Below are 72089 nucleotides of genomic sequence, written 5' to 3' on the forward strand. Positions count from 1 at the left end.
GCTCTCGTCCATCATACAAATAACATTGATAATCACGTAACGATTCATCTTTCGGAACTGGTGCATCTATGTCAAATGCTGGATCAGATACACGTTTAAACAATATTTATATTCATTATCGTCTAACACGAAGACCCATCCTGCTATTAGACAAGCAGCTATATTTTTTCTTTTTCTGTCAGGGTACACCAGCCAACTCTGCTAGTTATTGATTTGCAGCTTGATTTATTATTTTACTGACATTTGCAGGCATAACTTTGGTGCTGGGTAATTTCACTGGCTAAGGTTTTATTGATTGCGGTCTGAGCATAAATCGTGCTGGTCTACCTTTGATTGCTGAGAATGCTTTACCAGGAACGTCACCAACGGTACCAATACCTTTATCACGAACAATATCAATAGCCTTCATTCCCAGTTGCTTTGCAATCGGTACTGCTTTTGAGGCTATCCTTCTAAATAAACCCTGAATATCATCACCGAGTCCATCTCCGTAGGTAACCTTATATGTTGGTAATCGCGAATTTATAACCGTGACCATTACAGATCCACGTTGAGCATTTATTTCTTATTGCATACCCTCAATCACTGCGATTAACATCAATGATTTCATCAATGAGAGACCGATACACATTAATGTCAATAATACCGCCTGTAAATAATCTCTGACAAGTAGCAGCTGTTTCATTAATGATTTCTGGAAAATTACTGTCGGCTCACTATTTCGGTCCTGATTAACTCCGTAGTGTATGCGAAATAACCATTTGTACCAAGCTTCACGGCCTACATCATCATCAGCGTACTCTGGTTTTAAAACTTTTTTCTCTGTTATCAAAACTCTGCACGGCAAACTTAGATAAATATTTAGTTTTGTTGAATTTTTTATGAGGGCAATACTCTTTTCGGTAAATTTGTCATTCATTTCAGTTCTCTCTCTCTCTCTCTCTCTCTCTCTCTCTCTCTCTCTCTCTTGCTTGTTCTGGCTTCGGTTCTGATTCTGGTATAAGATCCTTTATATCGGCTACTTCAGAACGAAGTCGGTCAATACCTTTAAGTATTTCTTGTGTTTGTGTTTGTGGTTGAGCCGCAGCTATTTCACCTGGACGTTCTTTCTGCTATTTTCCAGTTGCTTTAGTGGTTTGATCCAACGTGGGAAGAAGACCCACGATAGCTTTCGTAACTGGTTTAAATTATTGTTCTGCGCCTTCCGTAAATTCCACCTGAGACTCCTGACGCTCTTTTAAGTTTTGTTTGACAGAATCACGGACTGGAAGATACGCTTTAAGCGCCTCTAATTGCTGTAGATCTAATTTAGTTGTGCGAGATTCCATGTTGAGCGTTATTATTTGATATTATTAATGATTTAATTACTCAACCTTTTTTACACCTTTGACTCTTGTCAGATCACACACACGATGACGACCCCGAAAAACATATCTGACACACAAAAATTAACCCAGTTAAAGGAGGTCTCGGTGATGGTGTATTGTTCACCCGTCGTAGGAAGGCTTTATCGCGCAAATTAATCTGGTCTTACCCTCCCTTGGTTAGCATTATTGACGATTGTATTTGTTTTACCCTCCGTAGGAAACTTTATTTCGGTCTGGATTTCTGGTCTGTTCAACCCCTCTCTCCGTTTTTTTCTACCAATTGCCACCGAACATAGGATAAATGAGTCTCGTACACTGAAACCTGTTCTTTGTGACTTAATTTCATGGGTTTAGTGAAATATTGAAAGAAACAATTCTAGTTGTAAAAGATTTTCATGCAATACGTGGATCTCATGTTCATGAGTAAACACACACATACTCTCTATCTCTCTCTCACCGAAGCCTCTGCAATGATTTCAAAGACCACAGTAAAATGAATTTCATTTACAATGACAAAATGCTGTTGTAATGCATACGAATTAAATGACGTCAGTGCTTAATAAAAAAGAAAGAGGTTCGAAATTTTCTCCAAATCTATGTTACTAAGTAACCGCTCCGGTGGCCTAGTGGTTAGAGCGTCCGCCTCGGATGCGGGAGGTCGTGGGTTCGATCCCCGGCCGAGTCATATCAAAGACTTACAAAAATGGTACTAACAGCTGCCTCGCTTGGCGCTCAGCATTAAGAGGTTAGTGTTAGGACTGGTCGGCCTGGTGTCAGGATAATGTGACTGGGTGGGACATCATGCTATATGTCTGCGGCATGATGCCCCAGTGCTAGACATCACTATAAACTGCCACATTGCAGACATCGTAGCGATATGACTGAAAAATTGTTAAAGCTACGTTAAAAAATCCAAATCACATCACAACACATGTTACTAAGTTATTTCCCTTTAGACGAATTTTATTCCTTGAAGAGTCGTTCCCCTTTTCTAAGCAAGATAGTTCACTGAATTTTGTTATTGTTTTTTTTAAAAAATTTAATCTAAATAATTGCAAACGAGAATACATGTAATAAGACTTTGAGATACATATTTTCTTTCCTTCTATCCTTCCTTGCTTTCATCTTCTATTAGCATATATTGTTAAATCAGCTATCGAAATGGCAAAATTGGCATAAATTCGAAATTAATGATAGTCGTATACGTTTTCTCTGAATAAGCAGGAGCTAAGTAAGAAAAAACGAAAAAGGAACATGACATTGCTCAAGGAAAATCTGTTACAATGCAAGGTCAAAAATGTATTGATAAAGAAAAACATATTGAAAGTTACCCGGCGAAAAATCCTTGCTAGAATGGTTTCGAGTAACCTCGAAACAAGAATGTGTAAATAATTCACTCTACATGAAACCAGAAAATGGGTTGGCCTTTTACTAAAATTCACTCATAGATAAAATAACACTCATCCGATATCAATAGACATAACTCCAGTTAATGCAGGCACGGGAGAAAACAGATAACTGAACTTGAAGTCTTGTAACAGATCGAGGCGTGATCTGAAATAACTTGGGCGGTGTGGATGCAACATCTCGTTGTGTGATTTAGTTATTGCATTTGACAGAAGAAATGTGATAGACTCAGGTAAATAATCACACAAATATCATGTTTTTTTCCAGGTGCGAAAACTGCTGTCTCAATGACAAATATCTTTTCTCTATGACGATTATTTAAATGAACATTAACAGTGGCATGATACATTTCACTTTGAACTGCATTAATTGCAAAATTCCACAAAAGTATGACTATATATACCTTAATGAAAACAATATACTTTACTCACAATTCACCAAAAGAATATAAAACTGTACACCAGTAAGAAAAATGTTCTTGTAAAAGTTACTTACAATCGTAAATGTAACTTTGGGAAATAAAATTGTCAAATCGTCATAATATATCGTAATTGACGCTGTTCTGATTGACAACTTAGTCAGTTTACAAACTGATATGACATATGAGTAAACTACATCGAAAGTAATTAGATACTTCGCCTTTTTCTCATTTAATCAAGGATTTCCTATGTAGGTATTTATTGTGTGACAACTTTCAAATTAATTGATTTTAAAGATACAACAGAAAATAATGGAAAAATTAAGAAATGTTGAAAATTAAAATAATGAAATGTGTCCTGATTGCTTCGTTGTTAATTTAAATGTGTCTTTAAAAATTCTTGTTTGCAATAGTCATCGATACAGGAGCCTATTTATACTGAGAAATAAAATTTCACGTGGAAAATATAATTGACAATTATGTTTAAGGTTTTCCTCAATGATGAAGTTATCCCTCCTTAGTGACCAAAAGTGATTACATTGACTGTCCGTCATTTTGCTTGCTTGCATTTTCGCATTTTAGACTTATCTGTAGCAGCTGTCACGTTTTTATTAGTATGTTTCAAGGTTTGCAACAGCTGTTAGTTCTGTTAATCTAGTCATAGATTTCTGCTCCATAGTTTGAATATGTTAGGGAGTCCATCCATACATTTCAAATTTGTTTTTCACTACTTGTAAGTACGACCATACGGTATGTTGTAATGATCCTTTGTTCAGATGCAAGTTTATGTTCAGTTATCATACTAATTTCCTTGCAAATAAAATAAAATTTGAAAAAAAGTTACTTCCTAGGTCGAAAAGAGTCACGAAGAGTTGAACTTAGATAACTTGGAAAACTTATATAAGAATTTAAAAACGATGAATGTTTATTTAAAAAAAAACATGAATATACAAACTCGTGTTTTTGGAATCTCTACCTATACAAAGCCATCGTATATTTCCTGCTACGCAACGAAGTCTTCACAAGATCTATAAGGACAATGAGTGTACCATGTTCTTAATTAGTTAGAGGCCAGTATAAAAACAGTTTCAATTGGTATTGTTGTTTCTGCAGATGGGTTGTGTTTTATCAGGATTAGCCATTGGTATAGTAGTTCCACTAACTGTCTCAGGATTTAGTTACAGAGACTGTTTCAAAAGCACTGAATCATAAGATAATTCGGGTTTTAAAACGCGATGAAACAATAACATCTGCTCTCAGCACTTTGAACGGTGTATATGCCACTAAAATGAAAGAGTGAAAAAATGATATAAACGATGAAGAGTTTATTTGGTAGCCCCGTCTGTAGATGATCACCGATGGTATGATGTGCTTAAAGATTTTAATGAAAACGCAAGATTATTGGATAAAGAAAACGATGTTATCGAGTTTATAACCGATATTGATGAAGCACCGTCAGTAGATTATATTAATGGATTCATTAATAATTTGGTTGAAAACGATGATGTGATGCTGGACAAACAATCAAATCCTGCTTGGATTTTTTCTCGAGGTAGACATAAAAACACTGATGTGATCTATGTTACTCAACGATATGTACAAATACCAAAAGTGATCAGAGACAACTGTAATATTTTAGTTGTGTTTAATGGAGTTGATACACATACGTTGCGAAATATTCATCAAACTTGGTGTGGCGGTGACATGGATATAAATAAATTTAGAAACTTTTTTCACGAGCGCAAGTTACTACGCATGGATTAATAACAATAAATTTACATGATCCTCGAACACGATATCGTGTAGGTCTCGATAAAATATTTGGATAAATTAATAGCAGCAGGGAAGGCGCGACCTCATATAAACAAAGTACATACGAAGAATAACCCCTAAGATGTTTGTGACCTTATTTTTTTTCGTATGATGTTTTGTTTTAAGCCAATTATTTCAACCAAGTGGTCTGTTCGCCTTCCCTGCTGCTTATGCTCATCAAGATAAGTCTTAATGTCACTATGGACACAATTTTTGAACTCTTCAAGTAATAAAGGTTGTCTAAGACTTTCATAATCTTGATCAACTTTCTTGGCTGAACGCCATCTGTCAAACAAATGCTCTTTTTCTTTTGCAAATTCGACATAAGTTTGTCCAGCTTCTTTTTTATAGTTCCTGATTTTTTTCCGATAAGCCTCAGGGTCTAATACATAACCCTTTAAGATGCATTCCTTAACCAGATTATATTAAGCACTTTGCTGTACTGACAGTGAATTGTGAATATCACTAGCTTTACCAGTAAGTACACATTGTAATAACAGAGTCCAATGCTCCCATGACCATTTCAAATTTTCAGCCTTTTTAATTCAAAACGAGGAAAATATTTGTGTACTTCTATTTCACTAAAAGGGGGCACTAACCTAATATTATTTGTAACATCAAAACTTGAATTTGTATGTGAAATGGGAACGTACATTTCACTTGCCAGCTCTATTTATTTTATTCTAAATTGATATTTGCTCTCTTCCTTTTCTCTTCCCATTTGCCTTTGCATCTGTCTCTCTCTCTCTCTTTCTCTCTCTCTCGTTTTTCTCCAATAGCATTTGTCTCTTTCTTTCTTCCTTATATAATTGCATTTGTTCTTCCCTTTACCTCAGGTTCAAGCTTTTTTTAAACTTTAATTCCATATTGTATTTTAATTTTAATTATTTTATTTTTATGTCAGAGTATGATACAGACTTACTAATCGAAACCAAAGCACTTTTATCTAAAACATTCTTTTCCACCAAATACTGGACCCAAATGTTTTTTTTTATTTCTTGTTTCGTTAAAAAACCTTTTTCCTCAGAAAGATCATATTTTCTGGCCAGTTGAAGCATATCATCTATTTGTTAGTGGGTAGGATTTGAAAGAAAGCCTGTTGATTTCACTAAAGATTTAATAAATGGAAAATAATACTTGGGATTTAAAAAATTCTGAAAATAGGGGAATTTAAAATTTAAAAACCAAAGTGTTCAAAAATATTTTAGCCAGAATTCATATATCCCAAGGACGAGCGCCCAGTTTTGTTGTTGCGTGTCTAGGCTCTTATAAAACATAACAGAAAAGAGTAAAGACAACAAGCTTTGTAAAATTTAACAAATAATTTATATCTTAAAAAATAAGGTAAAAATGAGAAAAGAACTTACGGTTTTACGAATTAAATCCAAAATTAAGTCAAGAATTAAAAAATATGAGTCCTATTATTTAAAAGTCCTAAATGAATCTGAGTTCGAGCCCGAATGAAATCCAAACTGGAAGGCGATGACGTATACTGTGGTCAGCATCGTACTGATGTGTCATCAGTTCTTTGCTGAGTCACAGAAAATAATATTCCAGTTTTTGAATCCTGTATAAATTTCGATAAATGTCCTTGTCCAAGAATTAATTTAGAGCGCTAGTATTTCCAGGCAAAACAAACTTGAAATCCAAATAAATTAAAGAAAACAATAATTAATCCCAAAATGGTCGCAACATAAAACACTATAACTTCTCAAGTGTTAAGGCAAGAATAATAATTCTCAAAACATTAGCAATAAATCTAACTACAAACAAAACAGATTCCCGGACTGAGGCCAAGAGTTCATCCTTCTGGGAAAACCAAAAGTTTGTAACAATAAACAGATGTTATTTGTTACGTACTCAAAGTATGGCCTCGACGCCGCTTTATGAATCTTACTCTAAGAAAGAATTTTATAAAATGTCGTTTACTACAAATCTTACTGGCTTGAATCAAGGTCAGGAACTAAGTCAGCATTAGATACAAAGTTACTATTATTAGTTGTTTACTTTTAAAAATAAAAAATAAATCAGTCAGAACTAAACTCTATTCCAGTAAATAACGTTACATTACAATAACATGTAATGTAATTAAAAAATATAAAACTAACAAACAAACAATGCAATTAAATCAAAGATACATAATATATATATATATATATATATATATATATATATATATATATATATATATATATATATATATATATATATATATATATATATATATATATATACAGAAAGTGACGTTGCGCCTCAGAAGTTGCAACTGTAACAGTAAAAGATTAATGAAAAGTGTCGCAGAATAGAAACCGAGTGGGTTTTTGGACTAAATGAATAAGACAAACACAATGTGAGAAAGATGTGAAATTTATGAAATGAATAATAAAAAAATATATGATGTAAAAATATAATGATTATCTCACGCTCTCAACATACGACTGACTCAAATCACTCTACATAACAGTGACACATTGAAAATAAACCATAAATATTAGATCAATATGAAGTACAGATCCAAGAAACCTCATGCACTGCAGATAGACTTCAAACAGTATTTTACACTACAAGAGAGATTCACATAATCTTGAATATGAACTCCTATTAAGATTCAAAATAATCTTATAAATACAACTAAGATTCAAAATAATCTTACAAACACAAGATTCAAAATAATCTTATAAACACAACTAAGATTCAAAATAATCTTATGAACACAACTAAGATTCAAAATAATCTTATGAACATATAAATGCAGTTGGAACAACAATTGAACCAAACGTATGCTTCTAGATCCCTTGTACAGTCGCACGATTCCTTGGGTTGGCCCACACTCTTATCGGCCGCTCGCACCCTTTATGAATCCACCACGAGTACAGTCATACGTATATACACGTACAGATAGCACACAGCACCCTTTTTAATTTGCTACTTGCTACGTCTACGTCCGTGGCACAGACATACGTACATAATTACATACGTATCGACAGCACGCTGCCTTAAATACTCTGGAAACTCCAGACAGCTCTAAACAACTTTAGACAGCTTCAGACAGCCCTAGTCATATTCACAGTCACAATCACAGTAACAGTCACAATCACAGCGACAGACACAATCAGCTACAATAAAACCAAATTGGTCATAATAATAGTTTCTGTATAATCTCTAGATATACGATAATACTTTCACCTCAGATAGTGACTTGTAATTCAAAGTTCAAATCTGCGTTTTAATAAATGCATTATTACGCGATAAGATATTACAAACCGAATAAGCTTCGCATATCAAATGAAATGTAAATAAAACACTTACCCCTATGGCTGGAGAACAATGGAGAGCGTAAACTCCTTGACGTGTTCCAAAACGGCCAGTGTCGGTTTTAGAAATTGATCTTACTTAAATCCATAGGAGAGTGAGCAAAAGTCAGGGTAAAATACCCGTGCATATCATGTTATTAATGTTCCTTCGTCACAAGTAATTTCTGGCGAGGTACATGTTAATACAATCGCTTACCTAGAAAAACACGTATTCACTCTAGATAACGTTGTACGCATGTAAAGCGAGAAATAGTCAAATAGTTCTAAGGCAAAACCAAGTTATTTCTTTGCCTAATTCTGTGACAAAAAGTAACAGGAAAAACACAGGATTCTAACTATTATAGCACAAGTCATTTAAAAAAAATTAACATACAAAAAAAAATAAAAGAATAATAATCGTGTTTTCGTTTAAGTAATAACAACATCATCCTTCAGAAGAAAAGGAGAAAAACTTTTTTTTTTTGGTGCAATATATATATATAAGGTCATCAATCTATGCTTAGTACCAGTGTAGAGGTTCTTTCCGGTTTGGTTTTGGTTTGGTACGGATAGTAGGTCTACCTTACCTTATCTCGGGTCAAGATTAGTGACGTATTACCCACGGATGTGACCTTCTCGTCATGTTGTGGTTCAAGTGCAACGAAATATTAGGTGGTCTATCGTTGGCTGTGCTATGTTTAGCCATACTTTTGGGCGGATACCTAATTTCTCACGAGCTCACTCCTTCTGAAAACGCCAATGATCTGTGCAGGTGGTTTATAAGTTATACAAAGGTCGAATTTTGGGATTAAAACGCCTTTTGCTTAATTATTAATGACAAACGGTTAGGGGCCTACACCATTTCTATTGTTTTAATGCGAACCCAACTCATTTTCTATGGATAGTTTATTACTGTTTATTTCATTGGACTATGCAGTTATTTTGATTTGACCAAATAAAAAAGGTTAACAATTTCGCATCGGATTCATTTTGAGATATCTGCTTGATTTATATGACTATTTTTACAGAGGAATTCGGCTGATCTAATTTAAGAAGTGCTTAACGGCCGCCATTTTTATACAAAATGATTGAGTGCTCTGGAAACATTGCGTTGATCAACAGTGAGACTAATTTCTAAAAGAGTTATGTTCTTTTCAACAAGAGGTCTATTTATTTGATGTAAGACGTCTCGCCTGATATTTATGTTTTTGGGTGAGACGTCTTACTTAATAACTGTGTTCCCTGGTCGACTGCCGTACATTTCAGTTGGCTGAAATGCGATGGAAACCGAGAATGCTGCAGTTGGATTAAGCAGAAGTATGTTTCTTTTACAAAACGAATAAACTTGTACAATTTTGAAGAAATTGTTTAAATACATGTGGCTTCTTTTTGTTCAAGATATTTATCATCCTTTTAACCGAATTCAGCATTCCTGGCTTCCATTGCATTTTAGTAGGTATTCCAAGCACTTTTAGGATATCAGCAAATACAAATAAATAAAATTTCAGCAAAACCTTTCACAGATTTGTGTACATAGCTTGGGACCACCTATAATTGAATTTTATTTTTTAGATGATGTTCTAGTTATGCATAGGTGAAAGAACATGAATAATTCTCCCTTGGTTGGTGCATTTTGTGGTTCCCAAACCCAGACATGGTGGCAGGGGCCTAATGTGCTCACCTTTGCAGCCATTTCAACTCAGTCAGAGTGGGTTCTAGTCTCAGGTTTGGCCAATGTGGGTATGTGAGAATCCTTGCCAGTAGCTTCTAGTGGGTTGGTGATTGTTAGCAGGGTTTTAGACTCTTCTTCCTCCACCAGTTATACTGGCGACAATGTACAGTATAACATAACGTATCTTATGCTGAGAAATGGTGTAAACCCAAAACAACAGCTAACCAAGACTTCAACCTTAAGACTAATTAAAAATATTCTATAATAAATAGAATTTAACAAACATATTTGTTGAATTCCCATCACCCTCACCACAACAGAGGTGACACGAGTTATTACACAGCTTGCCCCATCCTGTAATATAGTGAAAAGACAACATATATAGGGGCTCCGAGTGGACTAAAGTGCTCACCGTTCTGGATCACTGCCATCTCACTTCTGTCTGCGTGGGTTTGAGTCTCAGGCTCAGCTAACGTGGGTACATGAGAAAGCCTGCCAGTAGCTTCTCGTGGGTTGTGGTTCTACCCAGGGTTCTTCCTCCACCAGTTATATTGGTCACCATGAATAGCCTATCTTGTGCTGACAATGGCATTAAACCATACAAGAAGAACATGTATGAAAGATATAAACACTAAAAATAATGAAAAAAGAATGAAGCACCAAATATAAAGTACAATGCACCTGTATATAATGATAAAGTTAGAGTAAGCACCACATATAATGATAAAGCCATAGCACATTGTCAAAACCACTGCATATAATTATCAAACCACCAAATATAATGTCAAAGCACCATGTATGTCTCAACCACCAGATACAATCACCAAACCACAACATATAATATATGAAGTACTGCATGCTCCTTTATCAGAGTTTGTGGATGGCTTATGTTTTGGGTGGGAGTATAGCCTTTTGATTTTGGGGTCTGAAGGTCAGTGTCAGTGAGCTAAAGAAAACTTAGTAACGAGTTTTAAACCACATATATAGATGCTTCCCAATAAGGTCACTAGCAGATGATACACTGCCCATTTTACCTGGATGATTAGCAACCTGTCAGTTTCTCCGATATGCGGCCACCAAAATTAACCAATTTTAATAAGGCACACTGAAGCAAAATCAAATTATAAATTACAAATACAGGTACTAACAGAAAGCTATTTGGAACTGTCTTGAGATTCAATGAAATTATTTCAACTTCCAAAACCATATAAACTCGGTTTAAATTTGCCAGTATACCACAAATGTGGCTGGTGATGACATCATTCGGGAATTATCTTTTGGCCAAAGTTTGTGGAGGTCTTAAGCTTATGATAAGGACAGGATCTACTGATTTAGGTGTCAAAAGGTCAGTGAAGAAGGTAAAAATGGAGTTTGCACAATACATTGCTTTTAGAGTAAGTTCTTTGATCAAAATTTGTGAATGTCTTAAACTTAGGTAATAAAGAAACCTAATAGATTCAGGGATCTAAAGGTTAAGGTCATGCTGAGCATGATAAGAAAATAATGATTTCTCAATTTTTTTTCCAGATTGCATACCTTGACCAAATGTTTGTGTCATGAGACTAATTGGTCAGTAATATTCAGTCAGTCATCAGTGTTTCCCTTTACGCACATTTGTGCGTCAGGGATGCACGTTGGAGAATATTGATGCACACATTTTGTTGCCATGCGTTTTTTTGACGCAAAGGATTTTCATAATGTGATCAGAATTTATTTAATACCCAGTGCATTGGACGATGAATGGCATCATGTATACTTCAAGCATATGCATTGACTGGTTCCCCGCTTTGTTTGTTCCTTGCCTTGAGCTCCTCTATTCATATAGCAGGTAGGGCCTAACCGAGTAGATAATTTTCACCGAGTACCAAATCCGAGTATTTGGATGTACTATTTGCCAGATACAGGCACGAACCGAGTAGTAGGTGCGACTCTGGAGAGTACCGTTTGTTTCATTATCGTATGCGAAGCTTAAACTTAAATCTTCTTCATCATCTCTCTTTCTTTTGCGGCTGTCTGTGGATCTGGTGTATTCGTCATACTCAGAGTGATGGAAGGATCGAAGGTGATTTATTAGAGCATAATTGCAATGGCAGGAAAGAAACATTTCCATTGGTCAGAATGTTACCACGTGATCAAAATGAATTGCATTCATTTCTGTATGAATTGTAAGGAGAACTACTTTTCAACTTCTGTAAATTGAGTCACGTGTACAGCATAAGATAAACACTGCCAGTGAAGGCAGACACGAAGTAAGCATTAAAGGAAAACAATATTCTTACATTTTTTTAATAAAAAATTTGAATAAATTTGGCTTCCATTGGTTGAAGGACTGGTATTATGATGACCTTATTACGATCAAGCAGGACAACATCAAGTGCTGTATATAGCTACGTAACAGAAAAAACCCAAACATGTATTACTATGCTCAATTAAGATTTCTATTTTTTAATGATGCAAACAAAATGACATAACGAATAATTGAAATTTCAATTATAAGAGTTTAACATTTTTTCTGAGTTTATCGTGGTATAAACTGTCAGTTGTTGACTCACACAGCTTACATAACACCCTTCGGGCGTTATTTGCTGTGTGAATCGGCAGCTGACAGTTTATACCACGATAAACTCAGAAAAAACAACGTTAAACTCTTACTGAAGTTCCATACGAATGAGCAATTGATAGTCTCTTAATTCTTTCACATTGTCTATTCCAGTATGGCTGAAGCATCTGATGACAACATCGAAAAATTCAGGAAAGAGAATAACATGGCATTTATCCTAGGGTATACTGGTGAAACAGGCAGTGCCTTGGTAAAGCAGCTAGCCAAAGACAAGATTTTCAAGAAGGTTGTTCTCATTGGCAGAAGAAAGGTTGAACTACCACCTGAGGTTGGACCAGAATTTGTAAGCATTTTGCCTTTTAAATTCTCAATTTGTGAAGGATCAGATATGAAGCTGAATGGGTACATCGAATTGGATTGTGGTTATACAAATATAAAAAAATACTCCAGAAGACGATAAAAATAATCAGTTTTGCAAAATCTGGGCCAAATTGTTTTACATTGTCAGGTCTTCCTATGAATGGCTTTCATCTGTGAGCTATGTCAAATTAGATTGCACCACAAGAAATGCTGGTCCATAATATTGAGATTGACTTAAGTCCTATTTAATTTTTAAATACTGAATAATGCTTTTATTTTTATAATCTTTAATTTTTGTAGAAAAACATTAGAAAGGAGTTTGTTGTTGATATCATGTGACTTTTGGACTTCCGATGTCATAGTTTGAGATTTGTGTATGCTAGGCCTGCTGGTAAGCAATGACCATATCCTGTTACCACACAGTGGTGGCAAATTCCAATTTTTTATATATATAGGCAATTGCTCAGACCCCATTCCCAAAACTAAGAAAACACTGCCATTCATTTTTAGTCAAATTTGTAGTCCAAAATATTGCATCTCTGAGCTGAACTTTGGTGCTAAACTATAACAATGTGACATGTAGCTTGATGCATTGTTTTCAGAATTAAATATGCTGCAGGAGAAATGGGAGATTGTCGTCCCTTGTATTATTTATTAAAATAAAATGATGTAAGCCCCTATGTGTATCAATACAGGTTTGGGGATTGGTTTATTGCATTACAAGCAGCATATGCTGATCCTTGTTTATACAGTAAGTTTATGATTTTGAAGGTCTTTTTGTCAAAATGTACATTAATCCTTTTGTAAATATGTTTTGTTTTTAATGATGGATTTCAACCAGATTGTCTTAAGGAGTTTAGGCTGTTTGAAAAATCTTGTTTTGGGTTTTATTGGCACAGATTAATCCAGGGTTAAACCTTTTTCTTTACGAGATAAGATTCTAATACTTTGCATTTTTTGTTCTTCATACTGAGGTAGGAAATGTTTTCTTCATACAACATGCATGTAGATTGTTATCTTGATTTACAACTGATTATTCTGATTTCTTTAGAATTAAAGGTTTGAAAGGGAACACCTGTTTATGTTCATTGTGTTATTGTTCCCTCATACCAACATAATGCAGTTCAGCAAAGTAAAGTTTGAATTTTATTCTTTACATTGAAATGACTTTACATGCCGATTTTTTTAGAAATATAGTCACACTTGTTTCATGTGATATATATTGTGGTTTGATGCTTGATCATCTCTTCTGACTGAGATGTTTTGGAAGAGTCTTGAAATAAAAATTGCATGTTTTATGAGCTTAAATGTTCTTTAATTCCATTCAGTAATGAACATATGTGAACCTGGACAAAATTAATTTCACCCTGGAAAAATCCTTGAAATGACCTTGCCATTTACCCTTTTTTTAAAGCGTGGGAACAATTTAATTAAGAAAAACAGTTATGCTTTGATTCAGATTGAACGACCTGGTCTGTTTGTATAACTAAAGTTTGTAAATATTTTATCTCTATAAAATGGCATTGTGACGAAAATATTTTCTTCTTACAGTAAACATTATGAAAATGTAAGTTAAAAGATTTGTTGGGCAAGGTTTTCTGGGGGCTGTCTACCTGTTGGATTCAAGGGTAATAACTGACTTTGATCATGCATTAGCCTGAACCTTCATTTGAGAAATATTTTGTAGGTACATATTCCTCAATATTATAGGTGGAAAATGCCCTACTTTGCATGAAAGGTGATCAAATGACTTAAAATAAGCATTCTTATATTTGAATGGTATTAGAAGATCATGGTAAAACAGCAAGTAAACTTAACATGTAATTCTAACAATAGTAATTCAGGGAACTCTTTCAGTCTCTTTACATGGTTTGTACAACCTTAAAAAATCCATGAATTTGATAGGTTGCCATGAATATGCTTTGATTATAAACAAAGTTGGCTTCATCCTTGAGATATTTTTAATGTTTTACAAACTTCATGAATTTTTCCCAGATCTCTTGAGGGATTCTTATCCTAAATGAAATGTGCCAGGCTGACACCCAGTATGTGTACAACAGCAGCTAGTATGAAAATCTAGTTATTGCTAAAGAATATCAGAGATGGTTTCAACACTCTACTGCTAAAAGGAGGAAATGGTTTTATTTTGAACTCCTTAAAAAAAAATTGCTACGTAGAACAGACCTGCCAACTCTTAAGATTTTGCCATAAGTCTTACGAAAATTGCCCTTAAAATATGGACTTATGGCATATTAGCAAAAATTATGGAAAAATGTTCGTTGCCAAACAAATCCAGATAATTGGTTCATCCATGTTTTATTTGGATCGGGTTTCATCTTAGAATTAGCAAAATTAGGGAACCAGACTAACTTTACAGCAGCACCCAGAAGCTTTAAGCGGCACCTATTCGTTCATGCGAAGCGTCTGCATGACCAAACTGTTGATTATAGAATTTTTAAAAATGGTGTCCATAAAGCGATGCAAGTCTAAGACGAATTGGAAAATAAGCTTCTAGAAAAGTGTTAATAATCAAATCAGAAGAATAAGAAGGAGTATTGAGATTCTTGTGAATGAAAGCTTGAATTACACAATTAGGTTTATTGGACTTCACGTGCCAATTTGTGTATGTCTCTTGGTGGGAGATATGATTGCCGTTGTCATGTGAAATAGAAAAGAATTCCAAGAATTATGTCAAGTTGAGAGATAGCAACAAGCCATTGAGCTGCATAGAACTAGAGTTTCTGCAGTTGTACTAGTGGTAAATAAAGTCATCACGTACTTTACAAACTTTTCAGTTGAACATAATGTTTATCGTCGATGCGTTAAACTTTTAATTATGTTTTCCAGCTTTATAATAGCAGTTATTGAATTTTGTTACACCTTACTGAAAACTGGTCAGTCTTATGGGAAAAAAATCAACTGCCTTACTGAGATGGACTCGTCAGGTTGGCAGGTTTGGCTGGTCTGGTAGAGCATCAGTCCCTTTGAGGGACTCTTGCTTACTGAAATACACTCTGTGATGTCTTGATGATCTTAAATGAAATAGGTACCTCTCAGATATCCTGTATGGCTGCCACAGTTGCCATCTTGAAAATCTTTTTTTCACTACTTCTCTTGAATGAATGGTCATATCAGCATGGGGTTTTCACTAAAAGACTTCTTATGATGTCCATTTGAGTGTAAATTAATATTGTGCTATTCTGACTGTCAATATGGCCACCTTTATATGTCTTCTTGAAAATCTTGTTATTGCTCCTTCTCCTTGATGGCTGGTCATATCAGTGTTGTGCAGTCATTAATTATTTCTTATAATGTTTTGTTGGTCCTGAATTGGAAATGGTGCGAATCTGGTATCCAATATGGCTACCATGGTAGCCATCATGAAAACTTTGTTTCTTACAATCCCTCCACCCCAAAAAGCCCAAAGTTATATTAAAATGTGGTTTTCACCTGAAGACTTATAATATCTTGTTGGCCATAATTAAATGTTGATCTAACATCCAGTATGACCAAAATGGTGGCCATCTTAAAAGTAATGTTATCTTTACTCCTCCCAAACAGATGAACTTATCAAAATGGTGTTTTAACCTGCAGACTTTATACAATACTTTGACGGTCCTAAATGAAAATGGTGTCAGTTGTACATCAACTTGGCTACCAGAGTTTTCTTGAAAATCTTGCTGTCACTAGTCCCTCAAAATGGATGATCATATTAACATGGGGTTTTCATCAAAAGACTTAAGATTCCTATTTTGTTTTAAATGAAAAGTGTGTCAGTCTGATATCCAATATGTCCACCACAGCAGCTAATTTTAAAATCATCTTGTCACTGTTTAATATTAGATATGATTTCAACATCCAGCAAACAAAGAAATGGTTTTATCTTGAATTCCTGGAAATTTTATAAGTATCAGTCCCCACTAGAGACTCTTGTTACTGTAAGAAGTCTTAGTAAACATCATAGAAATTTATGACTGTCTTGAACAGTGTGTGAGCACTGTAGTAGTGATCATAAATGTCACCTTGGATTGAATGACTTTTTCATGGACTCAAAGCGTACAGTTGGAAAAGAAAGATAATTTTTAAAGAAAAAAAATTCTGAAAAAGGTTTCCTTTTTAATTTATGGTTGTCCTCTGTACAAACCTTACAATATAATATTCCTGCATTTATTCTTGAAGATTCTTGAAAGTTATTTGAGTTCAGAAATTTACCTTTGAAATGTGTTCTTTGTGTCAGCCATTCTCTCTTTATTATGATTATATTAGATCCTTTCTGAACCTTTATAAATCCTCATATACATATTTGCGTTATATTTCAAGAGATGTTATGCTTTTGTATCTCGATTTGTTTAATTGATACAGAATATTTAAAAATGCATACCCTTTTTGTTTTCTGTTTTAGGAACAAAAGCAGGTTGACTTTGACAACCTTGACAAATATGAAGATGTTTTTAAGGGTATTGATGTGGGATTTTGCTGCCTTGGAACAACCAGAGGAAAAGCTGGAGCAGTAAGTTGTGTCCCTTTGTGAATCAAAACTTTTAAAGCTTTAACTAGTTTACTTCAATTTCTTTTTTTTACACTGTTGCTCACTTCAACATGGAATTAAAAATTTATTACCATGTGGTAGCCAGATTGATAAGACATTTTATATTTGCATAGTCTTGTTGTAAATATTTGTATAAATATAGATTTTGAATCTTTTGCTTCATATGTCAGATAAAATGTTTGTAGTGGAAATGTTCATTGTAGTCATTACTTAAAAAGTTGTCTTGAGCTAAGAATCCCTTTCTTTTTATTTGAGAAAATCAATGCATGTGTGTGTGTGCTAAAGAAAGCCAGTCACAATCTTTATTGAACATAACATTTAAAATCTAGACGGCGGTTAATATATTTAGATGATACTGGCATGTCTTAGCATTTAAAATTTTGTCACAAATATTTGGGATGATAATTTAATGCGGATTCTTGAATTATGCAATTTTGGATGGTGCTTGAGAAAAAATAGAGGGGTTAGGGTGAGGGGCGAGGGACAGAGTCAAGTTAATAAAAAAAATTTCTAATGACTTGGCATGAAAAACTGACAAGTTAGTAACAGTGAGCTATTCTAATGCTCCGCTGTGTAACCGGGTCTCTGGTCAAGTTTATTTCACAAAGTTAATGGAACAGTGATGGAAAGAGTCACTGTTATGTGAGCTATATAGAAGAAAGAGGACTGTTTTCACTTTTTATTTCCAACAATTTGAACCAATCACAGGATGTGTCACAGTAGGTTATCATGTCTAACACCTGCTTCTTTCAAGACAAACATTTTCATTGGCTTATTAATAGGGCATTTGGCTGAAAGATAATATATTGACCAGTTAGAGCATGTTAGTTATTGTGATGTTGCCTACAAAGATGCTTTAGTTGACTGTTGAGATGCATAAAATGTTGGAATATTCGAGAAAAATGTCAGAGTTAACACACATGAAATTTGAGTGAAAGAGATTGACAAAATATAAACTACGTTTTAGCATCACTGGCTTGATTGTTCTGTTGACGTTTATTTTAGTGAAAAGGAAACATTTTAAGTGTAACTTGATTGGTAAAGCTTTCTGCAGCCTTTCTTGCAAACATTAATTTCAGAGTACCAGTAGCATTGGAGGACTAAATAAAATCGAGAAAACATGGTCTAATTTAATGCCAGTGTCCATTTAGACTTTCTAATAAACTATTGTCTTTGAATGACTAGTTTTAATAAGAAATATTGTTTCTTTCTTAAAAAAACCCAGTGAAAAAGAGTCCAGCGGAGTCATTCTTCACGGTTGTAAATTGCTGAAAATCATTTTTTGGACAGAGCTTTGCCCACTAAGTCTGTGCTGCCCCCTGCCCCCCCCCCCTTCCTGTGATGTTCTGGACCCAAAAGGGGGCTCGAGCAGCTGCCTTGACCTCCAGGCACTTTACTCATTTTTACAGAAATACCTGACCAGGAAGTGCATGTTTAGATAGTACATACATGTTTTGTCTTTATTGCAGGCTGGTTTTGTCAAGGTAGACTTTGATTATGTTCTGAAATCTGCTGAACTGGCAAAGGCCGGTGGGTGTAAACAGTTCCATGCATTGTCTTCCCAAGGGGCGGATAAAGACAGCATGATGCTGTACACCAAAACAAAGGTAATTTCTGGAAATTTTAAAATGGTTTTTCTTTAGCTTATGAAGCATGTGCTTGACACAGGTAACCTTTAGGAGATGTCCTCAACATTTTTCAGAATTTGTGTTTATAGCATACATGCCAACCATTACACTTTTGGCATAATCATTACGCTTCCCTGTATATGGATTATGCCTTTTTGGTTAATAAATTTTTTTATAAAAGAATACAGTAATAAAAAGTGGTTTCTGTCATATTTATCATCTTTTAAATTCTGCTCATAAATCTGAGAATATTCTTAAAAAGGTAGCTGCTGCATAAATATAGCATAAGAGTACTTTCCTGTTTTGCTATTTATAGCAACTGTAAATATGACCCGATTCCAAGAAAACAGATGGGTTTCTTCAAATTTGAACATTTCCTCACAGAGTCATTATATTGATAAGCTAGTTAGTTAGTGGACCAGTACATACATTTAAGCAAAATGGTGCCATATGTTATATGAAGCACTTCAGGATGTGAGTTGTGGATGTTATGTGGTGGAAAATGTTACAGCAGATGTCTTTTTTTCGAACTTCAAAACATGTCAGATTCCCAAGAAATGGATAAATCAACACCACTTTTCAAACTGTAAAAGAAGAATATGAGAATAATGTACTACAGCACTCATAGCATGTGATCATGCTCATTGCAGATTTCCTGTTTATAGCTTTGGTCTCACTTTACAGTTTCTTACTTTTCATAGGGTTTGATTGTTAAAGAAAAACAATTTACAAGGTGTTCCTCACTCTTTATTATGGCTGTTTAAAATAGAACTTGTAAATCATTGGTAATGTTAAAAGAACTTTTAATTTCCTTTATTTTGGTATATGATTGATAGGTGTAATTTGGCTTAAAGAGTATACAGCTTGGCTTCAATTTAGATGTGCTCCAGTAAAAAAAAAGACTGCTAGCTCTGGTTGGTCATTTTCACGTCCTGGACATCAAACTAGGTAAATTACTTTTTGCATATTTTGTAATTCATTTATTGCACTTTCAGAAATTAATATTGATTACTCTGGAAAAGTTTGTTTTCCCTGTTTTATGGACTGCTAAAGTTGTGTACTTCGGACTAGTTCAGGCTGCTTGTTTGAGCACATGGGAGCAGCCATTTTGATCAACTGTGTGCTGAAATCCTGTATAATCTCCACAACTCCAACATGTAAAGAAATTTCAGGCACAGTACATAAAAGTAGCATGTTGTAGATGCAAACAACTTCACCTTATGCCTGTCACTTTGTCAGGAGTATGTAATATCTCTGGAGCATAACCTTCTTGCAAGTTTATTCTACTTCTTTCTTACTTAACAGTGTTTCATGCACTGTCACCATACTTATCCATGATCTTCCTTTTAATGACAGGGACAGATGGAAGAGGCCTTAAAAGTGATCCATTTTCCAAGGCTTTCTATATACAGGCCAGCGTAAGTACTTGTCTCTGCATCTTTTTATGTAGGATACTGGGTAGATTTTGCTCTAGCAGATAGCCCAATACAGTAGGTCTGCACTAGATAATATTAATATATTTTAAGGGTTTGATTGCCCTTGAATCTGCATTTTGATTTACTGATTTGGTCAGGGAATGGAAAACATAACTTCATTTGTTTTGATATAATGAACTGCTATCACCTGTTACACTTTTAAATCCACAGTTTAAAAACTTTATATCTTGGTGCATCATTATAAATATCACAATACCTGATTAAAATACACAGACTACAGTCTTCATGCAAATCAAGTGCATTTCATACCATGTTTCTGTGGACATAATTGGTCTGTTATTTCCATCTTGCATACTACACTACCATCCATGATAATCAGTTTCATGATGTATAATTACATATGTTTTTATGTACACTAACCTTGCTTGAATGTACAGAGAAAAGTTCATTTAATGAGGAGATTTGTGATTAAAAAACAATTTTTGGGGGTCAGAAATCAAATATGTTTTAATGGATGCAGGATTACATTTTAATGGCACACTATAATTAATTTTAATGATCTCCATTTTATTTGGTTGAGAGTGAAGAATGTAATGCCTTTTGTTTATGCTTCACCATGGTAGCTGATATAGTAATAGGATTCTAACCAGCACCCTTTTGGTCATGAGTCAGGCATGCTTACCACTGAGCCACTGTGGCTTCTGCAGATATTGGTCACATCTTGAGTGTTAATAAGATTACTTCCTACTTATAATCCAGCACCCTCCTGCATATGGTAAGAGCTGACTAATGGATGCAGTAGTTACATTGGTTCAGTGGTTAGCATTCTCGACTTGAAACAAGAAGGATGCAGGTTGGAGTCTTATGTCTGGATCAGACTGAGTCAATAACCATGTTCTTGGGCAAGGCTCTTTACTCCAATTGCCTTGGCACCATATAACCAACTTGTGTTAATGCACCATAAAACACCAAACCAAACCTATTTATACTTTCTATTTCAATATACATGTAGTTATTTGTGACATCAAAGTTTGTGGAAAAATACAATTTCTTTGAATGATGTATAACATTTTGTATGCATTTTTTTTTTCTCCATAAGATTTCTGGTGAATGAAAAAGCACAAACTAACTTTCCATAACGAATTTAGAATTTAGCAAATTTAGTCAGTAAATTTTTCCTTCAAATATGTTCCCCAATCATGATAACGTTAGGTGGATATAAGCCTGCTACCTTGAGAATCCAGCCCTACTAAATGATGAAATTTTCCTTACTCATGTAGACTAAGGGCAATAACTCTTGCCCATTACCTTCCCCTTGCCACCACCAGGTGTTCATAGTTTGTAAGCTATGCTGCTGTACTGATAATGATGTACATTATACCGGTTACAATCCAAGCCATCTTAGTGATAAAATTGGATTATCCAACTTTAAATTTGGATTTACTGTGTTGGACAATCATTCTTCTGGAGGTTGTATACATTATACATTTTTTTCTAAATTTGTGTGCCTTTGTCACCTTTATGGTCTATTTAAGACCATGTTACACAGCACAGTCATTGAGCTCATGCTGTCATTTATGATTTAGTGCCACACTGACTATTTTAGCTTACTGTTTTAGTAATTGGTTTGGTATTAATGAGTTAATAACATGCTGAATTGCTAATTTATGCTTTGTTTTTCTCATGTCATTTCAGTAGAAATGTCAAATAAATGCATTTAATGCAAAATTTGAAACAAACAGGAGATCTCAGGATCTTTTTCCTGTTCGATGACAAGTGATTGTCATTTGTCACCCTGATTAGAATAAAGAGAATGAGTCGTTAAAAGAGGAGACAACCATACTGAGGTGGAAAGAAACCAAGTTTAAGCCTCCTAACTCTAGAGAGTGGCATACCCTCCCCACTGATTGCAGACAGCCTACCTGTGGGTGGCAGGCTCCTGCAGTTTCGGGCTCACTTAATCACTCTGTTCCCAGGTCATTTCAGATCTTCCTTCCCTTTCCTCCTCTCCACTCTTCATGGTTGTCTTTCTACAAAAGGAGATATTGCCACTCATCGAATAACAGGTGGTTGAGACTGCAGAAAACACAGCTGCGTGGTTTTATTTCAGGCTTTTTCTTTTTTGAAGGCAAATGGCAAGTTGAGGCTGATCATTGACCAGAGTTGCCTCAACCAATTCATTTGACCACCAAAATTCAAGATGGAGATGGCAAGATCAGTTCTACATTGGTGCAACAATCTCTGTATCAATGTACAAATCAGACACATTCCCGGCAGACTTAATGTCTTGACTGACACTATACAGGAAAAGTCAAATCATTGAGATGGAATGATCAGTCGCTTTTTATTCAGATCTGTGCGCTTTTGGGGCATCTACTCATCAATCTTTTGCAACAAAGCACCTGTTTTTTAAGGATGCACCAACATAGTATTCAGACTTTGAACAATATCCATTAGTAGAGTTGCAGACCATATAGGATGTTATCCAATGCTTGATGTGTTTTTCTGGATTATAAATGTTGAATGCCAGTTTTCCCCTCATCCCCTCATCCAAGGACAGGTACCTAGTCCATTAGTAGAATCTTGGACCATATAGGACTTGATCCTATACTTCATGGGTTTATCTGGATTATAAATGCTGATTGCCAGTTGGTGATCCTTCATCCCAAATGGCATTACTTTATATTGATAAAGTCTATCAGGAGTCACAAATGCCAAAATTTCCTTTGCTCTTTCCGTTAGTGAAATTTGCCAAAATCCTTTCAGAATGTCAAATTTGGTGACATACTTGGCCTTTCCGATCTTACCAATACAGTCATCGATTCTTGGTAATGAAAATGAATCTGTTTTTGTCACACTATTCACCATCCTATAATCAGTGCACATACGGAAAGTTTTATCTGGTTTTGGAACAAGTATGCATGGTGAACTCCAGTCACTTTTACTGGGCTCTGTAAAATCATTCTCCAAATATACTGAATTTCTTTTTTTCTCCAAGTATTCCAGTTTGATAGGGTTCATCTTGTACGGGTGTTGTTTCACAGGTTTGGAATTTACAATTTCAACTTCATGGCAAATATTGTTCTTTCTTGTAGGAACATCTGGAAATAAGTGCTCATATTCAAATAATACTGTTTAAGTTCATTTCTTTCTTGCTCTTGCAAATGTGAAAGTTTCTGGTCCAGAGCTTTCATAATTTCTGAATTCCGAAGATTTGTCACTCCAATATCAGTGACTCAGATGATATTCCTTCACTTAAATCTTCGCTGAGTGGGACAGATACAACTAAATGAATTGCATGTTTAACCTGGCTGTCTCTTTCAATATGCTGGTACTCCTGTAATTTATTTAGATCCCAGGAGCACTAATATTATAATTTAATTCATTCATTTTCTTCTTAACTTTGTAAGGGCCATACTATCTAATCTGAAGAAAAATTTGAAGAATGAGCAAGAGAGACATAACTCTATTACCAAATTCAAAAGTTCTCTCCATTGAAGCTCTGCCAAACCATAATTTCACTTTTGACTTGAATTACTGAATGCCAAATTCAAGCATAATAAGCTGAAAGGTTCCAGACCTAAAATTTGACCCTTGACCTGATTGTACAGATTTGGGAAGGCCAAACTGAGTAAAAAAACTTGATCAAAGCTTTAATATTCAAAGGAATTGCCTCTGGAAGCCTTGTTGACTCACACGTTATGGTCAACAAGTATTGGTTACCTGACATCGTCTTAGGTAAGGGAACAAAACAAGCTACCATAATTGTACTAAATGGTTCTTCAAAGGCAGGAATAGGTTGTAGATGAGCCTTATGTATTTTCTGATTTTGTTTTCCTACCATTTGACAAGTATGACAAGATCTACAGTATTTACAAACATCACTTTTGATTTTTGGCCAATAAAAGTGAGTCAGGATCTTGTGATAAGTCTTATTAATCTCTAAATGACTGGTCAAATGAGTTTCGTGGGCCAGATTAGGTATTTCCTGTCTGTAAGGTTTTTGAACTTCTTGTTGTTGTGGGGTTTAACGCAGTTTTTCAGCACATAATAGGTTATACATGGTGGCCAGTATTAATGGTGGAAGAAGAACCCGAGAAAACCCTGGAAAGAACCTCCAATCCACAGGAAATACTGGCAAGCTTTCTCACATAAGCACATTGGCCGAATTCGAGACTCAAACCCACACAGACAGAGGTGAGATGGTAGTGATCTGTAACGGAGAGTGCTTTAGACCACTCAGCCACTTGGGTCCTGGTTTTGGAACTACAAATTGATAGTTCACTGACCACTCATCACCAGCAGTTACCTCGGGAAGTCTCCACTTTCTCATAAGGATTCCATTTTTAATGAAATAACAGACAGGAACTTCAGTTGCTTCAGTTTCACTATTTGCCCTTTGAAACAAACAGGAGATCTCAAGATCTTTTTCCTGTTTGACGACAAGTGATTGTCATTTGTCACCCTGATTAGAATAAAGAGAATGAGTGGTTAAACGAGGATCACTGTGATCAATACCTTTTGATTGATCCAAACATGGAGTGAAAGTGACCTCATGAAAAGCCTGACTGATACATGTGTCAGCTAAAGGAATACTTTCCCTATCAACATCATTCTCAAGAGTTTTCTTTGCCATAGCTCTGGTAACTGTGAAAGTGACCTCATGAAAAGCCTGACTGATACATGTGTCAGCTAAAGGAATATTTTCCCTATCAACATCATTCTCAAGAGCTTTCTTTGCCATAGCTCTGGTAACTGCACAAGTTGGAAATACATCAAGGAATTCCTTTTCAGTTGGATCTACTTTCTGATCCAAACAAGGCTTGTCAGTTACAAGTGGATTAACCACAACCATGTCTCCAGCTAGGTCATTGCCTAGTAATAAGTCTTCAGCTAGGTCATTGCCTAGTAATAAATGAATGCCCTCAATAGGTAAAGAAACTACTGTTCCAGCTGTCACTGGTCCTGAAACCAAGTCTGATGACAAATTTACACAATGGAGAGGAACATTAACAAAGCCACACTCTACTCCCTGAATAAGAACACTCTCATTAGAAAAAGCTTCTCAGAAAAAGCAAAGTACCTGACAATAAAAGACTCTGAGAAGCTTCTGTGTCCCTTAAAATTTTAATAGGGGTAGGATTGACTAAATCACCCAAGAGTGATATAGAACCCTTTCGATATGAATGGTTCATAATTCTCCATAATAAAATCAGACTGAGGTTTATTAGACCCAACAAATGTATTGCTTTCAGTACATGACTGTGACCTTGACCTCCTAGAAATAAGAGCATTTGGAATAGATCTTTCTTGATTCTGATGCCTATTTTTCAGTTTGTAGCAATCAGAAATAACTTGTCCTTTCTTCTTACAATAGGTACATGAGATTTAGAAGAGATTGCATTAGGCTGAAATACTTTTCTGCCAGAAGACTGTTGAGTAGAAGTCTTATTTACAAAAGGAACATTATGAGTTAAAGAATACTCAGCATTTTCCAAGGTTTCGATTTTATGCTTGTCAAGATAAGTCTTAATGTCACTATGGACACAGTTCTTGAACTCTTCAAGTAATGCAAGTTGTTCAAGACTTTCATAATCTTGTTCAACTTTCTTGGCTAAGCACCATCTATCAAATAACTGCTCTTTTTCTCTAGCAAATTCGACATAAGTCTGTCCAGCTTCTTTTTTATAGTTTCTAAATTTTTGCAGATAAGCTTCAGGGACTAACTCATAACCCTTTAAGATGCATTCTTTAACCATATCATAGTTACCACTTTGGTGAACTGACAGTGAATTGTAAATATCACTAGCCTTACCAGTGAGTAGTCATTGTAATAACTGAGTCCAATGCTCCCTTGGCCATTTCAAATTTTCAGCAACTTTTTCAAAACGAGTAAAATATTTGTCTACTTCTCTTTCTTCGAAAGGGGGCACTAACCTAATATTCTTTGCAACATCATGTGTTTGAAGTGGGAATGTGCTTTTCACTTGCCGCTCCATTTCGTTTATTCTAATTTATATTCCATCCCTTTCTTCCTTATCTAATTGCATTTGCATTTGTTTTTCTTGTAACTGCATTTGTCTTTCTTTCTCTATTTTCTTCCTTATCCAACTGCATTTGCATTTGTTTTTCTTTCTCTCTTTCCTGTCTCTCCTATTTCTCAAATTGTAACTGCATTTGTTTTTCTTGTAACTGCATTTGTCTTTCTTTCTCTTTTTCTTCAGCTTGTAAATGCATTTGTTCTTTTTCTTTCTCCAATTGCAGCTGCAACTGCATTTGTTTTTCTTTATCTTTCTGAAGTTCCAGCTTCCTCAACTCCAATTCCATCTTGTATTTTAAGTCTATTTCCTTTACTTTTGCTAATCAAAACCAAACCACTTTTATCCAAAACATTCTTTTCTACCAAGTACTGAACCACAATATGATTATTTCTTGCTTCGTTAAGGAAGCCTTTACCTCAGAAAGATCATATTTTCTGGCAAATTGAATTAATTCATCTTTTTTTTAAAAGGTCTAATTGGTCGTGGGTAGGACTTGAAAGAAAGATTTCCACTTTTGATGACATTTTAGAAAAAACTTGCCAATTTCACTAAAGATTTCAAAAACATGGGGAATTCAAATTTAAAAAAACAAAGTTTTCTGAAATATTGGAGCCAAAATTCAAAAATCCCAGATGAGCCCCCCAATTTCTTATGTTACTTGTTTAGGCTCTAACAAACATTAACAAAAGAAAGAGTGAAAACAACAAGCTTTGAAAATTTACCAAATAATTTATTTCCCTGGAAAAACACTGTAAAAATGAAAAAAAATAACAACTTACACTTTTAAGAATCAAATCCAAAAATAATCCAAGATCAATACATGAATTAAAGTTTAGAAGTTCTAGTAATGACTTAGTAAAATGTAAGACAATCATAATGTTGGCATAAAAAAGGTAATCCTGATATTTTAGTATCTGCTGTGTCTCAGAAATATTGAGAAGAATATATATGCGGTTCATGATGGTTCATTGCAGTCTAAGTAATTCCATAAATTTGATATCATAGTCTTATCTTTGCTTATAATACGTTTGGCAAGATACTCCTAATGAAAAATCCTTATAAGGAGGAGAAATATAACCCAGTGCATGACAGAGTGAAAAACTAGCATTGACACACCACTGGATCAGTGTTCCGGTAGTAATGCAATTGAAAGTACATGATGAATAATGTTTGTTGCTATATTCCATTGAATCCACATATTCCATACTTTTGTGACATACATACATACATACATACAACATGCATACATACATACATACATACATACTTTGAAGAGAACCTCCCAAAACCTCAGAAATCATTTGACTTTAGAAATCTTAGAAAAGGCCTAAACTGAAGGATACCAAATAATAAAAAGTAATCAAAATTTTACAAATTAGGAATGACTCTACCACAGCCCTACAAAAAAGCTTATTTGCAAATGGTCTTTTGTTAGACTAGGAGTCGAGAAAATGTGTGAATTATTTAAATTAAATAATCTTGTAACTTCTTTGTGTCTTGAACCTCTTGAAACTGTAAAACCTTGAAATAACCCTATAAAAAAAAAAACTCTAATATTTGATTTCACTTCTAAACCCCCTCTACCCCCCCTTCTCTCTCTCTCTCTCTCTCTCTCTCTCTATATATATATATATATATATATATATATATATATATATATATATATATATATATCTGTGCTCCATTTTGAGTTATGGGTGATCCCAGTCATGATTACATCATTGAAATTACAATATGGAGAAGAGAAATGTGTTTTATTGACAATTTTATGATGAATTTGTCTAGCTTTTCTGTGGAATAATGGGATGGAAAAACTAGATGAGTTCATCATTGAGATCTATACTTTCCATCATTCGATCAAATTGACTGCTGAAATTTCAAACACAGATTATATATTTTAACTAAAATTGCCATTAACACACACTTCATTCAGATATTTGTTCTGAACCAACAACTTCTTCCACCCAGCTGCCACCCAAGGCACCGTACCTGTAACATCCCTTTGTTCTGAACGAACTGACAATTTCTTCCATCCATCTGCCACCCAAGGCACTGTCAGGGATGGTCCTGGCTTTTAAAAAGCTGTCGCCAAAAAAATCGCCAACCTCAATATTTTGTCACCAATTTTCAAAAAGTGTCGCCAAAACAAGTAGTGTACATTTTTCCAAGTGTTAATTTAGTCTATTAATGTAACAGGCAATGAAAATTACAAAAGATGGGTTAGTTAATACTTTAATTACAACAAGCATTAACAAAATGTTACAAAGTGTTACATGAAGATCTGTCGCAATTTTAGGCCTGCCCACTTGTTGAATGCAGTTTCAAAGTTTAATTTTTCACATCTGTACATGCTGATTCTCATTAAATTCTAGAGAGATGAGATGCAGAGCTTATTTCTGTCAGTTTTTATGAGGTTCATCTTACTGAATCCACGTTCACAGTCTACAGTGCTGACGGTGACACCAGTAGTCTCTCAGCAGCCCCCCCCCCCCCCCAAGGCTAGCTTCACAAAGCTTGAAGTGAATTGCTTCCTAAATCCCAAGAATGATCACTGAATGCTGTATAAATTTTCTCGACAAGCAAAATAGGATCTCCATTCCCACGAATGAAACTTACACGAGTCAACACCTGGCAATATTGGACCGTATATATAAGCATAAATTCACACCCAATTTAGGGATTCTTTCACTCCTGTATTTTGAGAAATAAATAATTATTATTAATTATGCTAAACTGTTGGTTTTTTTTTTTGCTATTTCTTGTTGTGGAGTTTAAGTTTCTGCAGCCATAACACTTAATTGATGGCAAAAGGAAAAGATCAATGAGTAAAATGCTGCACTGGCGACAGATATAATTGTGATTGAGATTTTTTCCATTTGCTTTGTATTTATACACAGTTGGTACTTCAGAGGTTATCAGTTTTCTATGAAGGTTCAGCAAAACTATTGTATTGGTATATGTAGAAAAACAAACACGGAAGGATTAGCCATACAATTAATTGTATCTGTTCTATTCGCGTCTTAAGTCGGTCAGTTGTAGGTATAGTGCGGTAGCATGATTGACTGTATCGCAGCATACAGTACTCAGCCAAGATGTCAGCATAAGCAGATTATGATGTAACAATGCACTGTAAAGATGGGGTCGTCAATACGAGCAAAGGATCGTTTGTGTTACAGATTGATTCCAATGCATTGCTTAGTCAAGTTTATGGCTTCCTTTCGTTCTCACTTTTAATTTATCCAGTCCAAATCCATGATTGTATGTACAAATTAAATAACCAAAAAGTATGTCGCCAAAAAAATCGCCAGATGGGATATTTTTGTTGCCAATAAGGGAAAAAAATCGCAATTTGTGGCATTGGCGAAGCCCAGGCCGATCCCTGACTGTACTCGTAACATCCCGTTGTTCTGAATCAACTGACAAAAACTTCTTCCACCCAGCTGCCACCCAAGGTAATGTACCTGTAACATCCCTTTGTTCTGAACCAACTGACAAACAACTTCTTCCACCCAGCTGCCACCCAAGGTACTGTACCCGTAACATAACTTTGTTCTGAACCAACTGACAAACAACTTCTTCCACCCAGCTGCCACCCAAGGCACTATACCCGTAACATCCCTTTCTTCTGAATCAACTGACAACCATTTTCTTCCACTCAGCTGCCACCCAAGGCACTGTACCTGTAACATCCCTTCTGAATCAACTGACAAACAACTTCTTCCATCCAGCTGCCACCCAAGGCACTGTACCCGTAACATCCCTTTCTTCTGAATCAACTGACAACCATTTTCTTCCACCCAGCTGCCACCCAAGGCACTGTACCCGTAACATCCCTTTTGAATCAACTGACAAACATTTTCTTCCACCCAGCTGCCACCCAAGGCACTATACCTGTAACATCCCTTTCTTCTAAATCAACTGACAAACAACTTCTTCCACCCAGATGCCACCCAAGGCACTGTACCCGTAACATCCCTTTGTTCTGAATCAACTGACAAACAACTTCTTCCACCCAGCTGCCACCCAAGGCACTATACCCATAACATCCCTTTCTTCTTAATCAACTGACAAACATTTTCTTCCACCCATCTGCCACCCAAGGTACTGTACCCGTAACATCCCTTTGTTCTGAATCAACTGACAAACAACTTCTTCCACCAAGCTGCCACCCAAGGCACTGTACCTGTAACATCCCTTTCTTCTAAATCAGCTGACAAACAACTTCTTCCACCCAGATGCCACCCAAGACATTGTACCCATAACATCCCTTAGACAATCACTTAAGATCAGGAGAATTTGCACTGATGAGACAAGTTTCGATAGAACTGACCCAGCATCTTATAAAGCAGGGCTACAACAGAGATATAATAGTGGAAGCGATACTTAAAGCCAAACAGACAAACCATGCTGAGCTCCTAAAATACAAGGGAAAAGAAAATGTGGAATGAACACTCTTCATCCTTGTGTTGCACCCAGAGAACCCACGACCAGGTCGCATCATTAACAGACATTGATCAATCATTGAATTGTGTAAACCACTAAAATCAATCTTTCATACAACTAGAAATAGCATATTGCAATCCTCAAAATTTGAGAGATGTGCTAGTCAGAGCAAATTTAAAGCCACTTCCAGATCAAAATATAGATGGGAAATCGAATCCTTGCGGAAGCAAACAATGCAAGACTTGCCAACACATAAAGGAAACAAAAATGTTTTCTTGCAAAGTGATAAGCATAATATTCACAACCATACTATAACATACAACACAGAAAATGTGTTCTACCTCATCACAGACAAGGTATGCAGCTCCCAATCTGTTGGAGAAATGCCACAATTAAACACTAGAAAGAATCTCCACAGATCTGGCTGGCAAACCAAGAAAGTAATCCTGACTGGGATTACCCATAAACGAAAAACAGAGCAAAGAAAATAGGAAATCATAAGAAATCCATTGGATTTGCTGGCTGCATACACTCAAACCCAGTGGCCTAAATTGGGAAAAATCCAAATGGTCATTTATCAATGAATAGGTAACACGGCACTTGTAGGTTAACCAAATCACATTTTCCTGCCATTTATTCACTTTGTCAAACACATGGTCTTAACTATTTATAAATTTATTTAAAAGCATTTATTAAGCTATTCAGCATTACAGATTCAATGATGAAATATTAAATCCAGAATGTAAATATTTTATCTGGGATGTATTATTTTGTTGATGTTGCACACATTTCATTGCTGACCTATTCATACCTTCAGTTGGGGTCAGTTGATCAAATCATTCTTGCCTTGCTTGCATTAAAAGTAACAACACTCAACATCGTTAAACCTTTATTTTGTATTTCATTGTAATTTTCTACAGCATACACAATATAGATTTTGTTAGTGCTTACATTTTTGAGAGTTTTTTTGTGTTTTCATTTGTGTAATTGTCTTTTGCGGGTTTGTGCAATCATTGTAAAATTAATTGGTAGATTTTGAAGTACTTGGGCTGGTTTCACACTAGTTTTGCACTGTTGTTTGTCAGCTTTTCTGTCGGATCTTTCATTTCCCAGGCCAATGTGATATTATTTGATCCAGCACCTTTGGATAGACTTATTTGCCATGTGATTTGTAACTTGTATATAAATATGCACACCAGGGTATCATACATCCTGATCTGCCTCATAGCAATAATAAGGGCATGAAATCCTTTTCATTGGTTATGTAGCAGTGCCAACATAAGCATTTTGGTCTGAAGGATTCATAATTTTGCTAACAGTTCTCATTTGAGTATCTGAAATAAAAATGTCAAAGACTTGTGTATTAAAGGGGGCCTCGAGTGGCCGAGTGGTCTAAAGCGCTCTCCGTTACAGATCACTGCCATCTCACCTCTGTCTGCGTGGGTTCAAGTCTAGGATTCGGCCAATGTGGGTATGTGAGAAAGCTTGCCAGTAGCTTCTTGTGGGTCGGTGGTTCTTCCCGGGGTTTTCCAGGGTTCTTCCTCCACCATTAATACTGGCCACCATACATAGCCTATCATGTGCTGAAAAATGGCGTTAAACCCCACGACAACAACAACAACTTGTGTATTAAAAAAAGACATACAGGCACTAATTTAGCTATCATAGGACAAAAAGACAGAAAATTTGAAAATCACTGCATTGACATTGTAATATTTGTATTCTGTGTTTAAAAGATCCACAAAAAATTTTGTTTACCAGCATGCTTAATTTTGTATATTTGCTGTCTTGACACTTCATTTGTGTAGGTTACAACTGTTACTGAAATGTATAATTAAGTGGTGAAGTTATATTTTTCAAAATCTGTGCAGTATTTGTAGATGGGTCAAGCTATGATCAACTCTCCAACCTTGTGAAAAATTGTAAATTACTTTTTTTTTTATTTTAAAAAAATCTTCATGTAACTATGTATTTGATTGACTAAATGCCATAGATCTAATAATTAATAAAAAAATTCACTGCTTGCTGGGGTGATCTGCATAGCATTAGTTTAACATATTATAAATAAAAGACCTCACCTATTTGTTTCTATGACAATTTCATCGAAATCATAGGCTTTTATGAAGATATTCAAATAGCATAGGCCCTTGAAGTTCATCAGCATATGCCTGTAACCGATGTAGACACATGAAACTGCATTCCATTCTCTATCCCAACCAACTTCCACTCTTTTAGAATACCATCTCTCTCTCTCTCACCTACATCTCTTCCATCTTTCTCACCAACATCAACCTCATCACACCCCTGAAGCTCACTCTTACTCCTCATCACAAGCCAACTTTTGCAAAAGAAATTCCACCATCACTATACACAACCACCTGACCATTCCAGTGGCCTGAGTGGTTAGATCATCTGCATCAGATGCAGGAGGTTTCAGGTTCGAACCCAGGTGGAGTCTTACCAAAGACATAAAAATGGTATCAGCAGCTGCCTCGCTTGGCGCTCAGTATTAAGAGGTTAGCAGTAGGACTGATTGGTCTAGATTCAGGATAATGTGACTGGGTCTACATGATGCTCTAGTGTTATACATCACTATAAACTGCCACACTGCAGACATCGTAACAGTATGACTGAAAAATTGTTAAAGCTATGTTAAAAATCCAAAACACAAACACACACAGACACTGCCACCATATTGTTTGCATCAGTGTCACCAAACCTCCAACAAAGTTTGTTACTATTTATACTTTGTTGTGTCATTGATGCATAATTCACATATAAGCATGGTAATTATTCAACCATCTCTGGTAATCTCCTTGACAGTTGTAGTATCTTAATGATTGGTGAAATTCAGAATCTTTTTGCTGAAAAGTTATATGCATTCTCTTGCAGAAGATGGTGTATTATGACCATATAAACATGGTTACCACATTTAAATTGAAGTAATGTGAAATATGTAGTTATGGCTTCTGAAGTACCAGGATTAAATTGAGGGTTATGGAATTACATTTAAGATAGATAATTATTGCCTTAATGGACAGGTTTTGGCTTCTGTTGTGAATTGATATGATATGTCATGATGGTAATATTGGTTTAATGTACAGGTTATGGCTTTCCTGTTGTGATATGGCATGATGTGATATGACCTGATGATAATATTAGCTTATTGTACAGGTTATGGTTTTCCTGATGTGATATGACATGATGTGATATGACCTGATGATAATATTAGCTTAATGTACAGGTTATGGTTTTCTGTTGTGATATGACATAATGGTAATATTGACTTAATGTACAAGTTATGGCTTTCCTGTTGTGATATGACATGATGTGATATGACCTGATGATAATATTAGCTTAATGTACAGGTTATGGTTTTCCTGATGTGATATGACATGATGTGATATGACCTGATGATAATATTAGCTTAATGTACAGGTTATGGTTTTCTGTTGTGATATGACATAATGGTAATATTGACTTAATGTACAAGTTATGGCTTTCCTGTTGTGATATGACATGATGTGATATGACCTGATGATAATATTAGCTTAATGTACAGGGTATGGCTTTCCTGTTGTGATATGACATGATCCTAATATTGACTTAATGTACAGGGTATGTGCATTTTGTTATGATGTAACTTTATACTAATGTTGTAATATTAATGTCCTCTCCTATATTTTCAGTGTCCTAATGGTAAACAGAGAGGAAAGCAGACCTTTGGAAGCCATGGCAAGATTTATGCTCATTCCTATTGCAAAAATGTTCCCCACTGCTATTACGACACCAATGGATGTGTTGGTAAAGGCTATGGTCAACAATGTTGTAACACCTACTGTGAAAACTGTGGAGCTGTTGGACAACAAAGCCATTCATTACATGTCGGGGATTTCTGTGAAATGCAAAAAATAATGAATCTTGGAAAAGCAGTATCGAACTCTAGGATAATATTGCCTTGCATTTAGCCCATGAACCTCTCAGATTTTGGTCGAGTGTTCTGCCATTATCATAGTTATTTCTTTAATTTGAAATTTTACCCTTGAAAATATCCTGGTAAGTGATAGAGAAGTATCAAGTAAGCGGTGAGAATATAATGGAAATTAATTAGAGATGTTGAAGTTATAAAGGTGTGAAATTTGACATTTTCAATAATACAGCTGCATTGGTGACCCACTGCACTTTTGACAGACTGCTTGACCAACCAACGTAGGTTACCCATATTGTTTCTGATTTACCACTTGTTCTACCCATATATCCCATATAGGGGACAGACCAGGATCCTGACAAACTTTTCAACTGACCCACATATGTGATCGACTGGACTCGGACAGATCGCTTGACCAATCCGTTTGAGATAAAAATAATTGCCAAGCAGGGTGATTTCAATAGTCTGCATGCCATTGGAGTTTGTGTTATGCACAAGTTTATTTGATAGTCACTACACTAGGCTGGGAGGTAAGTTGAGGTTGTCCAGAATTGAAGATAGGGGATTTTGAAGGGAAATATTAATTTTTTTTAAACTTTGTAAATTTTGAAAATTCCTAATGCTTTTAAAAACATATTGTTTGCATCTTCATACACATTTTATTTTAATCCTATTTAAAACTTCAGAATGTCTTTATTTCTGAGATAGATCTTGGGTACAGTTATATTCATCATTTTTGTGGTCAGATTGAAGATCTCTGTATCGTAGGTTTGTTCCAGATCTAAGAATAGAAAGAGGATGGCTGGCAACTTGTTCAGTACCCAACTGTTCATTAAAGTTTTAGTTATAGTAGGTCTAGCCTGCCTACCTCATATTTTTATTAGGAATTTCTTCCACCCAATTTTTTCTCGTATATCAGAATGGGAAATGTTTTAAATTACACAGGGTCCCCATTCAAAATCTACCATCTCTTTAATCCTGGAACACCCATAATTTGTGCACTTTTGAGTTTATGTAAAAACCAGAAGTGAACACAAATAAATTTTACAAATTATGATTTTAAAGTATGATACTTGTAGTTGAGTGCATTATGTTATTATAACTGTGGTTATGGGATCATAAAATTCTGTGTGTATGGTACCATTGTAAATCTTTCTTCTCATATGTTGTATATCTCTATATATTTTGAACTTTTTGATAATTTTTTGTTGATTCATTCATACATTTTTATGCAGTGCTCCACATGTACATTCTCTTTTCATGTTGGGAAAGGGAGGGTGCTTTTATTATCAGGGCATTTTTTGTGATGTAGGAGTGATTTTAAGCAACAAAAGGATGTGGAGATGATGTGTGTTAGGATGTTGTCTTTCTTTTAACTGCAGTAATAATAATTAAAAAAACATTGTATTAGAATATAACAAAAGTTGTTAGGAATTGCTAACGTTGTCTGGAAATGGGCATAGGGCATGGCATCTGTGGTTCGAAACATGACTTATAAAGTCTTTTTTTTCTTACAGCTGTGGAAAGTTTTGTAAATTTTTTAGGCAAGTATAATGTTCTGTCACTTGGCCAAAACTTTATCAACATTTAGAAAGAAGCCCAGGAAATTTTTATTTTAATAGTTTGGAAAATTCTTATTCCATAAACGCAGATCTCAAATTTTGATTTCTTTTTCTTCTGGATGGAACACTGTCACAGTTACAGTTTGATGACGTCTTTATTAGGGCATGTTTGTGAGGAGTATAATGTATTAGACTATCAATTCTTGTATTTGGCTTGAAACTGTCGATGATTTCTGATGATTTTTTTATGTATGCTGCATGTTGGAATTTTATATTTTTTGTTTGCTTCTGTGAAGAATATTAATGTAAGTTTAACCTATTTTAGTTGTACTTTGTAGAGAATCTGAAATTATATTAAACCCAAAGTGACCCACTACCATTGCCAGTGCAGGTTTTAAAATTTTGGCTAAAATTACTTTATCAGTGTAATATCATAATAAGGTCAAAAAAGTACCTTTTATGGTGAGAATTTAATAAAGGTAACAAAAATAAATTTGATAAAAGTAACAAAATTGATGCAACAGATTTTATGTTCCATTTGTGACAAAATTTTCCATTTTTGATTTGTTACAATGTGTAAACAACACTAAACTTGAGCTGTGATTTTTAAATGCTTATTAATTGTTTTTGAAATTGCAGCAGAAATTGTCCATAAGATTGTTTCCTAATAAGCTGATGAGCTTTTACATATTTTATGTACAAGTATGAGTCATTGCTTTAATTTTTAATTAAAAAATTAATTTCCATCAATGCAAAGTGAACAAGTTATGTAATAATTAGTGTCAATTTGAATGTTTAAGATTTTGCTACTTAATGAACTGTTTTTACTTATCATACTTTTGGAGTTTTTTGATGCTATATACAGACTGTTCATATTATATGCTTGTTACAGAAATATATTGCCTTATTGACGTACTAGGTGGTGTGCATCTGCATTATAATTGTTTTTAATTTGTTGTGATCAGTTTTTATCAAATTTGTGTGGACATTTACAGACCCTAAAAAGGGTAATGCTACCCAATCTGCATTTCATTTGAGCTTCATGTGCATTTCATATTATCATTTGTATTTTGTTTGCTATCAATGTCTATTCCATTCACATAAGCATTTCAGCTACTAACTCTTATCATTTATGAATTTTGAAATACATTTTGATTTATAAAAAATTTGTATTCATTGCTTCCATTGTTTCCTTTCATTAATGCTTTCATTATCTTATTAAAATTGTGCCTTAATAATATAAAAAATGAGTAAAATTCAAAAGTTCATGTAAAAGATATTGGCACGCAGAAGGTCTTTTAAACATGGAAATTGAGGACAGCTTGAAATATATGTAAATCAGTTTTCAAATCCACCAGCATTTCATTTGTTTTTGTTTATCATTCATGGTTCTTTATGTTGCATTTGCATTCTCCATTGCCTCTATATTGTTTTAATTATTTCATTTTGTTTGTGTTCAGTCTGCTTCCATTTTCATGTGTTTAATTGGTAACATTGCCTGTTTCAGGGTTTGTATTGCATATGATTTTTAAACAAAAATAATGTGTAAACCAGTATGCACTAGTGTGTGATATGTTTTTCATATATTTTTTTAAAATATAAACTGATAAAATGAAAGAACAAAATTTACAGATGTTGTAAAAGCATAATTAGTTTTAATTAAAATTATTTGCCTTCACCTTTGACTAATATAAGAATTATTGAAAATCAGTCTTTTATTTCAGAATGTTTTTTTTCCTTGGGTATATATTCTTGTTACTGACTTTTTATTCATTATGTTTTAATATACTGGTACTTTTAGTTTTGTGACAAAATTATGTTGTAATCTTGTAGTCTCAGAAACTATGCAGCAAAGCAAGTACAAAGCAATTAAATCGGCAGGAATTATACCTCCATGTTGAAGTTTGGTCAAACATTATTTCACCATGTTTGTTGTTTTCCATGCTGATATTATTCATTATCATGAGCTGTAACAAATTTCTTCAAAATATGACATTTGTATATTTTAAAACATGGCTCTGTATTTGTGTTGGTACACATCTCCAAGATATCAGTATTGTTATGGAAAGTTTTCGGGAAAAAACACTAGAAAAAATAAACTTCAGGTTTTATGTTTTTGCACATAGTTTTCCAATGCATACATGGCTGCTTTTTTGTTGAGACATTAAAGACAAGCATTTTCTGTAATTTAAAATACAATAAAAACTTTTAATATCCATGCATCAGTTATCATGACTTTTCATATATTCACACTAACAGCATTTGCTTTCAACCTTGAAATAGAATTAAAAAGAAAATTATTATCATTCATACAGATGTCCATTTATTAAGGCAGTATTTATGTCTTCCAGAAGTCCTGATAATATCAGATTTTGTATTTTAAATCCGGGATATTTCATTTAAAGTAAGATGTGTTAACCTGGAACTTTATAATTGTGAAAAATGTAAATATATTTTGACTGAGGTTAACATTTAACTGCTGGGGCTATATATATCTATATATATATATATATATATATATATATATATATATATATATATATATATATATATATATATATACTGAATGAAAATGTTTTATCAGAATACTGAATATTTTATATATTGCAGACAGTTTATGCAACTTTCCCATTGATCTTTGCATTTTATTTGGTTACGCATTAATATACCTTTTGATGGATTTTTTAAAATTTATATCATGTTTATTCTGTACTTTTTGTTTTATAGTTTCGTGATGAAACATACGCAAAGGAAAGAATTTTTTAAGAAAAATTATTTGCAGGCACATTATTTCAGGAGTGTTAATTTTGTGTTTCTCTTGTTGTGTATATAAAAGGGGGATCACTCTCACATTATAATTATCATATTATCTAGTTACATCCCATGCAGAGAATTGATTTCAGAATAAAGCAACTTTCTGGAGGCTATTGTTGATTGTGCATCCTTTTTGTCACATTAATATTAATAAGATACATTTTACAAATTAAGTTTCACATATTCTGTTTAAAGAAATAAATTAAGAGACCACCATTAGTATGTGATGGACATACTAATGTTCTTACCATAATTAACTGTAGAAACCAGTATCATTCCCAAAATCACTGTATATGCTTGCATATAAGTCAAGTTCAACTGCAAACTGTGCAGACCCAGACCTACCATCACAATGTGCTGCGAGATATGGATCTATGCAGTTTGTTATGAATAATTAGTAGAACTTGATCTAGTTTGACACAGAATATCCTGGCATGAAGGCCTCTTTATATTGTGGTGGCAAAGCGTAACTGCTTACCAGATGGTCTAGCAAACTTTAAACACTGTTAGATCAAGTGATACATGTATGAAATCATTATGAAAATTATTTTCTCAGAATTGTGAGTACATGTATTAAAATTGTTATATCTTTAATCTGCTGAAACATGAGATAACACTATGACATTGATGAAATGTGACCTGGTACTTGCGATTTGCTTTCTTTTTGCTTTTTAACCAGATTGTCTTAAGGAGATTAAGTTGTTTGAAAAATATTGTTTGGGATTTTATTGGCACAGATAAATTCAGGGTTAAACTTTTTTCGTTACAAGACAAGATTCAAAATTATTGTTATTTTTATACTGTAGTGGGAAATGTTTACTTTTTATAAGATGCATATATATATATATATATATATATATATATATATATATATATATATATATATGTATGTTGCTATAGAATTCTTTAGAATTAAAGGTTTGAAAGGAAATGAAACAAATTTATGTTCATCATGTTGTTCCCACTTAGCAACATAATGCAGGTCAGCAAAATAAAGTTAGAATTTTTATTCTATAACATTGAAATGACTTTACATGCCAATTTATAGGAATATAATCAAACTTGTTTCGTGTGATACATTTTGTGGTTTTGTACATGATCATCTTTTCTGACTTAGATGTTTTGGAGAGTCATGAAAGAAAAATATCTTTAGATTTAGAAAATGCATGTTTTATAATCAAAAATGTTCATTAATTCCATTCGGTAATGGTCATATGTGAACCTTGAAAAAATTAATTTCATCCTGGGAATTTATCTTTAGAAAAACGTGGGAACCCTGAATATCTGTGCTGTTACTAAAACTAGAGAAATCACCAGTACATTTGACTAAATAATTGCATATCAGAACACTATAAAAGAATTTGAGAAAGTGTCTTGGCTTAAACACCTGTCACATTGACAAAACAATGCTGTTCAAAATTGTGAATACCAAAAGAAGAAAAATGTTTACGCAAAATAGAATTTGACCAACTGTAATGCATTGCATTATGGGATAGGGTATTTCAGTAATGGACAAATGATGCTGGTGTGCAATGAAATATGGATGAAAGTACAAAAAACAAGAAACCTTGAAACATTTGTTTTCACTACACTTGAAATCAACAGCATGGGAGAAATATCAGCAGAAAATATCTGACTGACCCAGATCTCTCTTGGCCCACTGCTTTTGCACTGGATATAATTGTTAGTTCTAGATTAAGTTCTTTGATTCAACTCTAATAAAGAAACTTATACACTTAAGTAAAATGCCATTTTTTATGGTGGGTCTAATAAAAAAAAAAATGGTTTCTACACAGAAAGATTTATTCAGGATCTCTTACCTTGACCAGAGATCTAGGTCATTAAGATGCTCTGGTCAGTAATGTTCAAATTCAGCTATGCCCTACTAGTGTCTAAATAGATGACTCTTCAAGTTGACAGTAATCATGTTACTTCTTTTGTTACCGTACATAAGGCTACACTTACCAATCACAGTAACCATCACCCCATTTGAAATTTGTCCTGAAATTTATTTCTGAATTGATGTCATATTGCCTGTATTTTCTTATTTATTAAAGTTATTATTAGTAGTATTATTATTATATCCAAATTAAGACATATGCAGAGGTGAATATTAAATAACTTTTCTTCTCCATGATAATTATGTTTTTATAGTGCAGAATTGATCTGAACATGTAAAGTTCTTCACTTATAGGCAGGTTGTTATTCTCATATTGAAACCTGTATTGCTTAAAAAGTGACTCCTGACCACAGTGGTTCATGTTTGGTTCTCACCATTGGATCAGCTTGGATTGGCTGCCATGGTGTTTCTCTACTTTGCCTTGAAATTACCAACCCATGCCATTCTCTCATGTAAGAGTTCAAAACCTGAACCACTTTTCATGGAGTATGAATTAAAAATTTTACTGCGGTTAAATTTTGAAATCTTTGAACTTCCATGCCCAAGTGTTTTTGCAGAAAGAATTTATTTTCCAAAAGTTAGTAAATGTAGTGATTTTCTTATATTTGGGTAAATTTTGGGCCGTGTTTGTGGAATACATTTCATTCGAATACCATTTGTACAGTTATGTAATTGGTTAAAATTTCATAACTTCTATACAGTTATCATTATTTTGATTAACAAATCACTGCATGCCTATAGCTGATTATAGCTCCTTGACCTAACTATCTTGGACAACAAAATATTTTGTTAAGCAAGTGATCTTGCATGTAACCAAGGTAAGAGAAATCTAACAATTGTAATTGTGATATTCACTACAATGATTTTCAATTTGTTATAATTTTCAACCATGGTCAAGTTTTTCTGTTCTTAAAATTGTTATAAAATAGAAGACAGTGGTGAATAGGGGACAATTTAGTATTTATATACATCAGGTAGTTATTTTACATAGTTTGTTTCTTTTTGTCTTCAGTAGAGGCTGTTGTTCTTTTGGTTGTTTGGGTCTGATGGAGATGATATATGAGAGTAATTTTAATTATTAATGTATTTAATTATTATTATATTTGTTTTTTATATTTCTGTTATTAAACTCTCTCAATAAAGCATTCCTACCAATAGGACGACTTGCTATGGTGTTGGTTCTTGAGATGCATGCAGTTGGCATGAATGCATCTGGGAGAATAATTCATCATGACACTGATATGTTTGGAAAGACTTTCCCCATTTACAGTAATGTTGTATAATGATCATGAAATGTGATGTTTCCAGTACAGTAATGCACAATAAAATCAGTATTAATTCATTAAAGGTTGTGTTTTTCTTGTATATTAAATATTCATCCTAAATTAAATTTTTTAACACCAATAGCATTGATGTATTATATGCCAGTCTTGAGTTGGGTGTATTATTTGCTGACTGTCTGTCCTTCCATGTGTCCCTCTGTTAAGATTTGCTTGTCTGCATCAACTTGGTCCAAGTATAGGTCATATATAGTGTGTCTTATACCATTGTCATGCCCCCTCCCTTAAGGTCATTGTCACAGCAAGGGAAAATATAATTATGTGACTTGTATCCTTTTTAAGAGTATAACTGTCAGTTTCCAAATTTATTTTAACAAAACTTTAGCCAATAATATACAATGTACAGATGCCACATGATAGCCATTCCTCCTGCTTCAAGGTGAAGGTCATTCTAGCATGTATACTTGTCTGGAGTAGAACTTTTGAACCAATGAAGATATTTTAATGAGGCTGTAACCAATTATCATGGCTATTGTCACGCTACATAGCCACATGCAATGTGTCAATGTCAAGATCATGGCAAAGGAAAATGTAAATCAGTGACCTCTTTCCTTTTATTGGTGTAACTTTTAAACTAATGAATATATTTAAATGTTTGCTCTTTACATGACTTGGCAGTGTCTTAAGGTCAAGGTCATGACAAGGGATATGTTAGTGCCATGTTTTCTTATCAAGGTTGTCATTTTTTTTAATCCAACAGTTATTTTATGAAATTTGACCATGGTCTACACTTTGCCAAATTATTAGTAAAGGAAAGGCCACAAGATGAACATATTTCGCCATTTGTGGTACTTGCTTTTCCAGTTCTTTCTTGTTGACCAGATTAGATATAGTTTTTATTAACTAATGCTTATATTATGTTATATCTTTTTGCATTATGGCACTGACTGATGTATTGTATAAACCATTCTACATCCATATTTATTTATATATGACCAAAACATAATGAGTACAAAGTTACAAAAAGCTTAAAACGTTTAAAAGAGTAACGTTTAAAAATATACTCATGTAGGTGTGTAATGTAGGTATTTTGAAATCTTGTATAATAATGCTGTTTGAGTAAATGAATGATCTAATAATAAATTTATATAAAAGATTTATTGTTAGGTTTAATTATCAGGATAAAGTTGAATTTATATAAGCTTTGGGGGAGAAACTACTGTATGAGCAGTTGATGCAATTATTATGCCTGTTATGGGAAAGCACACGCTGGTAGAGGTAGGAAATGATCCTGAACAAATTGCAAAAATATAAATTTTGATGACATGATCTTGTCAGAAAGTCATTTTGGAATTTTTTTTTGGAGGAATGCTCATGCCTCACTCTTAACCAATGCCATTGCCATCTGTATGGCCAATATGGCAATGTTCTAATGCAATTTCCAGTGTAAAGTAAATATAGTGTTATTAGTTGGGTTTCTTTTATACCTGTAAATAATGGAGGTGCACATGTATGCATGACCATGTGAAGTTGCTTATGCAAAAACTATGCATGTATAGCACCCATTGCGCTTTTCAGTGATAATCTAGAATTCCTTACCTGCATGCAATAGATATTGTGCTGGTATGTTTTCAAATAAGATAATACATATTTCAGTGAATCTTTATGTCATGAACATGAAATTCCAGAGTTTGCCATTTGCGGTAATACACTCAGCAAAAATGCAAAGGAGAGACGCAAGCACACCCTGAAATGCAGATAAGGAGAGTTCTGTGGCTTTGGATGCTGCAAATCCTAAGCCAAAGCTCAATAAGGGAGAAGTCAAGAGCAGAGTGTCCCATCATGGGTTGCGAATCTTACCTCACCCCAAGTACAACAATCACTGATAAGGCAGTTTATAAGGAGGAGAGAGGGAACACTAAAAAGAAATTGAAATAAATAAAGTACTTAAAACCGCATGAGAGTGAGAGAGAGATGCTCTACAGAAAGAATAAACTAAATCATAAACTTCCTCGCAGCAAATGAGAGTTTAATACAAAAGAGGCAGAAATCAGGGGCAAAGAACTTGGTTCAGAATGAATCCATCCAAAATCTCGGTGCCGTAATACGAATCCGAAAAGGATCATGATTGACTTTGGGCAATGCATATAATGGGCATAGAACTTGGTTCGGAAGGAAACCATCCAAAGTGTCAGTGCCATAACAGAAATTCGAAAAGAAGGATGATTGACTTGGAGCAATGCATATATCACAATCTGTGGCTACTGATAACAGTTGTCGCTTTTCTATAAAATAAAACGGAGTGGATGTCACCAAAAAAAAAAAAAAAACGACAGCAATATGCAACACCAAGGAGAACATCTTCACTCTCCTCAGTCAAAATTCGAGTTGAAATATCAAGAATTACATTGTTTGCCATGTTGTCACATTTTGACTTCTGAGTTATTATTCATGACAATAGCCACCTGTGTTGAATTTGATGAAAAAGATCTTGCGTAACATTTCTATCCCCAGGTACACCTTACAAAAATTTCTCTCGTTACCCCCAGGTACACCTTACAAACATTTCTCCCGTTTTTCTCGTAGAAAATGTTATTTTTTGTTAAGGGTGGGTTTGTTGTAAGAGCAAGAGAGCCAGAACACTATCACCATGATGTAAACTCAATTCCTTTGTAATTATGTATTACTCTAATTTCATTTATGACTGAGTAGAGTGAACATTAGTTCCTGCTACTTCAGAAGCCTTTCACAACTTATATTTTAAATCGGTGACATTGTCAAGAAAATTAATCACCTAATCTTCATTTGAAAGAAGTTTCTTTTTTTCATAACTTCAATGGTCCATGGACAGTATGTCCACAAGCTAGCTGAAAAGGACTAAAGCCTAATGATTTTTGAACTGAACCCCTAACAGCAAATGAACACCCCAATCCCAATCTTTTCCTGTATCAGAACAATATGACCGATTCACATTCTTCAAAGTCTGATGAAATGTTTCTAAATCTCCTTAATATTCCGGATGATAGGCAGAAGATGTAAACTGTTGGATGCATTCAGTATAAGACCATGATTTTGACCTCTTAGAAATAAAATAATTGGAACAGCTCTGGCTTTATTCTGCTGCTTATTTTTCATTTTGTAACAATCAAAAATAACGCGCCCTTTCTTCCTATAATAAGTACACGTAGGAAAAGATAATTATATGTGATCAGTCTTCTTAGAAGCTTGATTCCTAAGAACTGTGCCAGACTTAGATTTGAAAGTAGTTGCTTGATACTGAGATGGAATTTTTATTTATCAAACCAACCGCTGAGAGGAGGACTTATTAAAAAATTAAACTTTCTGAGTGAATGAATAATCGTCAGATGTATGAGCAGCGTTTTCTAACGCTTCGACCTTTTACTCATCAAGGTCGGTCGTGACGTCACTATGGACGCAATTGTTGAACTCTTCAAACACTATGAGCTGTCTGGTGTAATTTTGGTCTTTCTTCTTGGCTGAGCACAGCTATGAAATAATTGTTATGTTGCCCTTGCAAGTTCGACATGGGTATGTCCAGTTTTATGTCTACAATTCCTAAACCTCTGTTAATATGCCTCAGGTAATAAATCATTACCCTTCAATATACTTATATTCCATAAGCATATCATAATTAGTACTTTGTTAAACTGACAGTTTAATGTAGACTTCACCATCTTTGCCAATAAGTGCATGTTATGATAATAAAGCTCAATGCTGTCTTGGCATGCAAATTTTCAGCAATTTTCTCAAAATGAGGAAAATATTGATTTACTTTTTCTTTAAGTAACCTCATATTTCTGATAACATCAAAATCTGTACTTGTGTGTAATGTGGTGGTGGTGGTGGCTGTGGTTTCGGCTTACTAGTTCTAATTATTTTAATTTGAGTTGCATTTCTCTTTCTTCTCTTTGCATCTGTATATCCCACTCTTTTTTCGCTTTGCATTTTCATTTGTCTCTCTTCTTGTTTTCTTCTTTCTCTTTTTGAATTTGCATTTATATTTTCATTTTCATTTGCTTTTCTTCTCTTTATCACTTTCTCCCTTTCCAATTTCTGCAATTATATTTCTCTTTCTTCTTTCCCATTTTGGATTTCCATCTTTTCTTTTTTATGCTGAAGCTTTCTTAACCCTGTTTCCATCTTGTTTTTAATTTCGATTCTTTAAGTTTCATTTCAGAGCCAAATGGAGAATTACTAATCAAACCCAAAATAATAAAATAAAATAGAGACAAACAGTCATACATATAATTATATTGTTATAAAGGATATACAATATATCAATTTAAATTATACAATTTTATATAGTGCATTAGCATTAAGTCCATTAGGATACAGAGTATCTAACTTACGAATCCAATAAGTTTCTTTTATGAGTCTATTCATGTCACCATGCACAATATCTATTGGCATGAAAGAAAAATCAAGTAGAGAGTGATTATTGGTGTTAAAGTGTGTTGAAACATTAGAGGAAAACTGACATCTCTATAATTTTTTTATATGAAAGCTATGATTATTCATTCTCTTAGAAACTTGTTGTAGTGTTTGTCCAACATATAGCATGCTACATTTTTTACAGGTTATTAAATAAATCACATCATTTGATATGCAGTTAGTGTTATCGCGTAGAGAAAATACCTCTTTTGTATTGGCACTACTGAAAGAAGTACTTTCTCTTATGTTTGCACATTGAGAGCACCGGTGTCTGTTACATTTAGATGACGAAAAGTGTATTTTTTTATTTTCTGTCTGTTTAGTTCTAATTAAAAAATCTTGCAAATTCTTGGGTCTTCTATAAGCGAGAATTGGTTTAATTTTGAAAAGTGATTTGACGCTAGTTTTATTGGATAAATTTAGGAGACTATAATATTTATTAATTGTACGACTTATATTAGGTAATGAAGGATTATATTGTATTGTGAAAGGAACTACATCTCTCTCTATTTTACATTCTGCTGTGTTTAAAGCCTCATGTTGAGTAAGATTACGGGCTTTGTTCAGTGCAAAATCAATTATATATGTAGGATAATTTCTATTTTGGAAACAAGTTCGTAATTTATTCAAAGAATTTTGTAATTGACAATCATCTAAAATGATGCGTCGGTATCTTTTGGTCTGGCTATATGGTATACCGTTTTTACATGACATGGGATGACATGAAGAATATTCTACATATTGGTGGATATTAGTTTCCTTGATATGAATATTTGTAGAGATAGTGTTATCAATATTTTTTTATTAGATTACATCTAAAAATGAAACATGCGTACTTGATGCAGTATAAGTAAATTTAATTGTCGGATGAAAATGATTCAGGCGATCAATAAATTTTTTCAGTTCTTCATTTGAATGGTTCCAGATCATAAATATGTCATCTAAAACTCTGAACCAAACAGATGGATTAAACTTTTCGTTTTGAAGAAAATCTTTTTCTAATTTACCCATTTAGCCTTGGTTCATTTACAAATACGGATTTACAGAAAAGATGAACGTTAAATGGTTAACAGTTTTTATAAATGTACTATACCACAATATCAAGATAATACGTGTAAATATTTACCATGTTAATTAAGTCAAGAAAGCACGAGCAACGTTCGTGTATAGAGTCTACAATGTTTTAATTGCTCGCCTATTAGCAGCCAGCATTAAAGTCTAACCAAATGCATACACTTATGTTGCATAGAAACATATAGGTAAAGCGAAATCGATGTTGTCTGAAATACGTTTGCTCAAGATAACTCTCTGTGATGGGAAAAGTAATATAAATTAAAGAACCGAATGTATTGTGCATCACTCACAGATGGTTTAAAGCCCTCGATTACTAGGTTTATAGATCGACTATTACTAAGATTTGGAAGCGTAAATGTTCCATTTTAAAAGAAGAAAAAATATCCCTAAATTTTAATTGACCCTATGGTGAATCAGACACAAGACACTCTTTATGAACGTTTTTATTCAGTAGAAATATTGATTATACATGCAATTATTGTATGCTTTTTTAAAGTTCTTCTACAAGATTTATGAGCAATCAATTAAAAGAGGATGCTTATACATTCCAGTGACAAAGGGTTTGGGAAGCAGTTGTTTAGTTGTAAAATATTGCGTACTAAGTCCTTTTAAAATGAACTTACCAGATCGAAAGCATGAAACGTTTGTATGAGCAGTATAGATAGCCTTTCATGGTTTAAAAGATGCAATTATTTTGTCCATAACCACACCTCGAAACTGCGGCACTAATAATAATCAATGCAATTATTTTGCGTATACAGAGTCAGCACAGCTTTAAATTATTGTACAAACATTTAAACATACTATACATTTTCTGACATACAAATCAGTCAAATGATCTTTATATCTTTCTTTTTTTAAAAGAACACTATCTTCTTTTCTTTCTTTTGTGACAAGGCGTAGGCGATCAATCGTTACTGATAAAGTGAATTTTTGGGTCAAAGAATAGGGCGTATGTAATATTTAAAGATAGAATGTTGAGATTATTCTCATATTTGACGAATAGTTCTCATAGTTCCTTTTAGAACTTTGTACAAAAGCTGAGATTGAACAACATTACTATGGCTTCAACATGACAAGATCTGAGTGAACGTAATGTTCGGTGAAGAAGAAAAAAATCACAATATCTCGGCAAGCGTTATGCACTGTGAAAAAATCAAAAGATCTACCAAACGTTATGCTCTACGCTTATTACATCTCACATAGCGGACTTAATTTACTTAATATGCTTTGAAAAAGGATAGAAAATGTCATTACTCTTAATGGTATAGTATACCACTTGAATACCCAAATGGGAATCCTACGTTATAAAAGGTCTGTGGATTACAGTATCAAAAAGGCAATATTACTGCTCCCTGTGTTTTTGTGTTTTTTTTTCTTTTTCTTGTTTGTCTCATTAACATAATCTGCGCAGATATTTTTTCCCCTCATTTACACTGTTGATGTATTTATTAGACTGGCTTTTGGGAACACATTCACTGGCACATTTGACACGTTCTACGTCCTTCTTTGTTGTATATATAGATGTTTACTTCTTGCATTCATACCAACGATTTTAACTTTCTATATGACTAGGTACTTACAGTGTATACGTACGTTCTTGCATTCTAACCTATATTACTACCCACAAAAGCTTCAAACAATAATCCTTTATTTGTTTCCCTACCCACTTGGATGCCTGCTTGCAAAACAAACTACCAACCCTCTGCATAATGACCTAATTGAGAATATATGAACGAAATGTTACCTTTTTGATCACATCTACAGCAACCAAAGGGTTTAAATCATTCAGTTTAATGCTAATACCTAACAGACCATGAAAAGAACGTTTCCCTTTCTTGCATGCTTCGCCTATCGCTTCATGTGACGTAAGTTCTGAGATAATTCGGTGTCTAGTATTGTAGAATCCGGATTCTGCAAATATGACGATCCAAGATACCATTTCTTATTGATATAGTTTTTGTATTGCGGACCGAATATATCAACGTATACCTTTCTGATACTAAGCTCAAATCACGACTAGTTACTGCAGACTTACGCGATATCTATCAGCTTTTGTAGATTTTTTAGGATAGGAATCCCCATAAGTGAAATATGAAAAGCTAGGGTTGGAATTAGCACAGTTATTGGTCCACTCTTTGTTCCAAATCTATATTCTCTAACTGGAGCAGCAGGTCATTTATAAATATTGTATACAGCAAAGTTGACAAAACGCCTCCTTGTATCACTCCTCGGTCATTTGGGAACCAGTCTGTATAGTACAAATTGACGTGGGGTCTGCTCTGTAAATTTATACACATATTTCAAGATATCGAAATGGATTTATCAATAATTCACAATATGAATAATTTAAAAAGTAACCATTTGTGTCACACTTCACTGAATGTCTTTTTGTATCAAGAAAAGTAAGTTAACAGTTCTTTGATTTTCTGTTACCTTCGTACAGTGGTATTACTCACCCTTTGTTGCAGATTACATGTATGTAAGATTGATTCATCGTCTGATTCAATACAGCTGCCAGACACTCTATGGGGTAATCACTGCCATGTATCAAATATTAATTGCAAATTCGATCATGGCCTGGTGCTTTGGATTACGTTAGATTGTTAATATTTTTTTTTCTGAATTCACTTACACTGATACTGGTCCGTAAGGCCTCAATATGACCCGCACCATCTTGCACTGATACAGGTCCGTAAGACCTCAAGGCCCGCACCATCTTTCAGAGCCTGATTTAATACCAGATCTATAAATACATCAAGATTTTCGTCAAAACTATGACTAATTTTCGGCGTATGTTGATAGCTTTCCAAAAATGCGTTGTATCACATACCTGTGCTTTTTCGATTTCTTTGATTACTTCTCCTATATATTTTTCCATATCTATTCTTTGTAGGTTTAAAAGTATCTCTTCTTAACTTTATATTTTCAATAAGAGTTACATTTACTATCCCTTGGTTTTAACCAAATATATCTAGCTTGTCTTTATAGTCTATGTTTATCTTTAAGCTCAATATGGTTTGGCGTGATAATTGAATTTGGATTTTGGAAGCGTAATATTGCTTGACTGCTGTAAAGCAGTAATAATCCACCCATAAAATATATCAACATTATCTGAAATTGTATTTATATTCAAAGTTTTTCGCCTATAGTCCAGTTCAGTTTGATAATTTTTTAAAGTATCAGCATCTATCCGTTGTTTTAGCAATACATTCAATTTTATGTGAAGACGATGTTTTTAATGTTTATTTTGGTTATAGTCTAAACAAATTCAGTTTCCTCGCTGAATGTGCAATGATTTAGAGTTTGAGAAAATTTGGTTATGTACAAAAGATAGAATTCACATTCAGCGCTTTCGTATAATAAATTGTGCAGCCATGCTGAATGTTCATTTGTTAAAAGCTCCCAAAGATAACATTTTATATACAAAACTATCCGCCTTTATTATTGCGGCGGTAGTGGATAACAGTGCATTGTTTGGGACTCCATTTGAACAAGTTGACCATTAACGGTTCCTTTAAAAACGATTTAATTGTACACGTATTTGTTATCACTAACACACTGAAACCAAATACACATACCTTTCAACCCCGTATATATCAGATTCGTGAAGCTGAATCAATGTTACCTCAATTGTCTTTCTCAATCTTGCTGCTTGAAAGAATCTAGAAGTCTGTTTTACATAAGTATCTTACTTCTTTTGCCCTAAAATGTACAATATTTGCTTTTATTTTGAAAAGCTTGGATACTGTTTAACGGTAAATAATCTCAAATTTACTTATTGCTTTAGTATTAATTAATAAAGGTAAACTTTAATTTGTCATGGTTGAAATGTATGGACGTCCATTGTACTTACCCCGAGTAAGTAATCCATGCTTGTATCACTCAAGTCATCCCTGTCGTGGAGAAAGTTGATATATGCTCATTTTCGATGGGTAATTACTTGGTGCTAATCCCCTTTTCTCCTATGACTTCCATGATAAATACAATCCTAAACTTCACATGCCTGTAAATTTGAAAGATGTTTATTTCACGAGAAGCATTTATAACACCTCATTTCAACAGTTTTAAAGCTACATTTGGACATGATTTAAATTGAGATATTGACATAGTTAGGGATAAGGTATGAGGCAAACTAAAAAAAAATTCTCCACCAACTGGAAACAAGGACATGACCTGTATGTTAAAATTACGAATATTTGAAGATGTTTTATGTTACACATGATTTCAATCCTAAAATTACAGCTACATTGTGAGCTATATAGTATACAAATCTGAGCGTTTAGTAGAGACAGGACGATATATGTCTTTACAAGTATGCGCCACAAATAATTTAAATGGTTAGGTTACAAGTTAAACAGGGGTCATACTTATATCAGATTGTATCGGTAAATGGTGAAAATCGAACATGGCGTGTGTTTCTAATTTAAGGTCCTATGCAAAATTTTATTCCGATTGTAAAGTTGGGACGGAAGTGACGTGCCTGGGCGGATGGACAAGGGCATCACTCTATGCCCCCTCCATATGTATGGCGTGAGCAATACGACTTTGTACATGTTACATTCGCAAGAGGAAAAATAATATCAGTTATGGCCAAAAGAGAGCATGTTATGTCTTACTTATGAATGGTTCTGGATTTCGATCACAAGACACATGGATGCACTAATATTTAGAAAAAGAATTACAAAACAATAAAGGCAAAAAAAAAAAAATTAAAAAAAAGAAAACTAGGAAAAATAGAGAATAATCATACTTTGTTCAGTAAAACTATTGATACAGAAATTACGAGCGATGGGATCCAGCAGGAATATGATGCTTTGCAATATTATTCTTGTTCCCAAAGCATTTGTTTATTGTAAACATAGGGTTCATACTCCGTTCAACATAAAGAATAAGCTATTTTATTTTGAGGACTATATTCATGAGCAGTTAAAAATGTTTTTTAATTGTCAATAAACTGATACTTATAATAATCAATTAACTTGTGTTTTTGTTTTCAAAGTAATAGTACACCAATATAAAAATACGATGCCGTTCTTTCTGAGGAATAAATCAATCAAATGACCTGCACATATTCAATTCCACTCTTTCCGCTTTTCTTTCTTTTTCTGGAAGCCGTAGGCGATAGTTACCGATTGTGTATTATTTTCAAAGATCAGCGTGTATACAATATCAGACATACATAATTCATGTTTATCATAAATTATAAATGATAAATGACTCTTATGGCATTCGATTCAAAAGTTTAAATGTTGGGTATAATTATCATTGCCAAGGAGTGAACCTATTATACTATCTGGACGAACGGTGTAAAGTATGTTTGACATAACCCACTCAGCGTATTTAATTGACTGATTTTGATTTGACACCAAATAATAAAGGTATGTTTTCTATCACATAATGTGCTTTATTATTTATCAACAAAACCATCAAAAGCCGTACATTGCGTAGAAAATAATTTCTGTAAATGTTTATATAATTACAATTCTTAACGTGCTTGCGGGATTTCGATGCTATCACTGCCAACATCGATTCAATGACACCTTCGAGTTGGCAATATAGTGGATTTTTGAGAATTGTTCATATCTGATATTCAGTTATGCGAAGATGAAAGTCAAAGATACACATCCTATTGAATTTTATTGCCTTTGCAGAGACACTACCGTCGATTTCAAACTGGTGTACTGGAAGTACAGATCATTGGATTTATGCGCAATTTAAAATGTAACTTTTATAATACAAGAACTAAACTTGCGATTCCTCTGATCCTCCATTCCACAATCATTTAATTAGTTCTTCACAGTATGGACACCTTTCAAATATGTCCCATTGAACTGATTGAGACTATCAATCTAATGTTAAAGATTTATACATGACGGTTGCTGAAAAGTCTGATATGGTTCCATTTACAAACATAACATATAACAAGAGCCGGTTTCCAGACTATGTGTCTCTTTGACGATTACAAGAATATCAATTTCATTTGGCGCTCTCGAAAGACGGGATGTATTTTAATAAATGGTGTTAGATGTGAAACCCAAATGTGTATTGCAGATTTTAAATGAAATGCTTCCTCGCTGAAAAGATAACAACAGAGGTTCACGGATCAAATAATGTAGGTTGAATTTTGGGTAATTTATTGTGTTGATAGGTAGTCAGAAAGATGGGAAATGTCGAAATTTTGGATCCGTCAGTGAAAATTTTTACGAAGCCAGAGTAGGTGTCTTATATTTTCATTGCTACGATGGTTTGAGGTTAGATTCTTGTTCTAATTTGTTTCCATAATTGGTGACTCTAGTGTTGAGACTAGGGATAGTGCTTGTCCAAGGGGCGGAGTCAGGGCAGTGAGTGTACTCTTCTTGTAGAGCAAGTGTTGGCAGCTTTTCCCTGAGTTCTATGTATTGTTTGCCACCTGGTGGGTTAGGAACTAATTTGCGGCTAAACGGTTCGTTGCATTTGCTAATTGTTACTTTTGTAGCATGAGAATCGGGTGATTTGTTAATCGCTTGGAGTATCAGAGGAGCATTTCCTGTCTTTTTATTTTAATGGCAGTTCACCGGTGAGGACTTGAAGTTCGTCTAATGATATCGATGGTAGAGTGCAAACGCAAACAGATAATGCTTTCCTTTGGATGGTATCCATTTTGTTCAGTAATGTTTGTTTCGCGGAGTTGTAAACTTGGCATTCATAATCTAGCTTTGACCTTATAAGTGATCTATAGGTGGTTAATAAGGTTTCTTGATGGGATCCCCAGGTTGTCCCTTTAAGATTTCTTTATTGCAATTTTGAATTAGTTGTTCAGTTTGGTGTTTCCAAGTTAGATGATTATCGAAGAACATACCTAGGAATTTTACTACTTAGCATATTTGATTAACTGGTATTGAATATAGAAGTTGGGGTAAATTATCTGGTTATTGCGTTTAGGGGAGAAGATTATTACTACCGTTTTTTCATGTGAGATCTTAAAACCCCATTTACCCGCCCATATCCCTATGTTATCTAGGCTTTTCTGGATTTCTTTGACTACTTGATTGCCAGCAGGTTTTTCCTGCCCTCCAGATGCCGCTGTCATCAGCGAATTGGGAAATGTTAACCCGTTTTGTCGCTAGGTTGAGGTCAAGGTCGTTTGTTGGTAGATGGAATACATATATATATATATATATATATATATATATATATATATATATATATATATATATATATATATATATATATATATATATAATTATAGTGTGAGTATAATCACACTAATTGCGTTGATTTGTTCTAATCGGAAACTCCGGACAATTACACGATGTGATCTACCAGTCAAGATCGAATTACTATGTTAAAGATATATTTATTATATACCTATCAAGTTTCACTTAATTTAATAAAATCCCTAAACGTAACTGAAAAAAAATGACTAACTTTTCATCTTTCTGATACGAATTTCCTCTTAATACATAAACCGAATTTCATTTAGATCATCGGATATGAGCATGAATGTCAGTTTTATGAATGAAGCACGTGTAAAACAGTCTCTACTATCATTGTCAATAACGCGAGGGGCTGCATACCAAAATATAGTCGTTGTGCAGTTGTCAAAATCTGCATCACGGAAGATTTCACAAGCTGAATAACTAGTAAAATTTATATCCGAGGCCAGGTTGATAGCGTTTGAACTATTTCTGGCGGGACATTGTGAGTGGCTCCGACGGGTACTTCGCATGGAATAACATAATTATCTTGACAGTTATTCACAGCGTGATCAGACACATTGTTGTAACAAAATGATACAGATTTATTATAAAGAATGCTAGTTGGTTCCAACTGCATTTCAAGCGTGGGTACACTAAGACAGTTTGCGCTTGTTCTTTTACAACTGGAAAAATTAAAGGAAAAAGTAATTCCAACCTCGTTTAAGTGCAGACAGAATCAGAAACGACAGTATCGTATTCCTGCTTCCGGAATTGACCGAAAACATTGGCTAATTCTTGGGTAGAAAATTGATACGTATCTAATAAAGCATCTTATTCTATACTATATTTAGAAACAAGTTTGAATTTTTTATTCCCTCAGTAAATAGGGAAGTAGTTGAAAACGTAAGATTGTTTTACTGGGTGACTAATTGTGTTGTCCCACTAATTCTTCACAGAAATAATCCCCCTGATGTAAGCAGGATAAATCGACATCCATTGTGTAATATGTGTGACATTTGGTGAGTGAAATACAAAAACAATGTTCGTGACCCGAGTACAATTGTTGTTGCGGTTCTGCTCGCACCGTCAAGAACTTCATTCTTGGGTTAAGAAGCCGCATCACCTCTGAGGCTATAGAAAACACAAATAACGACAGCGAAACATACTGAGAGTACACCCGCCTTGTTTTTTTGTTTTTTTTTTGTACCGAGATAAACTAGAGTTGTTATAGCGATCACACCCAGGAACAGTGTTCTTTGTGTTTGGGCTATATCCAAGAACTGGTTCTTTGAAGACGACGAATGTTTCCGTCACATGCTGGAAAATCATTTATACCGTCCACTGTCAATTTGTGCAATAATCTTTTAGATGATCTACTTAAGACCACTTTGCTAGAGGAATTCATACGACCCCTGTTCTAAAACTCCCACATTTTCAAAAATGTTTGGCATGTTGATAGAAACCACAGATTATACATGCAAAGCTGCGGAATAGTTGCAAATCCCTACTGCAGGGATCTCTACAGTCGGTGGACATGGAAGAGGCTCTGAAATTAATGAACATTATTTCTTTTCATGTATATTATTACTTTGAAGAAAACCAGTTAAATGTAAAATTGGAATTATATTATGAAATCCAAAAATTAATTGAAAAACAAAGCAAAAATGACTCGATCACAACAGTTTTTGAATATTTCCTTTTATATGTGACAAAGGACTACAGTCTTCTCTTCACAACCTCCCCTCCGCCAGTATCTTCTTTTTGTATCTCTATTATTATATATATTTATGACGTGAATTATATACATGTGCCATCTTAAAGGTTTTGCATTAGAAAGTATATATATATATATATATATATATATATATATATATATATATATATATATATATATATATATATATATATATATTTTTTTATTTTTTTTTCAAATGATATCTTAGTACGTTTAATCATGATCCTAAATGCATTATTTCCAAACAAAATAAAATATTTTAAAACCAACCTCCCCTCTGTGTGATGGCCTAGATATGGCTTAGTGCAAATCGCTGTATATGGCCCCAAAAAGTATGTAAATGCGAATAGTAAAGATAGTATTGCCTATTCTTGCGTAGTGGGATTTATTGAAATTCTAACATAGGAGGGAGATGACTTAAGGGCAACCTCAGTATCAGATCAAATGAAAATAAAACACAAAGCATCAAGTACACAGTTTCATACCGTTGTAATTGTAGAACTTTAAATCTCACAGGAACTAACGTTTGTTGACTAATAACAGCATCGTCTATGAACCCTTTACTAAACAGACGAAGGGGTGGGGTGGATTACAATAAATAACGGAATAATTGCTATAGCATATTAGATGTACAGACTAGAACAATATACTGTTACACGCACACGGGTATTTACTTGACCGAGCGGTTGTCAAATCCTGGCGCGATTCTCGCTAGAAGTCACAAGTTTCCCCGACTTTCCAAAGACTTCCATACAACCTCAGTTGTAAATCGGAAAGCCCGACGTGTCCATTCTATACCTAAATTTTCCTCTAATTAATGCAAGACCACAGATAAACCAAACTGCCAACTATCTATCAACCGTACATCTGCGTGTTTTGGCTTCATTATGTTTCCATACCACCAACCGTTCACGCCTTAGAACATATATGAGTACTCCCTAACAATGGGAACTATTTTAACTCCGCCACCTTAGGCCAGTCAATGTATGCTTTCCAGGCACATTTCGCCGATATAACTGCACCATATTCGCCCGCATGACGACATAAGCGGTCTCTGCCAAGTCCCTTTTTATTTATGCCCTTGTGTAATTTACCGGTTTAATACCGTAAGTGCTGTCCTTGCAGTCACGCTACCAATGTATACCACTAGATTTTAATATGTACTATTTTACGACAGGGACATTCATTCGGTTTTGGTCGGAATTCACTACTAGTGAACCAGGACATCATGGAAACACACTAACACTTCGCTCCGTGACGTTTGCTCCTATTAATTAGCTCATTAGTTCGGGCCAGGAATATTTCCTTGGCGCCGAATTCCAATAATCAAACAAGTAATCACACAAATCTAAGAAATGCTTAAAACGGGGCACTACAACCAAGTGCACATACTCTAAATTTACTACATTACCAATAATAATATTCCTTAACATATGCAGCACAAAAACTAAAATAATACGGTAACGGATTAGAGAGGCACTTTATTACAAGGATGCAACAATGCATTCTACGGGCTCAGTTCATTTGAAACCTTCTTATCACATTCCAGTGAGAGTCAAATCGCCTTCCAAAGAGAGAGTCGAAATAATGCGAGAGTTAATGTGACGTACCGTAGTCGGAAAATCTCGTGGCTTTTCTATCACTGGTGTAAAGTCCCAATCGTGTTCCCGCAATATAATATCTCATGAGCTCTTTTCAGAAACCTAATTTGAAATGTTGAACAACCACATATGGAATATACATTCTATTAAAGTAGTCCGGAAAAGATAAATTCAAAGGCTATGATAAAATGGAGAATGTAGTTCATTCTGATATGTTTGCACGACAGACAGAACATTAAACGTTATTTTGGAGTGGGGTGGGAGACTGATTTCGTTTATATATATAAAATAAATATCTAGTAGATACTGAAATATTAATGAATGATAATTGCCAAAATTGTATTGATTTGAACTGTATATACTATACAGGGACTATCTCCAAGCTGTCAGAACATCAAACCACAATGTTCCAACCAACTTCCAGTTTTCAATGCGAATGATTTTAAATAAATCAATGCAAAACGTATTTAACAAAGTACAAAGATCGGCAAACAGAGTTTAAAAAAGTTTCAAAATATACGACCATTTCGCTCTCTAATGTGTTATTTCTGTATTCTATCACGCGAATAACCATAACCAGAATTGAACTTTAGCTTCCTGGAAATATAACATAAACATTTGGTTGACGAAATCCTAACGGAACGACATTTCGCCAATGTTTTCTCAAATTTACAATTATGGGTAATACGTTTTTCTGGCCAGAAATATCCACCGTTGTCGATATAGATGTGTAAAATAACCCAATACCTTTTACATTGGAAATATAGGGGAAAAACCCATTTGAATGTGCAGTAATCAATCAGTTTGAGGCACCATGCGTCATTAATCAGCAATTAAAACGAAAACGTCTCGACGTTTTCATCATCGATAAAGTATTCAAGTTTGATTGATTGCAAATGATGAATATATTATGAAATAACTATTTATTTCGGGTTGTCAGCAAGTTTGAAGTCAAGCGAGATGATGGATTAATAGAACATCAGTCATAATAATGATTTTAAAGTTAATGAACAATATGGATGATTCATGAGATCACGCGTAAGTCTTTATATAGAATCAACTAAGTTAAGCAACACATTTGGAAACCTTATGCAAATTTAGGATGAGGTCAATAATTCCAGAATATATTGATAAAATGTCAATATGAACATGAATATATAAGCACCCGTTAAATAGAATATAACGTGCATTGTTTTTAAATATTATGCATAGCACCAATAGTTCAAATCAGGATAAGGATAGGAATAATAAATTCGGCACCAAGGTTAAAGATAACAAATACCCCAAAACAACGTTCCGTAATAATATATAAGAACACACGTAGACACACCACTATATATATATATATATATATATATATATATATATATATATATATATATATATATATCCCTTTAAAAATGTATGCAAATACAGTTACCGTAGACAAAGTCACCATAACTCTTTTTATGTACCAGAGAAATCCAGTTGCAGTCAATATGCAATTTGTATAAATAGAACATTAAATGACACTTTCAAAAATGCAGTAACCTTATATCTAAAAATCATACTTTTGGGAAATATAACGCGAATAAGAATATACCGCTTTTAGGTAGCCATATTGGTATTTCAATCCGACTAAGACACAAACCGAAGGAAATTGCGAAATAGTAGTATGGGAATGTCAAATTCCGGATAATGACCGCGTAAACTCCGTTACAACGGGAGCATCGAATTTTATGCTGAAAGCCCATCTAAAAATATTTTATGGATATTATCCGGTGAAATTTTGTATATCTTTATGGCAATGAAAGGAAGACATCATTTAGAAGTAACGTTATACTAATATAAATTTTGGATTATAAAAATATTGTATCTTCAAAATGCAAAATAGAGATAAAAATATAATGATTGAATAGTAGAATGCATACCTTTCATTATTAATCTTAGATAAAATTTGCAAAAAACGGCTTTGATGAAACCTTCTCAAACTAATGAATTACGTTGTTTTTGGTAAAACTACGGAAAATATCATAGAAAGAACCAAAGTCGGGGTTGTTAAGACTGTTGACTCTTTCGTGAGATTAGAAAGCAACTATAATATTTAGATTGCTAAGTGGTTACGTGCATTAGTTAAACTATTCTTTTAATACAAATAAACTTCAAAACAATACTTCTAAGTAAGTTGATCTTTATACGTTTTAAAACGTTTAAGTTAACGTACTTACTATATACAACTGTTTCTATTTAGTTCTAAACATAAACATAATGAAAATATGATCTTCAGCATACGTATACAGACCCACTTGAATTCCATATGAAAATAATGTTTTTATGAGGTTATGATTAGTATTATAATGTGAGGCTGGGTGCCCATTTGTAAGGTTTTTAATGAGTATAAGTATATTTCTGATTATCTGGAACAATAAGTTCAGTCTACTTTTATTGAATAAGGTAGTGATATGAAAGCTTAATGATGATGTCAAATGATCGATAATTTATGAATGTATCGAATTGGTAAGCAATTTTTGAAACTTTGCAAAGTGCGCATACTTCTGGTAAAGATCATGGAAAAGAAATTGAAACAAAATGTGTTGGAGCAGAAAAGACAGAGGCTCATGATTTTCAGTTCTGAAAATTATTGAAAGTGATTGCATAATTTGAAAGAGAGATATACCAATTTTGTAATCATTGGATTGTACAAACATGATATTTACAATATTAGGATAAATAAGTTAGCAATGAGATCTACTGATCATGAGAGACGTCGACTCAATACAATTGAAAACGTAACATATAAGGACAGCGAATCAAGAGCGTAATCAAGTGAATGAGCACTGTCACACTGAAGGACATAAACTAAAGTCAGTGCTGAAGTAAATGGAAAAGTTCATTGTCAACAAAATGTTTACTATTAAATATTAATAACTAATTTCTGGCGTAATCAGTAACAGTAAGCTACTTATTATGGATAAGTGTAAAGAACTAGGAAAAGAACAATATCAAGAAGACTTGTAAAACGTATATGTTTCAAGAACAAGATATTATGAAATGAAAGATGTCTTAAAACTTGTCCAATAAGACACTCTAGCAGTTGAAAAGATTGAAATATTAAATACTGACAATGACATAGTATCCGCAAAGTAAACTAGAGGGTGTATCTAACCTGTAAAAGAAACATGAGAAGAAAAAATCAAACAAGACCTTTTTAAAAATTTATTGTTTCAAAATAAAAAATAAAAACTGTAATACTTGTTAAAAGATCTAAAAGGCCTCATGGACCTTTCGTCGTGAATAGTGAAAGAGGCGAAGGCGGGTTATCAATCGTCATTCAGAGTATAACCGATGAAGTGCTATTCATTGACAATAGTCATGTAAATACATAATTCATAATGCACGTAACCCCGGAGCAAGTGCAAAGCAAGATTTAGTACGCAAACAAAAGTAATCTTTCAGAGAAACTTCAACTTTTAGAGTCGGCTAAACAAAAGTAACGAAAAGTACCAAGTTTGAAATTAATTTAAAGAGAAACAGAGATAATATTATGATTTTGGAAGATAATAATAATAAAATATTGGCGGTAAAATGAATGTGTATCAGTTCAATTTCCAACCTTTCAAATATATCTAAAGTTTGAGTTTTAGCTTTTCATAACTTTTTTTTTAATATAGTAAAAAAATAAAATCTTTCTAGATATAATAAGAAAAACGATACAAGAGGCAATAGCGAGGAACATTTTTCAGAGCACGCACTATATCTTTCAGTATGCCTTGATAAATATCAACATTATCCTTGATTTGTTCTTTCAAATGATAATGCTTTCGATACAGTTAAAGTAACTGTGATAAAGGCAAATATTAAATAGAACAAGTTTGCTTCAATGAGACTGCATTATGCACATGATTAAGGAATTATAGTCATCGCTGCAGTAAATATCTAATGACCAAAATCAGACTTTGTACATTCAAATATTCATCAACAGGCTTCTTCATGTAAAAGACGACGAACGTTTGCTACCGTGTTCAGCTTTCACCACAAAACGTGTAAACGCTTACAATGATAATTTGTACTGAGGGTGTATCAGCCTTTATACGTCTTCGAGAGATTTACAACAAACCTGACACAATCTCTCAAAGTCACCAAAGAGTTTAGTTGATCAAGACTACTCAGCTGTTCCTGTTTGAACCTAAATCTCCGAATTTCTTAAATTCGATGACAACTAAACTCCATAAGGTACATTTTATCGAGCTCATTGTCAAACCTATATGTAGCTATTGCGCAATTAAGTAAATGTTAAAAGTCTGACAAAAATATCTATGTTCGTCCATTGCAACAGTAAACTTTGCGTATTTGTTGTTGCAGTTGATGGAAATGATTTTATCTCTACAAATTCGTCATTATAAAAATGAAAAAGAGCGCGGCTGCTTAATACCGTAGACATAACTTGTATATTCTAAAGTGTTTTATGTAAAAGTAATTGGAAAGTAAAATATATCTAATTAGAATTAGGTATTCAAAGATTAGGTATTAAACGAAAGACCGACATTCTTAACTGATAGGAATTCTCTGCGAAATTGTTAGTAACTCTTTTAGTAAAGCTATTAAGAAAGCGTCGTCGCTGCATCGCTGTATGTTTTTGGTTGCAGTATCCAATACCCTACAAAGCATGTCTTAATCTTTTTTTCTTAATAAAATGACTAACATGTGCTCGGAGTAATTGGTTGCCAGCTTTGATGAGAGCATGAATTACTAATGAAGTCAACCGACCATGAAATACTGTATGTGCTTAAGACTCGATATCAATAATTTTCTTATCAAAATATAATTGTTTTTCTTCTGAATTTGTTTATAGAGACATGTATGTACACCATTTTAACCATGATTCGCACAGAGCTGGATACATCATGTGGCATTACCAAATACAACGAAACGGTTTGATCTGAAATACTAATAATATTGAAGCAGGTGATATATACTTATGAAAGACGAAGGCATAGTTTGGAAATACGATAGTAGTAAGGTGGGCCACTTTAGGGACAATGGGACTTACCATTAAAAACACCCCTGGGCCACTTTAGGGACTATGTAAATTTAACATGGGAAAAATTGCTGGGCCTCTATAGGGACAATGGGATTTAACATGGGAATAGATTTTGGGCTTGTCTAGGGACAATGGGAATTTAACATGGGGAATAGAGTTTGGGCTTGTCTAGGGACAAGGGGAATTGAACATGGGAATAGAGTTTGGGCTTGTCTAGGGACAAGGGGAATTGAACATGGGGAATAGAGTTTGGGTCTGTCTAGGGACAAGGGGAATTGAACAGGGGAATAGATCGTGGGACTGTCTAGGGACAATGGGAAATTTAACATGGGGAATAGATAGTGGGACTGTCTAGGGACAATGGGAAATTTAACATTACGGAAACCCCTGGGGGGATATAGCCTCAAGAGAATTTAACATATGGAAATTGAACATGGTGGGTCTGTATAGCGTCAAGGGGAATTGAACATGGTGGGACTGTCTAGGGACAATGATGGTAGAGGGTCAAACACAACAGAGACAGTGACATACATACACTAGTACAAGCGTGAGATTTATATATAAAGCATTACCAAGACCTGAAATCTTGCTTGGGTGTTCAAGAATTTGCATAATTGTAATGATGTTATAAATAGCTATAATCAAGGAAATGCTCAACGACAAAATGGATGTGACTAAAAGAAACGCTAAAATGACGAAATTGTCCCAGAATTTAAAGGAAAATAAACATATCCCCGAAAATTAAGTTACAATGGTTTAGACTAAAATGGATAAAAATAATAACTACTTACAATATCAACTTGTGTGACGATCGTGGATAAACACCCATGTATCTATTTATAGCTATAATCAGCTAAAATTCCTATGAAATCTCACTATTTATAGCTACAACTTGTGGGTTATTCCTTTGGAAAATCCCACTATCTTTTTATAGCCTCAGCTTGAGTGACGTTCCTGTTTATGAACTCTAGTACATATGTATAGCTACAACCTGTGGAAAACCCCAAGTCCATATTTATAGTCTCAAAATTTCCAGCGTCAGTGACGTCACTGTACTGGAAACTAGGGGATAAATGTCAACAGTGTTGCAAGTGGCTGACCTGAATACGCGCTACTGTAGGTAGGTAGGTTGAATGTATTTGATAGGGATAAATGGAGTTTTATAGGGACAAACAGAGACCAATACACACACACACACACACACACACACACACACACACACACACTCCACAGAGGAAAGAAGAAAAAACAAACCCAAAATATACTATTCACACAGGGAAGAGGAAAAAAACCAACAAATATACTATCCATACGTTCTTACACACACACACACACACACACAAATCGAAAAATAAAACCAAAATTAAAATATACTATGCATACAAACGTACGCTAACGCGTACAAACCCCAAATATACTATCCACACAAACGTACGCGAACGCATACAAACCCTAAATATACTATCCACACAACGTCGCTAACGCGTACAAACCCCAAATATACTATCCACACGAACTGACGCGAACGCATACAAACCCCAAATATACTATCCACACAACGTCGCTAAGGCGTACAAACCCCAAATATACTATCCACACAAACGGACGCGAACGCATACAAACCCCAAATATACTATCCGCACAACGTCGCTAACGCGTACAAACCCCAAATATACTATCCATACAAACGTACGCGAATGCATACAAACCCCAAATATACTATCCATACAAACTTACGCTAACGCGTACAAACCCCAAATATACTATCCATACAAACGTACGCGAACGCATACAAACCCCAAATATACTATCCATACAAACGTACACGAACGCTTACAAACCCCAAATATACTATCCACACAACGTCGCTAACGCATGCAAACGCCAAATATACTATCCACACAACGTCGCTAACGCATACAAACCCCAAATATACTATCCACACTCGGGAGGAAGAAGAAAAAACCCAACCAAATATACGATCTACACAACGTACGCGAACACACACACACACACACACACACAGAGGGAAGAGGAAAAAAAAAACAAACCCCAAATATACTATCAACACATGGAAGAGGAAGAATACAAATCCCATACGTACTATCCACACGGAGGTGAGATGTAAAAAAATAAACCCCATATCTACACGCAGAGGGAAGAAGAAATAAATAACCCAATATACACTATCCTCAAAGAGGGAAGAGGAAAAAGCCATAATATAAGACCACACAGAGGGAAGAAGAAAACCATTATACACTATCCACACGGAGTGAAGAAATAACCCTTTATATATACTATCAACAGAGAGTGAAGAAAATAACCCATTATATTCCATCAACACTGAGTGAAGAAGAACACGTTTTTTGAAAGCACCTAAGCCCTCACCTGCAATGACCAACTCTGCCAAACACCTACACCCCACCCCCACCCCCAACACTACAAAACCCATTTAACCCGTTATTTTATGGCATCAGTGTGTGATTTAGGAAACATCAAGTCACAAAATGATGGATGAATAGACTGACTATTGTTTACCGACTTGCATGCCTAAGAGCGTGCGTGAAGGAAAACATCCTTCCATTTCAATTCTAACTAAAACATGATCCAGAGGGACAGAGAGAGGTGAAAGAGCACAATTTCATAAAGTGTGAGTAAAAACAAAACACGCCATCCTTATTATACAATGTTAAGACCAAGAGACACTTACTTTTTTTCTGGTCTATTCTCTTTTAGAAGGTAGTATGAAATTTCACATCAGGGCCAACGCATCGGCTCACATTGTCAATTTTTCCATTTCCATGTTTTCACTGGCACAAGTTCTTCCTCATCTTTAATTTCTTCTTCTTCTGAATCCCTCTTCTCTTTTTCGTCTTGTTTCTGTTTCTTCTCTTTTCTCTTAGGGCACTCTGAATCCCAGTGTCCTTTCTCCTGACAACGATATTAGGTATCTTGACTTTTGTCTGTCTTTCTTAGACGAAGCAGGTATTCTGGAGACAAATACCTTTGCAGATATAGCAAACTTCATCAGCACTTACACACTTTCGTATGACTCTCATCAAATCAACGACCAAAAGAGCAAGTTTTGTTGCCACTTTCGCCTGTGAATTATGCTTTCGTATGGCTTTTAGCATATATTTGACCAGCAGGTCGATCTGTGCTGACTCTTCCATCTTCTTGATCGTTTGAGACTGGAATGAATACTCTGACGCTACGACACTCTCCTTATATACAGGGACCTGCTGCTTATGAAACCAAGTCAAATGTAATTTTGCAATAAGATGAAACGATTTCATTGAGAAAGTAAAAGGCAATGACGTTCCTCGTCGCCTCACACAAGACCTGAAGTGTTAGCTCAAATCCGTGTCAGCGATTTCGAAGACGACATAACGGAGCTTTAATCAATGCTCTCCAATTATGCCACAAAACCACGAGTCCTGCTTCACGCCAAAAGAAATTTTGTTCGGTCTATAAAAAATAGTATCACATCTGAGAAACGCAAAAACGAACTTCCAGAAAACTGAGAACGACGGCTTACACCTACAACGTGAAATGTATGAGTTCAAGTAGTGCGTAAAACTTAGTCAAATTAAATTTTTATAGTCAAGACGAAACGATCTCTTTTCGAAGAAGAAAGCAGACACCAAGCGACAATGGCGATCCGTGTCACACAACACTTTTCAAAATATGTATTATTAGAGGTTTGTTCTAGCGATCTGCACGGTTAAATTAAATGTTGATGTATTTTTCAATAAGACGGACACAATTTCCATGGGATCGCCCATGGTACCATTGTTCGTGCATTAGTTTATTTTTTTTAAATATTATTTTATATAAATCGCCTATAGGATAGACCCAGTAAACCATGGCCATTCTCGTCACTGTCTGAATAGCTACTGAAGTCAATTCGAAGCGAACGCGGTAAGAAAATAAGTATAGCCAATGAAATGGCTTACAACGGGTGATGCATTGTTTTGTTCTAGGACTGTGTGGCATAATAATCCCTACGCTCTTGCGTTGTTACCATTACGGCGCAGACAGACTGGAATGTGAACTTACAAGCCCTCTTTGTGTATTGTACCATTTCTTCTTACCACATCAAAATACTGAGCGTCACAGTATTGGTTCGCGTTTTCAAGCTGACCATTTTTCTTTATATCTCACTTAAACATTTTAACATAAACACTCACACTCATATCGGTAGAGTCAGAACAGACGTGTTACAGTATTGAGGGGCATGTTATCTTTTTTTTTATTCTTCAAACTAATAAATTTGGGGTTTGTATGAAGTAAAGAACCGAAAGTACAGTGAAACTCAAGGATGATGACCCAATCTGTCTGTCTATTGATGTGTGTATTTACTTAAGAAGAAATATGACCTCTAAAACACAAAGAGATACGGCAAGCATGATTAGAATGAACACAACGATGTTTTCCTTCACGCCCGTGTAATTTAGAGTTTCAATCCTCTTTCAAGACAAACTTGGTCTCCTTTTGTAGGGCTTGAAATAAAAAAAATTAAAAATCTTAAGCACTTTGCTATAGATAATTTCATCAACAGACTAAACAACATAAATACCCTTACAACACCAGAAAGCCTTAAATCTTCTATCAAAAAGAAATGCATCAAAAAATTAAAGATTAACGATAACTAACCAATGAAACCGAATTTAACAAAGGCAATGACATGTGAAGAAATGTCTCTCACTTTGGAAAGGTAGGCGAATGTAATCTGTCATGCACCATCAACTTGAAAAAATTATAAACAGAGAGAAATCTGAATTCAAAATTCATTTTTTTTTAAACAAAATTGTTTGGTTTCTTTTTTCTCTTTTGGAACAAATCTAAGCATTAATGTAGAGTGGAAAAGGGAAAATGCACATAAAAGGTTTGATATTTCTGAAAAAATGAGGGGATATTCCTAACGTTCATAATCACCTATATATGCTTGGACTAACTAGTCCTTAACAACCTGACTGAAAGGCTTTAAACATGAGTGGGAATAGTCTCACCACACACTCATTTGTCTGTCCGAGCGTAGTAAAGGAGGAAAAAAAGGTACTCAGTAAGACAGCCATGGATGTTAAGTACTCCCCAAAACGCCAGCCGGTACTTATTTCAAATGAAGTCCACTTTTTGCTAATGGACAATCAAAAGTACCAATAATGTGTTAGCCACCTGTGCAATTAGTTAAAATCTAACGAGTCTGTTAAATTTCCTACTTCCTAACATATCTATCTAATATTGGTACTTAGTGTACATACAAATAGCCATGCTGATCTTATTTAAATTAATATGTCTAAGCGACATATACCAATTTGGTCACTGTTAGGTTAAACAAGTTAAGTTTGTCGCGGTGTTCCAATGGGTCAAGTTTGTTTCGAGAATAGTTTAGTCAAGGAGGGATACCAATCCAAATATGGTTCCCTATTTAATAAAAGGCAATCTTTTGGAGCCCTAAAAAAGGCTGTTTTTCTGCTAGAAGGTACCAGGTCTCTCTTTCGCCCTCACGATCTTTCCCGCACTCCTAGTCTCATGATTCTTGATATGAGGAAATGCGTAGCCATGATGGGCGGTAGAAGCGGCTTCTACCAGTTGAATGAGGGGGTATCCAGTGTAGGCTTGTCTGTAGAATTGGGGGAGAACTCTCACTCCAAATTTCCATTGAGAAGGTCTTGGTTTAAAGGTGTCTAGAGATTTGTAGGCAACGTATTGTATGGCTCTTATAAACTGCTCTGCTTTGTTGACGTCATGCAATGCTTGATCTAGCCCCATTTCGGTGTACTTCTCAACGAGGGTCAGCGTCCCCCTCCTCCTCCTGAACCGCCTCTATTTCCTCTTCTGGTTCTGATACTAATTCTTCAGTTGAGGTAGATAGTTTCAAATCCGCTTCTATGGTGTCTGTCGCTGTTATTGTTGTTGTGGTTGTTCTTTCAGCTGGGATTGCCTGTAGTATCGGAGTGAGAGAAGAACGTAGTGCCTCCGATAATTGAGTTTGAGTTTGCCATACCGTTTGTCTAACATAATTGGCCCTTTGTTCTGCCACCACTCTTTCCGGGGTGGGTTATTTGTTAGGTATAGTCGACTGTTGACTAGATGTTGTTTGTGGTCTCTAGGTGGGTGGAGTGCTAACTGGCTGGGTCTGCATTTCTTGCTCCCGCTGCTGTTGCGTATATTTCTTCCCTCCACACCGAGTTCTGGGCCTAATTCTTTTAATTTCGTTGTACCCGAACTTACATTATCCATATTATCACCACAAAAAAAACCGCACAGACCTAAAAGAAACACTCACTCAGTTTTTACTGACCATCACTATTTTAAAAATTTTGATAAGCAACGGAATCGAAGGGCTTAGAGTCACACTTTCTAACCAAGATAAAGAAATCATGTGCTTATAGACTCACTTCTGTTTTTTTTCTAAGAGACTAACATATCATAGGCAATGGAATGTTATTTCTTTTCGAGAGTAGGGGGCAGCCCTGAAGTGTTTTATTATTATTATTATTATTTTTTTTTTGTGAACTTGAAGCTATGTCGATCTTTTAGGTTATAAGATGGCGGCCTCCTCTGACGACAGGTTTTCTCGCAGGATAAGGTCTGCTTCTTCGGAAAGAGAAGAAGAACTCTTTGACCATAAAACCGGGGGTAGTCTCCAGTCTGCCCATCCATTGTCGACTCATCTTCCTACGAAGATGTGCTCAAGATTAGCCAAGTTGTACGAAGCCTACGTGAATTTGCATAGGGTGAGACACAGTCTGATACCGAAGCCAGAGGAGATAGAGAATGTGAGAATGTTAAAAGTCACTGAAGACCTGAAAGAAGAGCTCTTCAAGAAGGAAATCAAGAAGGAGAAAGAAGAATGGACAGAGAAGTACAGACTTCGGAAACAGCAGAGAGAGCAGCAACAGCAACAACAGCAGCAGGAACCTGAACCTGACAGAGGCTTTGTCGATTGTCGTATCGACACCAAAGAGTTCTTCTCTTTCCGAAGAAGCAGACCTATCGTCAGAAAGTCTATCGTCAGAGGACGTCGCATTCTTAGAAACTAAAAGATCGCCCTAGCTTCAACTTCGCACAAAAAACAGCCCTTTTCAGGGCTACCCCAATCTCTAGAAAAGAAATAACAATCGATTTGCCAATGTATGTATGTAGAGTAGTGTGAATATAAACACTCACTCTTTTCTGGTGTGACTGTATATGTTTATGTGTGTGTGGGTGATTGTAAGCGCTAAAGTACGTTTGTGTGAATAGTAGATTATGATCATGTTTTTTTTGCTGTTTGACGTGCGTGAAGAGTTGATTTGGGGTTTGATTTGACTGCTTTGCGTATGTGGATAGTATATTATTTGTTTAATGAAATTTTTTAGAATAGTGATAGGTAGTATAAAAAAAGTCAGTGAGTGTTTCTTTTAAGTCCGCGCGTTGTTTGGTGATGATCTAGGTAGTATAAATTTTGTTTTAAGGGGATGTTTTCCTTCACGTCCGCGCTTTTAGTATAAATTGAAAACTAATCGTCATTTGGGCTACCCTTAGTCGACCTGTTAACAGCAAGACAATGAATACAAGAATTGTAAAGCTTCTAGAACTCCAGATGCACCTGGAATATGCCAGGCGTATAGTGAATGAGCTGGCTGCAGAGGCCATAGTAGAAGAGGCAAGGATAAAGAAAGAAGAGGAGGAGAGAAGACAGAGGGAAGAGGGGGAAAAGAAAATAGGAGAGAAGATGGCTTACAAGATACCAGAGACAGAGGATTGGGGTGCTGAAGCCAATCATCCTCCCTCTGCGCTCTCAAGAAAAAAAGTAAAAGGAGACTGGGGAAGAAGATGTGGGTGTGGTGCCAGGCCTGGAAGGTGCCATCATTAACCAGGTGTCACTGGAGTTCAAAAACAAACAGCCCTTTTCAGGGCTACCCAAACCTTTAGAAAAGAAATAGTAATCGATTTGCCAATGTGTGTATGTAGAGTAGTGTGAATATAAACACTGACTCTTTTTTCTAGTGTGTGTGCGTGTGTGTGTGTGTGTGTGTGTGTGTGTGTGTGATTGTAAGCGCTCACGTAAGTTAGTGTGGATATTAGATTATTGGGTTTTGTAAGAGCTTAAGTTGGTTTGTGTGGATAGTAGATTTGGGGTTTGTTAATTGCTGCTTCACGTGTGTGGATAGTAGATAATATGAAATGAGAAAAGTAGGGATGTTTTCCTTCACGTCCGCGCGTTTTAAATGATGATCTAGGTAATATAACTTTTGGGCTTTAGGTGGATGTTTTCCATCACGTCCGCGCTTTAACTATAAGAACCCACAGTATTCTTCGTTCACACCATTCTACAAAGAATAAAAAGAAGATGGCTTCGAACTTCCTTGATAAAATGAAAAAATTGCAAGACGTCCTGGACAATTTGGGTATGATGGAGCAAATGTTGGTTAACCTAAACGAGGATCACTATTCTTACAGTCCCCATCGAGTGAAGATGGAGATCAACAATTTAAGAAAAGTAAACGACATCATCAGTGATCTGTTAAAAGAAATAAAGGAGGAGAAGGAGGATGAAGAGGAAAG

At 34.7% G+C, this 72089-nt stretch overlaps 1 protein-coding gene across 3 annotated transcripts; it reads left to right on the plus strand.

Moving 5' to 3' along the window:
* The first annotated feature begins 8923 nt into the window (after positions 1-8923).
* On the plus strand, positions 8924-42537 carry LOC149785522 (protein HTATIP2-like). Of its 3 annotated transcripts, none has more exons than XM_089979325.1 (6): positions 8924-9069; positions 12683-12872; positions 17292-17399; positions 18908-19045; positions 20423-20484; positions 34676-42537. In XM_089979325.1, the coding sequence occupies exons 1-6, from the start codon at positions 8939-8941 to the stop codon at positions 34899-34901; spliced, it is 855 nt and encodes a 284-aa protein (XP_089835451.1). In that variant the 5' UTR covers positions 8924-8938; the 3' UTR covers positions 34902-42537. The 3 variants fall into 3 exon arrangements, with proteins under 3 accessions (XP_089835451.1, XP_089835452.1, XP_089835453.1); XM_089979326.1 differs by having other exon boundaries at positions 8959-9091; XM_089979327.1 differs by lacking the exon at positions 8924-9069 and adding an exon at positions 12104-12218.
* Positions 42538-72089: the final 29552 nt, after the last annotated feature.

The sequence above is a fragment of the Sinohyriopsis cumingii genome, chromosome 13 (assembly GCF_028554795.1).
Source record: "Sinohyriopsis cumingii isolate HCF-2022 chromosome 13, ASM2855479v2, whole genome shotgun sequence".
Lineage (NCBI taxonomy): Eukaryota > Metazoa > Mollusca > Bivalvia > Unionida > Unionidae > Sinohyriopsis > Sinohyriopsis cumingii.

Bases quoted from the DNA above. Each gene is read 5' to 3' on its own strand.
- LOC149785522 (XM_089979325.1), top strand. From the start codon at position 8,939: ATGTTGTGGTTCAAGTGCAACGAAATATTAGGTGGTCTATCGTTGGCT. The intron at 9,070-12,682 runs GTGGTTTATAAG...TGTCTATTCCAG, and splicing joins AACGCCAATGATCTGTGCAG to TATGGCTGAAGCATCTGATG. The intron at 19,046-20,422 runs GTAATTTCTGGA...TTTTAATGACAG, and splicing joins TGCTGTACACCAAAACAAAG to GGACAGATGGAAGAGGCCTT.